The following is a 72,089-nucleotide window of genomic DNA, read 5'->3' on the forward strand; positions in this document are numbered from 1 at the left end:
CATTGGCACATCAAGTCTGGCTGTGTTTAAACGAAGGCAACCAAACTGATTGATCAACCGTCCAAATGGGATAATACTGTCTGCTGCTGCTGGGCAGGGTAGTAGGCAGCTGGGCACTGGCGCTGTCTCATGTCCAGAGCAGATGATCACTCATGGCCAGCTCCAGATCATTTCCCCCCCTCGCCTCAACAGACAGATTTTTAGGAACCAAGCTATATTTCACATTACAGCAATGAAAGAGTGAAATAGAAATTATAATCTGACATAGACATGTAGACATGTACGGGAAGCACACAAACACACACCTAAAGCTAATACCCACACACACACACACACATTTGTTTGAGGACACACTCTTGGTGTCACTGGAAAGCTGTATCCTGCCTTCCCCTGGGCACCCCTGTCCATCATGCTCTCTCAGTCCTTGGATAAACAGACATCCCGCCAGGACCGCCTGAAATTGATGATGCGTTTGCTGAGATTAAAGTGCTGCCTGGGAACAAGATGTGGGGGGGCTGTTGAAAAATGGTAATGAAATTAAGAGAAGGATGAACATGCACTGTAACAGCACATTGTAGTTTAAGGTATTATCAACGGTAAAAAAAACTCTTAAATGTTTTACTAAGGCATACTGCCAATTTTGTTGCATTGTAGGGAAATTGCTGTATTTCAAATGGTATTGTAATTCCACCCCACAGAATACAGTACGGTAGCTGTAGAGGGCCAAAAACCTTTAGACCACTAGTGGGTGCATGGTATTGGGGAAACGAAGCGGTATTCTGGTCAAACTCCGGAGGCGGGCACATCGTGCACCACTCCCTAGCATTCTTCTCGCCAATGTCCAGTCTCTTGACAACAAGGTTGATGAAATCCGAGCAAGGATAGCATTCCAGAGGGACATCGGAGACTGTAACGTTCTTTGCTTCACGGAAACATGGCTCACTGGAGAGACGCTATCGGAGTCGGGGCAGCCAGCTGGTTTCTCCACGCATCGCGCCGACAGAAACAAACATCTTTCTGGTAAGAAGAGGGGCGGGGACATATGCTTCATGGTTAACGTGACGTGGTGTGGCCACATCAACATACAGGAACTCAAGTCCTTCTGTTCACCTGATTTAGAATTCCTCACAATCAAATGTCGACCGCATTATCTACCAAGAGAATTCTCTTCGGTTATAATCACAGCCGTATATATTCCCCCCCAAGCAGACACATCGATGGCTCTGAATGAACTTTATTTGACTATCCGGAGGCTGCATTCGTTGTAGCTGGGGATTTTAACAAGGCTAATCTGAAAACAAGACTCCCTAAATTGTATCAGCATATCGATTGCGCAACCAGGGCTGGAAAAACCTTGGATCATTGCTATTCTAACTTCCGCGACGCATATAAGGCCCTGCCCCGCTCTCCTTTCGGAAAAGCTGACCACGACTCCATTTTGTTGATCCCTGCCTACAGACAGAAACTAAAACAAAAAGCTCCCGCGCTGAGGTCTGTTCAACGCTGGTCTGACCAATCTGATTCCACACTCCAAGACTGCTTCCATCACGTGGACTGGGTTATGTTTCGTATTGCGTCAGACAACAACATTGACGAATACGCTGATTCGGTGAGCGAGTTCATTAGAACGTGAGTTGAAGATGTCGTTCCCATAGCAACGATTAAAACATTCCCAAACCAGAAACCATGGATTGATGGCAGCATTCGCGTGAAACTGAAAGCACGAACCACTGCTTTTAATCAGGGCAAGGTGACCGGAAACATGACCGAATACAAACAGTGTAACTATTCCCTCTGCAAGGCAATCAAACAAGCTAAGCGTCAGTATAGAGACAAAGTAGAATCTCAATTCAACGGCTCAGACACAAGAGGTATGTGGCAGGGTCTACAGTCAATCACGGATTACAAAAAGAAACCAGCCCCGTCATGGACCAGGATGTCTTGCTCCCAGGCAGACTAAATAACTTTTTTGCCCGCTTTGAGGACAATACAGTGCCACTGACACGGCCCGCAACTAAAACATGCGGACTCTCCTTCACTACAGCCGATGTGAGGAAAACATTTAAACGTGTCAACCATCGCAAGGCTGCAGGCCCAGATGGCATCCCCAGCCGCGCCCTCAGAGTATGCGCAGACCAGCTGGCTGGTGTGTTTACGGACATATTCAATAAATCCCTATCCCAGTCTGTTGTTCCCACATGCTTCAAGAGGGCCACCATTGTTCCTGTTCCCAAGAAAGCTAAGGTAACTGAGCTAACTGAGCAGTTTGGAAGCATTTTTTAAGGCCTCTAGAATTGCAAGTGACATAAAACACCAAATATGCACTATACCTAGTAGCCATCCTGCTTGCACCAATCCCTTGAAATTACAGTAAAATACTGTGAAATATTACGGTAGCATTTACTTTTTTTTACGGTATAATAAAGTCAATTTGCTTCTACACCTGCATTGTTTGCTGTTTGGGGTTTTAGGCTGGGTTTCTGTACAGCACTTTGAGGTATCAGCTGATGTACGAAGGGCTGTAAGGGTTTTCTGGTGAAAGAGAAGCGGACCAAAAAGCAGCATGGTGGTTATTCATTTTCTTTAATTTATAAAGAAAACTACACATGAGATAACTAACAAAAACAACAAACATGAGAAAACCTAAAACAGTCCTATCTGGTGCAAAGACAGAGACAGGAACAATCACCCACAAACACACAGTGAAACCCAGGCTACCTAAGTATGATTCCCAATCAGAGACAACTAATGACACCTGCCTCTGATTGAGAACCATACTAGGCCGAAACATAGAAATTCCCAAAACCTAGAAAAACAAACATAGACTGCCCACCCAACTCAAGCCCTGACCATACTAACTAAATACAAAACACAGGAAATAAAGGACAGAACGTGACAAGGGCTATATAAATACATTTTATTTTATTTTATTTGAATTTTACAGTCGTGTGTACACAGTACTTTCTTTGGTACCGTATTTATATTACAGAATATTACAGAATATATTACAGAAGAAGTACTGTAATATGAAATACAGAATTTTACTTGCCACCAAGCTGCCTGTAAATTACATGTCAATCCCTTTACAGTGTGTGTTCAGCTTTTGTCACTAGAAAACATTAGAAATTAATGTTTTGGACTAAAGCAATTCTTAGTCAGAGAAACACATGCTGTGGCTCTACTGAGACTGTGACGTTAAGCGTCGAATCTAATTCACTCAGCAAAGTCATGTTACATCAGTAACCAAATAGACGTAGATTGGAAGTGAAGATGTGTAACTATGTGTTGATAAACTATTTCTGACAGACTCCCATTATATACATTTCATGGACAGACAAATAAATTAGGCCAATAGTCAATGGTTTCATGTATTGATATGTTGAACCATCCATGGACCTCTATAGACGGTTATTGCTATAAGAATAACAAATCATTCTTTTCGGGGGAGTCTTTCTTTAGTCACCTGTAATGTTGGACCTGGGCACTGAATGCTTCACGTAGGTTTGTTCTGCTCTCCTTGAGATCTGTGTAAGGAGAGAAGGAATGAGACGTAGCGGAAGGATTCATTTCTCCGATCATCACTTATACCGTATGAAGCGTGGGCAGGATCCAGGGCCCTGAAGGAAAGGGCAGAACACAGCTGACGTGAGGAAGAAGGTGAGGAACTCAAGCTGACATTAGAGGCCTTGGGAGAATGGAGGAGTGGAGGATGGGAGGCTCTCTTGTTCAGCGGGCTGAGCCGATTTACTGAGTGACTACTGACTTCCACAGGGCCAATGATATTTTGAAATATAAAGCAAAGTACTTTAAGCATTGGTTTTCATTTCAGTCTCCTCCAACTCCTCTAACCGAAGCTAATTGCATGTTTTTTCTTCTTCTATTAATAATGTAAAATGAACAGCCATACAGACTAATTAGACTAATTACAGAGGAGGAACTTCTTGATACAGTTAAAGCCTTTAAGTTCGGGAAAACTCCAGAGCTGGATGACATACCAGTTGAGGTGTATCAAACCTTTCTTGATATACACAGAGGACCGTAATAAGCATGTTTTAACCACTCCTATGTAAATGGTAGGTCATCAGACACACAGCAAGGTCGGATTCCATTATTACTGAAACAGGATACAAGTGGGAAATATAAAGATCCAGTCCATTGAAAAACAATTGGAGGCCCCTTACACTTCAGAGTTGTGATGCAACACTGATAGCAAAATTATATAGGGCATAGAATTAAAAAGGTGTTGTCGGACATGATTCATTCTAATCAGACAGGTTTTTTTACATGGACGATATGTTGGAGATAATATAAAGCAAGTACTGGAAACAATAGAACACTATGAAAAATCTGGGAAACCAGGCCTGGTATTCATATTCATAGAAGACTTTAGAAAAGGCTTTTGATAAAGTATGACCTGATTTTATATATAAATGCATGGAACATTTCATTTCAATAAGAGAATCTCTTATAAAATAGAAAGATCATGCTACCATGGAAAGGTAAATACCTTTCTATTTGTGGAAAAATCGCCCAGATGAACACTTTTGTCATATCCCACCTATTTGTGTTATGCAGGTGAGTGAGGACCCAAAAGCGATATAACAGAACAGAGTCTTTTAATGTCCAAACAGGGAAAACATAAATCCTCAATCATTACAGGGGATGTCCAAACAGGGAAAACACAAATCCTCTAGTTTAACAGGAGAGTCCCCCTTCTAGTTGTTGAGGAGAGTTGCAGGGCTAGCGGCAACAGACTGCAGGTCCCTTCGGGTAGGCGCGGGCCGTAGAGGATAGAGACACCTGCTCACACGCGGTATCTGATGACGAGGCAGAATACAACAGGACGGAACAGAGGCAAAAGCAAACAAGAATCCGACAAGGACAGAAGCAGAAACAGAGAGAGAAATAGAGACTTAATCAGAGGGCAAAATAGGGGACAGGTGTGAAAGAGTAAACGAGGTCGTTAGGAGAATGAGGAACAGCTGGAAGCAGGAACGGAACGATAGAGAGAGAGAGGGATAAAGAGAGAGAAAGAAACCTAATACGACCAGCAGGGGGAAACGAAGAGAAGAGAAAGCACAGGGACAAGACATGACAATACAATACATGACAGTACCCCCCCCACTCACCGAGCGCCTCCTGGCGCACTCGAGGAGGAAACCTGGCGGCAACGGAGGAAATCATCGATCAGCGAACGGTCCAGCACGTCCCGAGATGGAACCCAACTCCTCTCCTCAGGACCGTACCGGGAAACGATGAAGAGGGAATCTTAGTGCAATTATTATTATAAAAATGAGACACGGGTAGAGAACTGTAAGAGTTTGCGCAATCAGGACCAAACAGGCCAGGAGAGTAACAACTAGGGACAGACTGAGACACAGCAAGGCTAAAACCAGGAACAGGAGAGAGGCGGTGGCTGAGGACAGACTGAGACACAGCAAGTGCAGGAGAGATGCGGTGGCAGGGGACAGACTGAGACACAGCAAGGCCAGGAGCAGGACCAGGAGAGATGCGGTGGCTGGGGACAGACTGAGACACAGCAAGGGCAGGAAAGATGCGGTGGCAGGGGACAGACTGAGACACAGCAAGGGCAGGAGAGATGCGGTGGCTGGGGACAGACTGAGACACAGCAAGGCCAGGAGCAGGACCAGGGGAGATGCGGTGGCTGGGGACAGACTTAGACACAGCAAGGCCAGGAGCAGAAGCAGGAAGAGAGTTACCGGACTTAGTCTGCGCGCAGTCCGAACAAGCAGCCACGAAACGATGCGTGTCACGCTCCTGAGTGGACCACCAAAAACGCTGGCGAATAGAAGCAAGCGTACCCTGAACGCCGAGGTGGCCGGCTAACTTGGCAGAGTGAGCCCACTGAAGAACGGCCAGACGAGTAGGAGCGGGAACGAAAAGAAGGTTCCTAGGACAAGCGCGTGGAGACGGAGTGTGAGTGAGTGCTTGCTTTACCTGCCTCTCAATTCCCCAGACAGTCAACCCGACTCAGGGAATCTCCCCTCGGGGTCGGTGGAGGCTACTGAAGAACTGAAGAGACGGGATAAAGCATCAGGCTTGGTGTTCCTTGAGCCCGGACGATAAGAAATAACGAACTCGAAACGAGCGAAATACAGCGCCCAACGAGCCTGACGCGCATTAAGTCGTTTGGCAGAACGAATGTACTCAAGGTTCTTATGGTCAGTCCAAACGACAAAAGGAACGGTCGCCCCCTCCAACCACTGTCGCCATTCGCCTAGGGCTAAGCGGATGGCGAGCAGTTCGCGGTTTGCCACATCATAGTTACGTTCCGACGGCGACAGGCGATGAGAAAAATACGCGCAAGGGTGGACCTTATCGTCAGAATGGGAGCGCTGAGACAGAATGGCTCCCACGCCCACCTCTGACGCGTCAACCTCGACAATGAACTGTTTAGTGACGTCAGGTGTAACAAGGATAGGAGCGGATGTAAAACGCTTCTTGAGGAGATCAAAAGCTCCCTGGGCGGAAACGGACCACTTAAAGCACGTTTTGACAGAAGTAAGGGCTATGAGAGGAGCTGCCACTTGACCGAAATTACGAATGAAACGCCGATAGAAATTCGCGAAACCGAGAAAGCGCTGCAGTTCGACACGTGACTTAGGGACAGGCCAATCGCTGACAGCATGGACCCTAGCGGGATCCATCTGAATGCCTTCAGCGGAAATAACAGAACCGAGAAATGTGACGGAGGAGACATGAAAAGCGCACTTCTCAGCCTTCACATAAAGACAATTCTCTAAAAGGCGCTGGAGGACACGTCGAACGTGCTGAACATGAATCTGGAGTGACGGTGAAAAAATCAGGATATCGTCAAGGTAAACGAAAACAAAGATGTTCAGCATGTCACTCAGTACATCATTCACTAATGCCTGAAATACAGCTGGAGCATTAGCGAGACCGAACGGCAGAACCCGGTATTCAAAATGCCCTAACGGAGTGTTAAACGCCATTTTCCACTCGTCCCCCTCCCTGATGCGCACGAGATGGTAAGCGTTACGAAGGTCCAACTTAGTAAAGAACCTGGCTCCCTGCAGAATCTCGAAAACTGAAGACATAAGGGGAAGCGGATAACGATTCTTAACCGTTATGTCATTCAGCCCTCGATAATCCACGCAGGGGCGCAGGATCCCGTCCTCTTCCTTAACAAAAAAGAACCCCGCTTCGGCGGGAGAGGAGGAAGGGGCCACGGTACCGGCGTCGAGAGCTACAGACAAATAATCTTCGAGAGCCTTACGTTCGGTAGCCGACAGAGAGTCTAGTCTACCCCGTGGGGGAGTGGTACCCGGAAGGAGATCAATACAACAATCATACGACCGGTGAGGAGGAAGGGAGTTGGCCCTGGACCGACTGAAGATCGTGCGCAGATCATGATATTCCTCCGGCACCCCTGTCAAATCACCAGGCTCCTCCTGTGAAGAGGGGGCAGAAGAAACAGGAGGGATAGCAGACACTAAACACTTAACATGACAAGAGACGTTCCAGGAGAGGATAGAATTACTAGACCAATTAATAGAAGGATTATGACACACTAGCCAGGGATGGCCCAAAACAACAGGTGTAAAAGGTGAACAAAAAATCAAAAAAGAAATGGTTTCACTATGATTACCAGAGACAGTGAGGGTTAAAGGTAGCGTTTCACGCTGAATCCTGGGGAGAGGACTACCATCCAAGGCGAACATAGCCGTGGGCTCCCCTAACTGCCTGAGAGGAATGTCATGTTCCCGAGCCCAGGCTTCGTCCATAAAACAGCCCTCCGCCCCAGAGTCTATTAATGCACTGCAGGAAGCTGCCGAACCGGTCCAGCGTAGATGGACCGACAAGGTAGTACAGGAACTTGACGTAGAGACCAGAGTAGTAGCGCTCACCAGTAGCCCTCCGCTTACTGATGAGCTCTGGCCTTTTACTGGACATGAAATGACAAAATGACCAGCGGAACCGCAATAGAGACAGAGGCGGTTGGTGATTCTCCGTTCCCTCTCCTTAGTCGAGATGCGAATACCCCCTAGCTGCATGGGCTCAACACCTGAGCCAGTGGGGGGAGAAGATAGTGATGCGGAGAGGGGGGACACTGTTAACGCGAGCTCTCTTCCATGAGCTTGGTGACGAAGATCTACCCGTCGTTCTATGCGAATAGCGAGTTCAATCAAAGAATCCACGCTGGAAGGAACCTCCCGGGAGAGAATCTCATCCTTTACCTCAGCGTGGAGACCCTCCAGAAAACGAGCGAGCAACGCCGGCTCGTTCCAGTCACTGGAGGCAGCAAGAGTGCGAAACTCTATAGAGTAATCCGTTATGGATCGATTACCTTGACATAGGGAAGACAGGGCCCAGGAAGCTTCTTTCCCAAAAACAGAACGATCAAAAACCCGTATCATCTCCTCCTTAAAGTTCTGATACTGGTTAGTACACTCAGCCCTTGCCTCCCAGATTGCCGTGCCCCACTCACGAGCCCGTCCAGTAAGGAGAGATATGACGTAGGCGATACGAGCAGTACCCCTGGAGTACGTGTTGGGCTGGAGAAAGAACACAATATCACACTGGGTAAGGAACGAGCGACATTCAGTGGGCTCCCCAGAGTAACACGGTGGGTTATTAATTCTGGGCTCCGGAGACCCGGAAGCCCAGGAGGTAACCGGTGGATCGAGGCGGAGATTGTGAATATCCTCCGAGAGGCCGGAGACTTGGGCGGCCAGGGTCTCAACGGCATGTCGAGCAGCAGACAATTCCTGTTCGTGTCTGCCTAGCATCGCTCCCTGGAACTTGACGGCTGAGTAGAGAGAATCCGAAATCGCTGGGTCCATTCTTGGTCGGATTCTTCTGTTATGCAGGTGAGTGAGGACCCAAAAGCGATATAACAGAACAGAGTCTTTTAATGTCCAAACAGGGAAAACATAAATCCTCAATCATTACAGGGGAAGTCCAAACAGGGAAAACACAAATCCTCTAGTTTAACAGGAGAGTCCCCCTTCTAGTTGTTGAGGAGAGTTGCAGGGCTAGCGGCAACAGACTGTAGGTCCCTTCGGATAGGCGCGGGCCGTAGAGGATAGAGACACCTGCTCACACGCGGTATCTGATGACGAGGCAGAATACAACAGGACGGAACAGAGGCAAAAGCAAACAAGAATCCGACAAGGACAGAAGCAGAAACAGAGAGAGAAATAGAGACTTAATCAGAGGGCAAAATAGGGGACAGGTGTGAAAGAGTAAACGAGGTCGTTAGGAGAATGAGGAACAGCTGGAAGCAGGAACGGAATGATAGAGAGAGAGAGGGATAAAGAGAGAGAAAGAAACCTAATACGACCAGCAGGGGGAAACGAAGAGAAGAGAAAGCACAGGGACAAGACATGACAATACAATACATGACAATTTGTTTATGGTCTTGCCTACACCTAGTGAACAGTTTTTTAAATTACATGAGAAAAAAAATAATCAATTTTATTTGGAAAGGCAAGCCAGACAAAAATAAATGGGACTATTTATACAATGAATGTGAATTTGGTGGGCAGAAATGATTAAATATTAAAGCATTAGACCTCTCACTAAAGTCTTCTGTCACATATGCTCCTGCCACACACCCTAGTGGTCATCCGGTGTCTGCTTGACCTGCAGCCATTCCTCCAGTACACTCTCTCTCTCTCTCTCTCTCTCTCTCTCTCTCTCTCTCTCTCTCTCTCTCTGTCTCTCTCTGTCTCTCTCTCTGTCTCTCTCTCTCTCTCTCTCCCTTTCTGTTTGTGTGTGGTTGGAGACAGGTGTGCTGGAGTCAGAGCAGATCCCTACCAGCTGCAACTCGTTCCATTATCAAGACCTCTACAAATACTCAGTTCTGCCACTTCCACTTTGCCAGATCGTAATCTCTGCTCATTTTGCCGCCCTGACTCTGACTCCTGTTCCACATCTCACCACCCTGCTACCCTGTTCTGGACTCACCACACCACCACTCCCTTGGATTCCCCTCCGGACCTGTTTCCCCTGTCCCAACCCAGTACACTCCAGCCTCCACATCTTGTTTCCTACAACTTATCCAACCCATTTGCTTCTCCTATAGTAGATTCACGGAGGAGATGAGGAAGGTTTTCGACCACCCGGTTTGTGGAAAGGACGCTGCTAAACGACTCCTGTCCCTCCGTCAAGGCTCCCAGAGTGTTGCTGAAATGGCATGTGAGTACCGCACCCTGGCAGCAGAGAGACGGCTGGGACGAGGAGGCTATTCAGGGAGCATTCCGCAACTCACTCACTGAGACCCTAAAGGACGAGATGGTGTCCAGGGAGGAGCCTGATGATCTTGATGATTTAATTTATCTCGCTATTCGCATCGATAACCGTCTCCGGGAGTGCCGGAGGGAGAGGGTAGTTAAGGTTGCAAATTCCTTAACAGCTGCTTCAGTGCCTTGTTATTTTCCTCTGACAACCCCAGGCATGTTCTGAACCTGAACCCATGCAGCTCGGCCAGACCCGTCTATCTCCAAAGGAGAGGCAGCGGAGTGTCGCTACTAGGAGCTGTCTATACCGGATAAGAGCGTCTGCTAAATGACTTAAATGTAAATGTTAAATGTCTATACCGTGGCCAGGTTGGTCAACTGGTTTCACTTCCACTCTGCCAGATCGTAATCTCTGCTCATTTTGGCGCCCTGACTCTGGCTCCTGTTCCACATCTCACCACCCTGCTACCCTGTTCTGGACTCACCACACCACCACTCCCTTGGATTCCCCTCTGGACCTGTTTACCCTGTCCTAACCCAGTACACTTCAGCCTGAGCCTCAACATCTGGTTTCCTACAAATCATCCAAGCTTCCCCGGATCTGCACTCCGTATCTCCCTGTGTTACAATAAATACTGTGGCTTCAGTCGTACAGAAGTTATACTTAAATCCAAACTGGTTCTCTAACAAATTTGTAAGAATGTCTCACCCTATGTTCAAGAAAGGCCTTTTCCCCTTTATTCAGATTACATCCTCTCACTTTCAATTATTTGAAAAGGAAATAATCTCCAAAATATTGCTATTTTTAAAACATGCCAAAGTTGGTTGCAATTTCAATGTAATCCACCAGAAAAGACAACAAATAATACAACAAATAGTGTGGTTAAACTCAAATATACTAATTGATCAAATTTTATTTTTTATTTATTTAAATGTTTATAAAAGGTATAGTCTTCATAAATACGACTAGTGGAGTTTTGTCATACATGCAGCTAATTAAAACTTAAGGAAATGTCTGTTCTACCCAAAATTACAACCAACTAATTGCAGCCTTACTGCAAAAATGGAAGAGGAAAGTGGAAGGGGGAAAAAGTAAGGAACTTGTCTGTCGGCCCTGCATTAATGACCATCATTGGTTAAAGAAAATTGTGATGAATAAAAAAGTATACCAGTTTCATTAAAAGACCAAAAACTTGACAGCCGTTCAATATAGACTGCAAAAAAAGTTGGGAAGATATTTTTGACGTATCGATTCCATGGCACATGGTTTATGAACTGGTACGCAAAACTTAAAATTTGACAATTTAAATTATTATACAGAATTCTTGCAACCAACAGAATGTTATATACAGTTAAAGTCGGAAGTTTACATACACCTTAGCCAAATACATTTAAACTCAGTTTTTCAAAATTCCCTATCTTAGGTCAGTTAGGATCACCAGTTTATTTTAAGAATGTAAAATGCCAGGATAATAGTGTAGAGAATTATTTATTTCAGCTTTTATTTATTTAATCACATTCCCAGTGGGTCAGAAGTGCTACCAAATACTAATTGAGTGTATTGCCTTTAAATTGTTTAACTTGGGTAAAACGTTTCGGGTAAACTTCCACAAGTTTCCCACAATAAGTTGGGGGAATTTTGGCCCATTCCTCCTGACAGAGTCAGGTTTGTAGGCCTTCTTGCTCCCACACGCTTTTTCAGTTCTGCCCACAGATTTTCTATAGGATTGTGGTCTTGGCTTTGTGTAGGTCACTCCAATACCTTGACTTTGTTGTCCTTAAGCCATTTTGCCACAACTTTGGAAATATGCTTGGGGTCATTGTCCATTTGGAAGACCCATTTGGGACCAAGCTTTAACTTCCTGACTGATGTCTTGAGATGTTGCTTCAACATATGCACATAATTTTCCTACCTCGTGATGCCATCTGTTTTGTGAAATGCACCAATCCCTCTTGCTTACCCCCACAACATGATGCTGCCACCCCCGTGCTTCACAGTCGGGATGGTGTTCTTCGGCTTGCAAGCCTCCCCCTTTTTCCTCCAAACATAATGATGGTCATTATGGCCAAACAGTTCTATTTTTGCTTCATCAAACCTGAGGAAAATAGTACAATCTTTGTCCCCATATGCAGTTGCAAAACACAGTCTGGCTTTTGTTATGGCGGTTATGGAGCATTGGCTTCTTCCTTGCGGCCTTTCAGGTTATATCGATATAGGACTTGTTTTACCGTGGATATAGAGGTCCTTTGTTATTGTTCTGGGATTGATTTGCACTTTTTGCACCAAAGTACGTTCATCACTAGGAGACAGAAAGCGTCTCCTGCCTGAGGGGTATGATGGCTGCACGGTCCCATGTTTGTACAGTGGAACGTGGTACCTTCAGGCATTTGGAAATTTCTCCCAAGGATGAACCAGACTTGTGGAGGTCTACAATTTTTTTCTGAGGTCCTGGCTGATTTCTTTTGATTTTTCCATGATGTCAAGCAAAGAGGCAATGAGTTTGAAGGTAGGCCTTGATATACATCCACAGGTACACCTCCAATTGACTCAAATCATGTCAATTAGCCTTTCAGAAGCTTCTAAAGCCATGACCACATTTCTGAAATTGTCCAAGCTGTTTAAAGGAACAGTCAACTTAGTGTAAGTAAGCTTCTGACCCATTGGAATTGTGATACAGTGAATTATGAGTCAAATAATCTGTCTGTAAACAATTGTTGGAAAAATTTGTTGTGTCAAGCACAAAGTAGATGTCCTAACAGTCTTGCCAAAACTATAGTTTGTTCACAAGAAAAGTGTGGAGTGGTTGAAAAATGAATTTTAAATACTCCAACCATAAGTGTATGTAAACACATACATGTGTATATATATATATTTGCAAAAAAGTTATGGGGAATTGGAAGTGATGCTGACAGTTACATTGATGGAAGCTACAATCTATCTGTCACGACTTCCGCCGAGGTTGGCTCCCCTGCCTGTTCGGGTGGTGCTCGGCGGTCGTCGTCACCGTCCTACTAGCCACTACCGATCCCTTTTTCGTTTGTCTGTTGGTTTTGTCTTATTAGTTTCACCTGTGTGTATTTTAGTTTAATTAGTGTCCTTATTATATAGTAGGTTGTCCCGCCCTTGTTTTGTGCGGGATTGTTTTTGTTACTCTGTTGTATGGTGGTTTTCGTGTGGTTACTCTCCAGACTATTTTGGTCCTGTGTTTGGGCTGGTCAATTGTTTGCGCCCTGTGTGTTGGCGTAACCATTTTTGTGCGCCGGAGAATAAATTGACAATCTACTGAACCCTGCTCTCTGCGCCTGATTCCACCCACCACTCCTAGTAAATCGGGACACTATTTGCAATATTAAAGTTGATCTACACCCTAAATTTCTTTATTTAAAGTGACAACAAAAATTATAATATAAAAATGTATTTTTTTAATGCCTCGTCATGCTCCAAGTAGTCTTTGGATCCCTGAATCAAACAGTCAGTCACGAGAGACTTGGCTCCAACAAATATGCATCTGTAACCTAACTGTAAAGCCCTGCTGTTGACGCTACACTGATAAACCTTTCAAATATCCTGTATATTTCAAAGTTAAAGTCTACAGTACTGCAGGTTTAGAAGTCCGGAGAGTGTTACTTCAGAGTGACTAGATGCACATTACTGCTGCAGTAATTATACGTTCTAGTGAGGGGGGGTCACCACCCGAGATAGTTTTTGAACCTTGACTGAAAGGGAATGACACAATAGATTAATTCATTAATCTTTCTTGCCCCCTCTACCCTCCTTCCACTCTTCTGTCTTGCCTTCAGCTTTCCTGATACCCAGATTTCAACAGTGTTGGGGGCTCGAAGGGAGGGGACAGGTGCCTGTCGCAGTTGGGGCTGAGAGATGAGATGACATTGAGGGTGAGATCACAAAGATGGCAATTCATCACTCTTCCAAACCGATAGATACCTATCATGTTTCATGTGAGACTCAGATGCAGACAGTGTCGAAGTAACAAAAGTTTGTTACTAGTACAGGTCGAGGCAAAACGACAGGTCAGGGGCAGAGGGTCAGAGCAGGCAGGGGGTCAATAATGAGTGTGGTGTGGCAAGTTGCAGAACGGCAGGCATGCTCAGGTTCAAAGCAGGCAGAATGTTCAAAACCGGGAAAAACAAAAAGAATAGGAACTAGCCAGGGGAAAACCACTGGCAGGTTTCACAAAACAAAACAAACTGGCAACAGACAAACAGAGAACACAGGTAGAAATACCCTGTGGATAATGGGGAAGATTGGCAACACCTCGAGGGGGGTGGAGACAAGCACAAAGACAGGTGAAACAGATCAGGGTGTAACAGATACCCCCCGGATACTGTCTGTCTGAGTGGAGGGAGACGGAGGCAGATATCTGTGCAGGGTCTAAGTACTCTTTGCCTTTCTTAACTAAGTAATTCCAGACCTTTGTCAAGGTTGAAAAAGTTGGTTGTATAGACCCCTTTCTATGTTTGCAAACATTGCTGCATGAGGGCGATGTGCGCAAGTTGGTGGCAGAACATGGGAGAGTTCTTCTAGAACGACAGCAAAAAAAGCCTCTATTTACATGTTGCTTATGAGTGCATTTCACACTATTTTAGGTTATAATTGGATATTAAGGCTCGTGTGAATGTCCTGCTTAATATAATGTTTATGTCGTCATCGAAAATCAACTGCATTACACTTAATGACTGTGGCTAGCTTTTGCTACAGTAAATGTTGTTACAGCAAATGTTGTCAGCCCATGTCAATGAATGTTAGCATTCTAGCTAACAACTGCTGAATCCAAAATAGTTACTTTGCAAACACCACAACAAAATATATTTTCTTATTGTAAGCATATGAGAACACCCAAAATATATTTTGTAATCAAAACATACGGGAGCAGATGGCGATGGCCTTCTTACTGCAACCAAAAGTCACTCTCTTCTGAGCATGACTTCAACGTGCTGTGTCCTGAAAAGGGACCTACAGGTCATTGTGCCCCTTTTATGGGTTTAATTTTCAAAATAGCCTGGAGATGGTGGAGACACCCAGAGTGTAGGACAATGTGCTAATCAGGAAGTGAGGTGCTTGGTTGATCTTTTATCCCAAACCATTGTTTAAATGACAGTCAGCGACACATTGACACGTTGATAAATGAGCACATCCAAATGGCAAATGCGATGCAGGACACATATCTAAATGAACGTCATTTGTTGAGGCAGCATAAGACGTAAGCAATAATTGCTTCTGTGCACCAATGTTTAAGATGAATATTAAGCGGGGACCTTACCTAACTTCATGCACAGTCCTCCCTAGTTATATATAAGATTAAACTCTAAACTCTATGCAAATGGGGAATGTAACGTTTTGATTCAAATAAACAATCTGATTGATAGACATTAACCTTAACACAATTACATTCCAGTACTTTTTGCATTCGACTGCAACTCTAGGTCCCAAAAATATTTTGTACAAGAATAATGTATTTGGTTTTAATATTTCGCAGAGTATGGCAATTTCCAAAAACAGTGAATTGCTGTTGGTGCTATTTGGTAGAGGCACTTACAAGCATTCTTACTGTATATACTGTACAAATGGCTTTTTCATTTAAAGAAGCTTGATCTGCAGAGGAGGAACATGATCTTGTAATGGCTGGAGCACACTGAGACACAATGTCTGTCCTCGGAAGGGGATTTAGTGGCCAGGGTCACAGTCCGACTGTCGCCATGTCCGCACCACTGGTCTCTCACGACATTTGAAACTTATTTGTATCGTCCTCCGAGGTTTGGATCTACGTGCACTATGGGCCCTCTGGGACAAAATGCATTCTTCAAAACAGAACTAATGAAGGTGCATTACGGAACAGACCACCTTACTGGAAAATGGATTCATTCTTGGAGAGTCAAGTGTCAATGCTATCCTCCCATTTCCTGCAAGTGATTATTAAACACTGTTTCAGTAAATTCTTAAATAGGGCATCATGTTTCATGATCAAACATTATTAAATGATGAATCCAACTCAAACTAAGCTCAGGGAATGTGATACAAGCTCTTCATCTTCACGTGCATAACAGTACAACAATAGTCAATAATGAATGTCGGGGCCGCAGAGGTTTACTTTCAGACATCCGATATCTTTTCAGATCGCAGCTGGACAACTCCCTCTGCCTCTTAGGCAGGTACGTTTTGACATGTTAGAAGACACAGGTGAGAGGTTTGAAATGAGAAATGCCGTGGCCCTCAGACACGGGTGAACATAGCAGAGAGAATGTGTCGGGTCAGTGGAGCTGGGAATGTTTTAAACAAGTGGGTTTAGTACTATTTTTATACAAGCTCGGCTAACAGTGTCAGTAATGACTTAGTAATCACCTCAATAGTGTGACTGTGTTGATTTGACTACATTGCAAGGAATTCGAAGACAGTCCGGAGACAGAAACATCGGTTTATTCTCCTAATTCTAATCTTTTTCAGGATCGGGTCCTTTAAGCCGGAATTATTGTTCAACATTTATCCAGCGCCGCCAACAAAGTACCGTCTGACTGTGGCCTCTTTGTAAGGTTGTCTAATTGTTCAGATCTGATGGCGTCTCGGCCTCATCGCAGTATTGATGTATTGAATGCGACTCTATGTTTGGCTGCTGTGAAACCACAGACAGTATTTGCTCCCCATAGTTATCCTGACCGCCTTCGTGTCCATTAAAGCAGCAGCACCTCACTCTAATTGTGCCGTGGCCTTACCAGAAGAACATCAGAGAGAATAATGAGATCTAAAAATGAAGCATTGACAGGATGCCTGAGCTCAGCACAAATTCTGTCCAAGGCATTCTTGTGTTTCATGTTCCGTTTACTGGCTTACTGAATTTTAACATTGAAACCTAAAATGGAGTTTAAAAATGTAATGTTTGTCATTTTGAGAGTTATTGGTGTTTTGTACAGGGGGTTTAAAAATGAAAAAAAATTGGGGGTATGAACGTGTTCATGGCATGTTTTATAATGCATAATAACTGCCTCACAATGCATTACATGCAGGAAATAATTAGCGTTACTACATGTTCATCATACATGATTTATGATAACCTACCCCTTAATCCTTTAGCTGAATTGTTCAGCTGCATCAAAGATAACAGCCATAAGACCAGCCATAAGCTGACGAAACATGACCATATAGATAAGATGTAATGTGGAATGGCTTTCCGCTTCAGCCCAGTTCACATTTCTCCAAGCTATTACTGAGCAATCTTGTCTCTCAATTGCCTCAATCTTGAGCAATCAGGCGCCACAAGGGTACAAGTCTGGCTGATGATGGCTAGCTACATTTTTAATGACAAAGAAAATGAACAGAGAGCGACAGAGGATATGTGCCAAATGGCACCCTATGTCCTATATAGTGCACTATAGTACTTTTGATCATAGCCCTATTAGCCCTGGTCAAAAGTTTTTTTCTGAACCATAAACACTTTTGACTTGCGAAAGTATTCACCTCCCTTGGCATTTTTTTTCTATTTTGTTGCCTTACAACCTGGAATTAAAATATATTTTGGGGGGGGTTTGTATCATTTGATTTACACAACCTGCCTACCACTTTGAAGATGCTAAATATTTTTTTTATTGTGAAACAAACAAGAAATAAGACAAAAAACAGAACTTCAGTGTGCATAACTATTCACCACCAAAGGTCAATACTTTGTAGAGCCACCTTTTGCAGCAATTACAGCTGCAAGTCTCTTGGGGTATGTCTCTATAATTTATCTTAGGGCTAGGTCCCTTTTTTTTCTCAATTTCCGCCTGAATGACGTGACCAAAGTAAATTGACTGTTGCTCGGGCCCTGAAGCCAGGATATGCATATAATTGGTACCATTGGAAAGAAAATACTTTGAAGTTTGTAGAAATGTTAAGAGAATATAACACAATAGATATAGCAGGAGGAAATCCAAAGAAAAACCAACCAGAATTGTTTTTGAGAGTGAGACCATCCTCTTACAATGGCACGTATAAGGGCATACTGAAAATTAGCTCCCATGATGCAATTCCTATGGCTTTCACAGGCTGTCAGCAGTATATGTTCAAGGTTTCAGGCTGGTTACTTCCAAAACGAATAAGAAATATCAGTTTTAGTACAGGGACATAGTCTTGGAAATTCGTGTTTGCGCGCGTCATGAAGACAGGACGCACCTGCTAAAATTGGTTTCCTATTGAACATACTACATTCCGTAACAAATATTAGAATTTGATGACATTTTAGGGTATCTGAGTAGTAGATAGAAACTTACTTTGACTTGTTGAAACAAAGTTTAGGGGTATATTTTCAGATTCTTTCTCAGCATGTTGAACGAGTGGATTACTCAAACCGATGGCGCCATTGGGATATACTTTTTGGGATATAAAGAAGGATTTTATCTAACAAAACAACATTACATTACATTATAGCTTGTACCCTTTGGATGACAAATCAGATAAAAGGTAAGTGAATATTTAATCACTATTTGTGAATTTATGAAACCTGTGCCGGTGGAAAAATATTTTGATGTGGTTGCACCGTCCTCAAACAATCGCATGGCATGTTTTCACTGTAATAGCTACTGTAAATCGGATAGTGCAGTTAGGTTTACACAAATTTAAGCTTTCTACCGATATAAGACACTTATATGTACCTAAATGTTTAATATCCATAATTTTTATGATTATTTATTTGAATTGTGCGCCCTCCAGTTTCACCGGAAGTTGTCCCGCCAGCAGGACGCCTAGGCTTAAAAAGTCTCTATAAGCTTGGCACATCTAGCCACTTTTTGCCCATTCTTCAAGGCATAACTGCTCCAGCTCCTTCAAGTTGGATGGGTTCCACTGGTGTACAGCAATCTTTATGTCATACCATCGATTCTCAATTGGATTGAGGTCTGGGCTTTGACTAGGCCGTTCCAAGACATTTTAAATGTTTCCCCTTAAACCTCTCAAGTGTTGCTTTAGCAGTATGCTTAGGATCATTGTCCTGCTGGAAGGTGAACCTCCGTCCCAGTTTCAAATCTCTGGAAGACTGAAACAGGTTTCCCTCAAGAATTTCCCTGTATTTAGTGCCATCCATCATTCCTTCAATTCTGACCAGTTTCCCAGTCCCTGTGAAAAACATCTCCACAGAAAAACATCCCCACCACCATGATTCACTGTGGGGTGGTGTTCTTGGGGTGATGAGAGGTGTTGGGTTTGCGCCAGTCATAGTGTTTTCCTTGATGGCTTCATTTTAGTCTCATCTGACCAGAGTACCTTCTTCAATATGTTGGGTAGTCTCCCACATTCCTTTTGGCGAACCCCAAACATGTTTGCTTATTTTTTTCTGGCCACTGTTCTATTAAGCCCAGCTCTGTGAAGTGTACGGCTTAAAGTGGTCCTATGGACAGATACTCCCATCTCCGCTGTGGAGCTTTGCAGCTCCTTCAGGGTTATCTTTGGTCTCTTTGTTGCCTCTCTGATTAATGCTTTGCCTGGTCTGTGAGCGGCCCTCTCTTGGCAGTTTTGTTGTGGTGCCATATTCTTTCCATTTTTAAATAATGTATTTAATGGTGCTCCCTGGGGTGTTCAAAGTTTTGGAGATTTTTTTATAACCCAACCCTGACCTATACTTCTCCACAACTTTGTCCCTAAACTGTTTGGAGAGCTCCTTGTTCTTCATAGTGACGCTTGCTTGGTGGTGCCACTTGCTTAGTGGTGTTGCAGACTCTGGTGCCTTTCAGAGCAGGTGTATATATACACTGAGATCATGTGACAGATCATGTGACACTTAGATTGCACACAGGTGAACTTTATTTAACTAATTATATGACTTCTGAAGGTAATCGGTTGCACCAGCAACTTTTTTTGCAAGAGTGTACTGGTCTGTAAATCTTTCCAGAATGTAACCCAGAGCTTATCTATTCACACTATCTAGTACACATCTGTAGAGCATCCTGGCACAAGGAATAGGATGTTTGCCACCTAAATCATGGAGGCAATATCTTATGGCGTAAAAATATGTGCTGATGCACAAGCAGGCAACCTGGTCTCAAGGCAATTCGTAGAACTTGGTACGGGAAAATAATTCCTCCATTTAGTACGATATATTACATTATATCAGGTAACAATAAGAATGGAATAGCGGTCATAGAATATCATACATATTAGAGGACGTATACTATCAAACATCTTATACGGTGGTACAATATCATACGACTTGGATAACGTTACCTATCATTCATCTATGTGGACATATACTAGTATATGACTTTCTCTGAGACCAGGCTGCTTTTTGAGAGGGAATGACAAAGGTTATGATAATTTAAGTAAAATCCAATCAAATTATTTGTCACATGCGCCAAATATAACATTTCACCTTACAGTGAAATGCTTACTGAACCAGCCCTTAACCAACAATGCAGTTTTAATTTAAAAATACCTAAAGAAAAATAAGAAATAAAGTAACACATAATTAAGGAGCAGCAGTAAAATAACAATGTGGAGGCTATATACAGGGGGTACTGGTACAGAGTCAATGTGGAGGCTATATACAGGGGGTACTGGTACAGAGTCAATGTCGAGGCTATATACAGGGTGTACTGGTACAGAGTCAATGTGGAGGCTATATACAGGGGGTACTGGTACAGAGTCAATGTGGAGGCTATATACAGGGGGTACTGGTACAGAGTCAATGTGGAGGCTATATACAGGGGGTACTGGTACAGAGTCAATGTGGAGGCTATATACAGGGTGTACTGGTACAGAGTCAATGTGGAGGCTATATACAGGGGGTACTGGTACAGAGTCAATGTGGAGGCTATATACAGGGGGTACTGGTACAGAGTCAATGTGGAGGCTATATACAGGGGGTACTGGTACAGAGTCAATGTGGAGGCTATATACAGGGGGAGGCTACTGGTACAGAGTCAATGTGGAGGCTATATACAGGGTGTACTGGTACAGAGTCAATGTGGAGGCTATATACAGGGGGTACTGGTACAGAGTCAATGTGGAGGCTATATACAGGGGGTACTGGTACAGAGTCAATGTGGAGGCTATATACAGGGGGTACTGGTACAGAGTCAATGTGGAGGCTATATACAGGGGGTACTGGTATAGAGTCAATGTGGAGGCTATATACAGGGGGTACTGGTACAGAGTCAATGTGGAGGCTATATACAGGGAGTACCGGTACAGAGTCAATGTGGAGGCTATGTACAGGGGGTACTGGTACAGAGTCAATGTGGAGGCTATATACAGGGGGTACTGGTACAGAGTCAATGTGGAGGCTATATACAGGGAGTACCAGTACAGAGTCAATGTGGAGGCTATATACAGGGGGTACTGGTACAGAGTCAATGTGGAGGCTATATACAGGGGGTACCGGTATAGAGTCAATGTGGAGGCTATATACAGGGGGTACTGGTACAGAGTCAATGTGGAGGCTATATACAGGGAGTACCGGTACAGAGTCAATGTGGAGGCTATATACAGAGGGTACTGGTACAGAGTCAATGTGGAGGCTATATACAAGGGGTACTGGTACAGAGTCAATGTGCGGGGGCACTGGTTAGTCGAGGTAATTGAGGTAATATATACATATGGATAGACTTATTAAAGTGACTCTCCCTAACTTATGCATAGATAATAACAGAGAGTATAAGCAGCATAACAGGTGGGGGGGGGGGACAATGCAAGTAGTCTGGGTAGCCATTTGATTAGATATTCAGGAGACTTATGGCTTGGGGTTAAAAGCTATTTAGAAGTCTCTTGGACTTAGACTTGGCACTCCGGTATCACTTGCCATGCGGTAGCAGAGAGAACAGTCTATGCCTATGGTGGCTGGAGTCTTTAACATTTTTTAGGGCCTTCCTCTAACACCGCCTGGTATTTAGGTCCTGGATGGCAGGAGGCTTGGCCCCAGTGATGTACTGGGCCGTACGCACTACCCTCTGTAGTGCCTTGTGGTCGGTCGGAGGCCGAGCAGCCATACCAGGCAGTGATGCAACCAGTTAGGATGTTCTCAGTGGTGCAGCTGTAGAACCTTTTTAGGATCTGAGGACACATGCCAAATCTTTTCAGTCTCCTGAGGGGAATAGTTTTTTTTTAGTTTGTTGGTGATGTGGACACCAAGGGACTTGAAGCTCTCAACCTGCTCCACTACAGCCCCGTCAATGAGAATGGGGGTTAAGGTTAGGAAGGGTTAGAAAGGGTTAGCATAAATTCTACAGTTGTCCACGACACAACTTCAACACGCAACCGTTGGATTGCTAGATGGTTGCGGCATACGCACACCCATCCTCGCCAAACAACCTCCCTACTTTGGTTTCTGTCCAAAGGTACCGGACCATTAGTACATATCATACATGTTGGAGGTGCACACAAATACGTATAATATCCTTCGTAAGGATCTGAGGCCAGCCTGAAGCAGGAGCAAGCAGGAATAGACAGTATGTAAGGACAGCAAAAGTCACGAATAGGCAGGAGAGGGCATGTTCAGTTTTTTCTCCTTTGTGAGCTTCTTGTGACCTGACCAACCTTTGGAAAGAATCACACAGCTGTGAGATTGTCCTTGCCCAATTGTAGGCCATCAGGTGAAACACAATCTCTTCAAGACTTTAAAAAATAATAATAATTGGTTGTTGTGGACAGACTGCCTCAAAGCAACTAAAAGCAATGCCATTGTAACCTTTATATAAAATGCTACTTATTTTCTCCTTATATTCGCACCTGATCTGATTCAACAAGTGAGATATGGTCACGGCTGATGAAAGGAGCGGACCAAGGTGCAGCGTGGTGAGCGTACATGTTCTTTAATTAAGAAAAGACGCCGAACAAAGCAATACACACTACAAAACAAAACCGTGAAGCTTAAGGCTAAGTGCCATAAAGAAAGTCAACTTCCCACAAACACAGGTGGGAAAAAGGGTACCTAAGTATGGTTCCCAATCAGAGACAACGATAGACAGTTGTCCCTGATTGAGAACCATACCCGGCCAAAACATAGAGATAGAAAATCATAGAAACACCAAATATAGAAATGCCACCCCAACTCACGCCCTGACCAAACCAAAATAGAGACAAAAAGGATCTCCAAGGTCAGGGCGTGACAGATATGTCAAGGGCAGAGCAGGATACAGTATACATGTAACATACTGAATGCATTTACTGAATGCTCATTCACCAGCCTCAGAAGGATCATAATTGTATCACCTTGTTGTAGGAATTCAAACTTGTGGTGGATTAGATATTTTAAAAGGTTTCTGAAGTTTGTAATTTCCACTTTGAAATTTCAGACTTGATTTTCCCGAACAAAAAAATTAACATCCCCTACAAAAATATAACTATAACCACATAATATTTCACATTTCTTTGTTGCAGGTTGCTTTTCAGAATAGTTTGTTTTAATATCTACTGTATGTTTTGGCATGCACATTGATTGATTAATTGATCTTATACTACACAAAGATAAATAAAAACATTCTTAACTAATCCAATCTGTAATTGGTTGGACTTATTTCGCTCGTTATTGAGATGGTTGTCAGTTTAGACGGTTTAGGTAGTCCCATTTGTAAATCTTCCCTACCTTGGCAGTCATTCTAACTGTGATTAAAAGTTCAAATTGTTTGGATTTCCTAACTCTAGTGATGGGAAACCGAGGTTTTCTGAAGGCTTCGGTGCTTTCACCAAATTGTGGCGAAAAATGGTTTGTTTCTCAGAGCTTCATTATCTGTTCACAATGCACATTAGTGACATCTGCAGGTCAGCAATAAATAGCAGCGTGTGATTATCAGATATTTTTTTTCTCCACTGTTTTCATTAAAACTTTGTGGTGCACCAGTAAGTCGTTGGCAGTGGTAGCCTATAAATTGGAATTCCAATTTTCCTAAGCTACTAGTCAGGTGAAACTTTTTGTTGGTAATTGAAAGCAGAATTGAAAAATGCACCGGAACCTCGGCAAAATCAGTGGGATCTCGCATTTTCCGACACAGTTTAAAAAGAACGTGCTCAAATGAAGCTTCGGACTTCAGTGATGACGTACTTCTGATAAAGTGATACACGCATCGGCACACTGCTTCGAAACTAGCTGCTTAGCGATTTCGACACATGCCTCTGAGCTCTGTATCAAACATAACATCACTACCTAACTCTGGCTGGATTCCAATAGGAATTATATAACACTTTGCAAGCCAGCATAATATGATTTGCCGATGTGGCCTGCAAACCAGGAGTTTCAGGCCACTGTGTTATGGTAGAACAAGGCTGTCGAAGTATGGTATGTTCAGAAAAAGTTATATTTTGTCATATAATAAATAATGTACTTTTTATTATAAAATATTAACTTGGTGAAGGCTATGGAACTGAAAGCTATTGAATGCAACAGCCATGTCTCTGTCACTAGAAAACACAGTCATGGGTGGTACTGGTACCTAAAAAAAAAGTTGCTCAAAAAAGCACCCTGGGAAATATATATGCAAATAAGGCTCTACATCGTACAGTGTTAATCCAACATCCCTAAACGTGTTACTTTAACACAATAGATGTTAACACTGAGAAAGTGTAATAGCATCAGCTCTAATAAAGTATTCATTTGTCTGAATTTGCAAAACCCAAAGTGTTAGTGACGCAACAATCTAGGGGTGTTTGTTTTTTAACCCTATTTTGGTGGGTTCATATCTAGTTACTAAGAAAGTGTTAAATGTGCTGTGTAGGAGTGCTTATTCAGACTGAATAGTATATTCAGACTGATAGTATAAACCCATGTATACTACTCATTCTACGCTGCATGCAGAATAAAATTAGACCTGGATTTCTCTGACATCATGACGCCAGGGATTAAATCTGCCTTTGAATATCTTAAAACTTGTCTCATTTTAAAGAAGACCATCTTCTGTTTGTGTATGCATTGTATATTTTCTGTACATTTACTCATCTACTCTACAGGCTTTTGGGATAGTGAGTTTCTAGATGTTTCTAGAGGTTTTATAGATGCTACCATTTTTGCTATCGCAAAAAAATATGATATTTTTCAGATCTGTGCACTTTTAATTGGAATTTGGGTAACAATAAGACCACGTATCTACTGTTGTGTAACAGACCAGGTAATGTCATTAAAAGGTTATTATGCACACTCTAGTAAGTCTAATAAGAATGGCACAGGATATGTACAGATCTCCAATAGAGCACAACAACATTCCATTATCAGATGTATGTTTAGTTATCAAATTTCCTAACAACTTCATTGGCATGGCAATAAATGTTGTATTTCACATAGAATCTATCTTTACCATGATTTAATTGGATCCAGTTATCTTTGTATTAAACCTGAAACTAGTCCTTGAAAAGTGCCTTTCAATTACATGAAAACACACAAACAACAAAACGTTGATTTTGGATGGCGTATTTCTCGTGTCCAACCTGTGTTGGTGAAAACTCAGGGCTTATTTACGTAAAGCTGTTCTAAACCTTCCATCTGGCCTAATAGTGTTATGGCTGCATGTGTACCCACAGAAAACAGATGTTGACTGGCCTTGCCAGTGCCTTGCCAGCCAACCCAACTGAGCACTGCATTATGTTATCTATGGAACAATGCTCTTATATCATCCAGGATGCACTTAAGCGTGTGTGTGTGTGTGTGTGTGTGTGTGTGTGTGTGTGTGTGTGTGTGTGTGTGTGTGTGTGTGTGTGTGTGTGTGTGTGTGTGTGTGTGTGTGTGTGTGTGTGTGTGTTTAAAAATAAAATAAAAATGTAGGACAAAACACACATCACGACAAGAGAGACAACACTACATAAAGAGAGATCTAAGACAACAACACAGCAGGGCAGCAATACATGACAATACAGCATGGTAGCAACACAACATGGTAGCAGCACAACATGGTAGCAGCACAAAACACGGTGCCAACATTATTGGACGCATTTTAAAAAATATAATTAGACATTTAATGAGAGAAGAAACCAAAAGTATAAAAGTACAGAGAGAGCAGCAAGATCTGAAATATTATCGCAAATAAGTGATTAATAAATAAAATGACATGATTTATTAATTGGTTTAGAGCATCTGACCGTCCAATTTCAAATGGATACTGTTATAACATGAATAACACCACTTTCAGTCCGAATGACCTTGCTGGATTAATGGTGCAGAGATGATATGAGATAGATTAGGATTAGGTTTAGTATATGATGACTAACACGTTACAATGCAATAATCTGTGCTAGGCAATCACAATCAAATGCCAAGCAGCGTCTAATTAAATATAGGGCTGATGAGTTCATTATGGCATCTGAACTGAACAATCTATATGCGTCCAAATTGTTGGTCTCATGTGTTGATGCTATAGTGTGAAAGACAGCGGGATATGCAAGTCCTGGCAAACGCTTGGGCGTCCGGGGAGCTGTCTGTGGTGCTGAATCTCTCTCTCGCTCTCTTTCTCTTCTATTTGACACTTACTTTCTCTCTCTCACACACACACACACACACACGCGCGCGCGCTTTCAAATGAAGCAGGTGAGATGCTCACTGCGTGCTCAAAATTCTGATTGATTTCAAATTGGAGTCGCGACGATGCTTGTGCGTCGGAACGCACCAGAAGTAACCACCAATCCTTGATGAAGAACGTAAAGCTATTGTCCTTATAAATAGCGACTTGTGTTGCCTTGGAAACAACGTCTTGAAGATTATATTTGTGAGAGGGTCTCTACGATTTAATCACATGGCTTTTACAAAAATATTTGGAGGGTAGAGCTGGAAAGCGACAGGAACATTCTGAGTCCTGGGGCACACACAGGATCTATATTCTGGAGACCACGGGTAGATGCTGTACCGCAACTTGGATATTATGCCTGCTGTGTTGGCGAACATGAGCTCGAGAAGCGCCTCGTGGTTCTATATAGTCAGTTACTTTGTTTTAAGTATTTTTGGATCCATACATGCAGCAAGTAAGTCAATTGCAAGTCTGTTTACAGCAGCCTAACCTATTCGATATCGTTGTTTAACGTTGGCAAATATGTCTGTCACACTCTGACACTCATCCAACTCAAGTTTCGTTGTGATATTTGAGAGGTGTGTATATATAACATTTTCCCATACTAACTCTGGTAGGCTATTGTTTTAACACATTAGGACACTTATGCTAGGCTAAGAGAATGCATTTGGTGGGCTATGGAATATTCAATTTTCTTATATACAATTGCATGGAGTCTATGTCGACTTCAAGTTGACAAGTGTTAAATGCTCATTAGGCTACTCAATGTAACTGTTTTGGAGGAGTCAGAGGAAGTAGGCTACTGTCTCAGGTGGTTTGCTGGGACATTCCCTCTTTCCCTCCTGGTGGTAGTGTTTCACACTGTTGTTCACTGTAAGGTATAAAATAACCAAGATCCTCTTTCAGATAATTGCAATGGACCATTGCTATCCGTTTTGCCCGAGTCCTCCTTCGAAAGCTCTTCAACATCCTCCAGCAGTCAGCTGCCTCACTCTGCTAAGCTGAACAGAAGAGAGGGTAAGTGTTGCCCTGTTCACTGGAAGCAAAATATTGTCAGTTCTAGTGTGGGATTTGGCTGTATTGGCCGGCATCATTAGAATATGAAGATTCAGAGTGTTTAATAGTCACATGTACAGGGTTGCAGGTGTGACTGCGGGGTAAAGTGAAAATCGTAGGCTCCGGGCTCCGACATATAGGACCAAGGGAAATAAAATCATGAAAATGGTGATTTAAAAAAAACAGCAGAAGAAATAGCACTATATACATCATAACTCTAGCAGTGATTAAAAAATACGTGTCCATTGGGGTGGAGGCTGTTGAGAGGGAGAGGGGGACTGTTGAGGGGGGGGGGTTGAGAGGGGGCGTGACCATAGGGGGAGCAGCATGACCATTGAGTGGGTGTGAGGACCAAGTGAAATAAAAACAATAACAATTATGCTCAAACAAAAGACATAAATAATATACATATTAACAGCTACAACAGTGATGAATGCCGTTGTTAATTGTCACAGAGACACAGACGCGCGCACACACACACACACACACACACACACACACACACACACACACACACACACACACACACACACACATTGTACCCTTTCCTGCACCAGGAGAGGGTGGCTGGGCCCCGGAGCGGTCAGACAGACAGCCGTGGCTCCAGCTGGACCTCAGGGAGAAGATGGAGATCACGGCCATCGCTACACAGGGCCGCTCAGGGAGCTCTGACTGGGTGACCAGCTTTATGCTGCTGTTCAGTGACTCTGGCCTGGCTTGGAAGCAGTACGGACAGAGCGAAGACACTGGGGTGAGGCTCTGCCTGTCTGGCAGGTTGATATTTATTGTCATGAGTCATGCCCTGGAGGCAAGGAAGCGGCTTTTCCCGCTAGATGGGCCAGCTGCAAAGTCAAAATTGTCTATGTCGTATAAATTCATGAAAACTCAAATGTTACCATGTCACTGGATTTAGGTTAAAAGTTGGGTGAAAATAATATGAAATTCTGTTCCTCAGAATAGAGGGCATTTGTAGTTGACATGTCCCTTCAAAAAGCATAATGAGAAAAACAAGATTTGTGTAAGAAGTAGGGATTCATTTCAGGTTTTAACGGGAATCCTTCAGTGGCAGATATTACAAGACATTTTAAAGCTTTAAATTAGAGATTTTGGTTAAGTACATCACAGAAAAGTAGAATGCGGAAAATAAATGTTTTTCTGTAATTGAAGGAAGAAAATAGGAGGAAAATCAGAAAGAATGAAAATCACACTTCTGAAAATACTAAATGTAAACTTTTGTTCACCTCATCTACCCCCAGCTATTTTCTGCTCTCTGTACTCTCCCCCCAGAAGCTTCGGGTGGCCGCTTGAGAGTTACACAGAGCATAAAACACAGTCAACACAGTCTTCTGCCCTCTAGGGTCCAAGCTCTGCTGCCTTCCTTTTTGCTTGACTTGAATAACTTTATTTTGGGGGGTTTGTTTTATTTGAACAACTTCTGAATTGATTTGTGTGGCCACTGGGCCCACCAGAGACAGAGGTCGCTATTGCTTCTTCTCGTGCTGAAAAGCGAAACAAATGGGCTCAGATGGGCTTAGGCCTCCACAGAAGCAATACAAGTCATAAAAGAGCTTCATCCTCCCCTTAAATCTCATGTTCCTCCTCATTCTTCTCGAACGTTTTGGGGAAGAAATAGAAAAACTGCATCTTGACGCAAAAGCAAAGCCCTCAGTTGCCCCCGTCTGGTTACTATTCGTGGCTTTTTTCCACACGATCTTTAAATGAATGATGACTTTTCATGATCTGTTACCAATTGTTAATTGATTTGAATGTGTTTTGACCAATCTATAAAATATCTATTCTCCCGCTCCTCTTCCCAGCAGACGTACACAGGGAACACTAACTCAGAGGGTGTGGTCCAACACAAGCTGGTCCATTCCATCGCAGCGAGGTTCCTACGCTTCGTCCCACTGGACTGGAGCACTACAGGATGGATCGGCCTCAGAGTGGAGGTCTATGGCTGTGTATACAGTGAGTGGGTCATCCCATCAGGCTGTCTCTTTGTTTGTGTCAGTTGTTTGATCACCCGCAACCGCCCGACTACATGTGAAGATCGGAGGCCCGCAAATATAGAAAATGTGCTGTACTCTGACTGTATGGCACATTTTCTATATCAGAGATGGCAAAAACATTTTTGACAGGCCTTTTTATGTTTCTGCTTATAATTTCAGATTTTTTTGTATGTTATTCGTTACTCAACTTGTCTATAATTAGGTACATGCAGCTTCTCTTCTGTCATCATTTGTTGCTCTCGAAGACCAAATAAACCCTTGCTCACCAGAATAATGTCATAAATTGACAGAATTAATGCTTCAATCTAGTTGACATCACTAAAGTTTGTTTTCGCTTTCCTCTTTAATCTCTGCTTCTCTCGCGCAGCAAAGACGTTTAGGGACCGAGGAGAAAATGCAATAATGAAAAAAAAACTTGCCAGGGTCTGGGAGCACTAACAGAAAAGATTAAGAACACTATTTTGGTGTGTTGAGTCCAGTTAGGTGCAGAATTAGATACCTTCTCTTTCGGTGCCATTTCCTCCTTCTAAAGCAGGGCTGCCCAACCCTCTTCCTGTAGATCTACTGTCCCATAGGTTTTCAGTCTAACCCTAATTTAGCATATCTGATTCAGCTAGTTAAGGTCTTGTTGAGCAGCTAATTCGTAGAATCAGGTGTGTTAATTAGGGTTGGACTGAAAACCCACAGGATGGGAGCTCTCCACGAAGAGGGTTGGGCAGCCCTGCTCTAAAGCTTCTTAACACCATTATAATGCTTTAAATCCTGTCTAGTGCAGAATTAAATCCATATTTCTGAAGTCTCTTAATGTTTCACGTTCTGTTATATATTTACCATTTTATACCGTTTTGGCAGACATTGTCAGGCGTAGTGTTCAAATCACCAGCAGTAGCTGTAGATTGTCCTGAAAGAATTGAGGATTCTGCACCTGCCTCTTTTGTTGACAACCACGTTCTTCGTATTATTCTTTGGTATTATGGCGGTCCACAAATAAATGTTAAATATGCCTGGCGCCACCTACAGTATTGGCTGTGTATCAGTCTTTGTGAAAGGCATTTTTTGTGAGAAAAAAAATGCCCTACCAACTAACCCTACACCCATTGAAACCTAAAACTATTCCACTACTTGGTCCTATCTGATCCGACACCAGGCCAGCAGCCTGGGAGGACGGGACACTATTGTTCAAAACACCTTGTAACTCTTCTGCAGTAAAATCTCATACACTCAAGTACTTCTCTGCAACTGCCACCACAACATCTATCCTCTGTGATTTACGTTCCAGTCCTGCGGTTGACAACATTGAATGTGGGAATGAGTGCTGTCCTCAATGAATGTCAATTCTCCTGACGGTTATATCCATTCATCATGATCTAGTACATCTCATGGCCACAACAAGCTGTTTTAATACTAATATAGAAATATACTTTTCTTTCTTCAAACATGCATACAGAAAGACACCATTTTGAATGGCCCACAATCTTCTAAAAACAGAGTCGTGTGGCAAGATAGAAAATGTAAGATGATTCAAACTAAGGATTCCAATGAGGGATGGTAGGTAGCCTAGTGGTTAGAGAGTTGGGCCAGTAACTGAAAGGTTGCTACATCAAATCCCCGAGCTGACAAGGTAAAAATCTCTCATTTTGCTCCTGAACAAGTCAGTTGACCCACTGTTCCTAGGCTGTCATTGTAAATAAGAATTTGTTCATAACTGACTTGCCTAAATGAAATGAGTTCAATCACTACATTTCCTCTCCGTTATCCTCATGAAAGATACTGTACTTACATTTTGAGCAACATGTTCATTTGGATTTATTCTAACATTATTTTTGGTCAAGTGAAATGAACAAATCATTGAAATGACTTTGACAATGTATTGAGAGGGGATACAGATGTGGGAGAAACAGATTGAAGGGAGCGTGGAATTTAACCCCGGTCTTCGGTGGGGTGAGGAGTGATGTGTCTAAGTCAGCTGCGTTAGGCCTACCGCTATACCACGTGCTCTGCACGACTTGCATTCATTTTTATTAAGTATATAGTGCATTCGGGAAGTATTCAGACCCCTTTCCACATTATGTTACGTTACAGCCTCATTCTAAAAATGTTTTTTTTTCTCCTCATCAATCTACACACAATACCCCATAATGGGGCGGCAGGGTAGCCTGGTGGTTAGAGCGTTGGACTTGTAACCGGAAAGTTGCAAGTTCAAATCCCCAAGCTGACAAGGTACAATACTTCCCGAATCCCCAAGCTGACAAGGTACAAATCTGTCATTCTGCCCCTAAACAGGCAGTTGACTCACTGTTCCTAGGCCCTCATCGAAAATAAGAATTTGTTCTTAGCTTGCCTAGTTAAATAAAAAATGACAAAACAAAATAGATTTTTTTTTTTTAAGCAAATGTATAAAAATGAAAAAATGAAATATCACATTTACAGAAGTATTCAGACCCTTTATGTAGTACTTTATTGAAGCACCTTTGGAAGCAATTACAGCCTTGCGTCTTCTTGGGTATGATGCTACAAGCTTGGCACACCTGTATTTGAAGAGTTTCTCCCATTCCTCTCTACAGATCCTCTCAAGCTCTCTCAGGTTGGATGGGGAGTGTCACTGCACAGCTATTTTCAGGTCTCTCCAGAGATGTTAGATCGGGTTCAAGTCCAGGCTCTGGCTGGGCCACTCAAAGACATTCTGAGACTTGTCCCGAAGCCACTCCTGTGTTGTCTTGGCTGTGTGCTTAGGGTCGTTGTCCTGTTGGAAGGTAAATCTTCACCCCAGTATGAGGTCCTGAGCGCTCTGGAGCAGGTTTTCATCAAGGATCTATCTGTACTTTGCTCCGTTCATCTCTCCCTAGATCCTGACTAGTCTCTCAGTCCCTGCCGCTGAAAAACATCCCCACAGCATGTGGCTGCCACCACCATGCTTCACCTTAGGGATGGAGCCAGGTTTCCCCCAGACGTGACGGAGCATGGTATTTAGGCCAAAGAGTTCAATCTTGATTTCATCAGATCAGAGAATTTAGTTTCTTATGGTCTGAGAGTCATGTGCCTTTTACTGAGGAATGGCTTCCGTCTGGCCACTCTACCAAAAAGGCCTGATTGGTGGAGTGCTGCAGAAATGGTTGTCCTTCTGGAAGGTTCTCCCATCTCCACAGAGGAACTCTGGAGCTCTTTCAGAGTGACCATCGGGTTGTTGGTCACCTCCCTGACCAAAGTCCTCCTCCCCCGATTGTTTTGCCGGGCGGACAGCTCTAGGAAGAGTCTTGGTGGTTCCAAACTTCTTCCATTTAATACTGATGAAGGCCAATGTGATCTTGGGGACCTACAACTCTGGATACATTTTTTGGTACCTTTCCCCAGATCTCTCCCTCGACACAATCCTATCTTGGAGCGCTACTGACAATTCCTTCAACCTCATGGCTTGGCTTTTGCTCTGACATGCACTGTCAACTGTGGGACCTTGTATAAACTTTCCAAATCATGTTCATTCAATTATATTTACAACAGGTGGACTCCAATCAAGTTGTAGAGAAGTCTCAAGGATGATCAATGGAAACAGGATGCACCTGAGCTCAATTTTGAGTCTCATAGGAAAGGGTCTGAATACTTATGTAAATAGGGTATTTCTGTTTTTCATTTGTAATCCACTTGCAAACATTTCTAAAAAGCCGTTTTCACTTTGTCATTATGGGGTATCGTGTTTCGAGTGATAATAATATATATTTTTTAAATCAATTTTACAATAAGGCTGTAAAGTAACAAAATGTGTAAAAATGGAAGAGATCTGAATACTTTCGGAATGCTCTGTATGTTGGTTGTTTTGTGGAGTCAATTTCTATTGACCCCAGAATCATTTGTTGCTGTGTGGTTGAGCGGGTGAAATTCCAACGAAATGTACTATGTTATTGCCCCTCCCCTAGTTTCTAATCTGTCCCAATAAAGCATTGAAAAAATGAAGGTGGAATTCAACAACAGAAAATGATCCACAGGCCCTTATCGTCAATCAACACACCATTAATTGTATGAGAAACATTCACAACATTCAAGTTGAAGAACCACTTTGGGGGGTGTTTCAGACTATTTTGTTTCTGTTTTACAACACATTCGGTGTATTAAAACACTCGCATTGGGTTTACATTCAAACACCCCTAAACACCAGATCTCAGATTAGGTATACTACTTTTCATGGTTATTTTTTACAGTGCATCTGCCCTTCCTCCACACAATATTTGTTGTGTTTGTGTGTGTGCGTGCATCTGATTACACACTAATGCTCTATAAAGCATTAGCACTCATTTTAACGTTATGCTGATATTCAGTAGATGGGTAATCTGACCGTGCTTTCTTCATGTTTATCTTCATCCACTATTGGTTGACAGAGTCAGATGTGGCAAACTTCAACGGCAGGAGTGCTCTGTTGTACCGGTTTAACCAGAAGTCCCAGAGAACGCTGAAGGATGTGATCTCCCTCAGGTTTAAGAGCTATGGGGCAGACGGGGTGCTGGTGCACGGGGAGGGACACAGAGGAGACTACCTGACATTGGAGCTGCACCACGGGACCCTGGCTCTGCACCTCAACCTGGGTAAGCACAGTCCAATGGTCCCAAAGCACTATTCCCTTATATTCTATCATTAGGACAAAATCAAATGTACAGTATGACATGCTGATTCTGAAGACTCCTCATTGAACCTCTGTGTGTTGTACTCTTCTTCTTCCCTCCTGCTCCTCCTCCTCTTCCTCCTCCTCCTCTTCCCTCTCTCTAGACGACGCTAAGCTCTACCCCAGCAGTGCGAATGTGTCAGTGTTCCTGGGCTGTCTCCTGGATGACCAGCTCTGGCACTACGTCCTAGTTAAACGCTCCAACAAGCAGGTCAACCTCACCATGGACGGGCACACACGTCACCTCAGCACCACAGGTGTGGAAGACTCACTGGAGGTGGACTATGAGGTGCGTCATCACTCCTTAAATGTACTGTATTTCATTAGAGCCATTGCAAACTATGCGCCGTAAATCATTCATTCATCCGTACATTACTGAATGAAATATATTTGGATGTTTTATAGGGGTGTGATCAAATCAGTAATATTTTGTTTTGAACCCACTCTCTTTGTGTCTCAAAGCTCAGCTTTGGAGGGATTCCTATACCCGGTAAACCAGGAAGCTTCCTTAGGAAGAACTTCCATGGCTGCATAGAGAACCTCTACTATAATGGAGTCAACATTATCAACCTGGCCAAGCGACGCAAGCTCCAGATCCACAGTGTGGTAGGTAAAGCATACTGTATGCACACGCTGCACTCCAACAAGAATGACCATTCATTAAAATAATTAAATAAATTACACCTAAATGAACCAGTATGGATGAATGTGGGGTGTTTTGCATTAAAAAACCAGGCGGTTCGAGCCCTGAATGCTGATACTCTGAAAGCCGTGGTATATCAGACCATATAGCATTGGTATGACAGAAACATATTTTTTGCTAGTTTAATTACGTTGGTAACCAGTTTATAATAGCAATAAGGCACCTCGGGGTTTGTGGTATATAGCCAATATATCATGGCTAAGGGCTGTATCAAGACACTGCGCTTTGTGTCGTGCATAAAAACAGCCCTTAGCCGTAGAATATTGGTTATATACCACATCTCCTCGGGCTGTATTGCTTAATTATAAATTAGTTTTGTGTCATGAAGGTTCCCACCTCTCAAAATACATTTAGAAAACTACAATGCTGGAAGACAATGCATATATACAATTGAATGGTGGTTAGGAGGAGGCAAAGTAGATGAAGTTTTCTCAGTCCATTACAGAACGCCTCTGCTCGGTCTATTTTAATATAATAATGTAAAGCTATCTCTAGAACCCTTTGGTGACCAATTACAGGCGGGCGCTGAGCCATGGACACCCACTCCCTCCCAGCCGACGGTGAGCACTGTCTGTGGAGGTAATGTGTATGTCCCAAATGGCACCCTATTCCCCATATAGTGGTCGACAAAAGTGGTGCACTGTAAAGGGAATAGGGTGTCATTTGAGGCGCATCCCAACGTGAATATGTGGTCGATAGACATGTTGAGGAGGCGGCAGTAATGAGAAATAAAAGGAAGCCACTGTTGTCATTCTTTTTAGCCCACCTGGGCAACTGTGCAGAAGGCGTACCTGGCACATTGCATAGAAGCCACTTTTGATTTTGGACAATACTTGCCCATTATTGGCCCTCTTTATCATTCAGCTTATCATTCTTATCATTTATCATTTATTTATTCTTATCATTTATCATTCTTGCTGCTGGTGATTCTTTGATCCACCTCTACGCAGACGACACCATTCTGTATACTTCTGGCCCTTCTTTGGACACTGTTAACTAACCTCCAGACGATCTTCAATTCCATACAACTCTCCTTCAATGGCCTCCAACTGCTCTTATATGCAAGTTAAACTAAATGCATGCTATTCAATCGATTACTGCCCGCACCTGCTCGCCTGTCTAGCATCACTACTCTGGACGGCTCTGACTTAGAATATGTGGACAACTACAAACACCTAGGTGTCTGGTTAGACTGTATACTCTCCTTCCAGACTCACATTAAGCTTCTCCAATCCAAAATTGTATCCTTCACTCATGCTGCTAAACATACCCTAGTAAAACTGATCATCCTACCAATCCTCGATTTTTCCGATGTCATTTACAAAATTGCCTCCAACACTCTGCTCAAAAAATTGGATGCAGTCTATCACAGTGCCATCCGTTTTGTAACCAAAGCCCTGTCGTGTCTTTGGCTATGCCAGATTAAGTGATATGACATCCTATTCTATAAAATAATTTATCCGTAATTAATATTACCTGATTGAGCTAATTATGTAAATGTAATTAACTAGAGAGTCGGGGCACCACAAAATAATATTTATAGAGCTGTTATCTTCCGAATAAACTCTTAAAGACCTAGTAATATTTTACATCAATAGCAGTCAATATTAATCGTCACCTTAATTCAGTCTCATCTGAAAGTTGTAAATTCTTGGTTATCTGCACGAACCCTGGCTAACAAGTTGAATCAGCAATACAAAATTGGGTTTAATTATTTATTTACTAAATACCTAACTAATCACACAGAATTACATATACACATAATTAATCATAACTTGATTACAAATTACGTCATAAAGGAAAACGTCCCTAGCGAGCGGAACAGATATGACAGCTGGTTACACAAAAGAAAAGGGACTGGTTTTGAGTGAAAGAGAGGGAAGACTGAGGGACACAGGGAGAAGCTGTGCTATCGTAAATACAGTATTTTATGCATTCTAAATTACCACCCATTTGGAAAAGGAAAATGCAATAAATATTTACTCTGAGCTGCGCTTCGGTAGGTTGGTGATAGATGGAAGGCCGTGTTGCCCACCCGAGTCCTTTGAAGAATGTATCTGCTGGTAAATTGAATACGTTGTAGTGATGTCGTTGTGTGGTAGACGGGATACTTTGTCTGTTCCTTCCTAACCTGCGTTTGCAGTTGCTGTTGCTAACTTAACGGCTAGGAGGTATCACTTCTGTAGTGAATAAGAGTTCAAAGTTCATACCATTCACAACCAAAGCTCACGCTGATGTTGGCTTCGTTCTGTAGTTATTATCTGAACCATTCTGACATCGGACCGTCATCCTCACATCCTCGGAACAGGAGGTTATATGGTCGTCAAGGCTTTAAATAGGAAGGGAGAAAAGGGGTGTGTTTCACAGTTTACAACCTACATGTATGTCTCCTCACGTGGGCGGGCCACTTAGTCAGGCCTAATTCACTCATGAAAACCCAATTCTCACATTTTAGAAGCTAAAATCACATTTCATCCCATCACGAATAATTTCATATTCAAACATCTAAATTGAACAACAATTCCATGTGAATCCGATAACTACATTTACATTTACATTTAAGTCATTTAGCAGATGCTCTTATCCAGAGCGACTTACAAATTGGTGCATTCACCTTATGACATCCAGTGGAAGAATCACTTTACAATAGTGCATTTAAATATTTTAAGGGGGGGGGGGGTGAGAGGGATTACTTATCCTATCCTAGGTATTCCTTAAAGAGGTGGAGTTTCAGGTGTCTCCGGAAGGTGGTGATTGACTCCGCTGTCCTGGCGTCGTGAGGGAGTTTGTTCCACCATTGGGGAGCCAGAGCAGCGAACAGTTTTGACTGGGCTGAGCGGGAACTGTACTTCCTCAGTGGTAGGGAGGCAAGCAGGCCAGAGGTGGATGAACGCAGTGCCCTTATTTGGGTGTAGGGCCTGATCATAACTCTGATGTGTAGACTTTACACTGTAGAGTTTGTCATCTTATCATTGATGAGAATGTCTCAGATGACAAACGAACTAACATCATATTCATTAAGTACCACTGCATATGTTCAATTGGTCGGATTACCAGAATATAAGTGAATGTAAGTGCTGTGCTTGTTGAATGTCCTTCCCTATAAGCGTACTGCAAGTCCATTGTCAATTTGTTTAGTGTAAAATAGCATTGTATCTGGTTAAACACATATTTAAGGGTTGGTAACAGGCTGATTGGTTGGCTATTTGAGCCAGTAAAGGGGGCTTTACTATTCTTAGGTAGCGGAATGACTTTTGCTTCCCTCCAGGCCTGAGGGCAAACAATATCTAGTAGGTTTAAATGGAAGATATGGCAAATAGGAGTGGCAATATCGCCCGCTATTATCCTCAGTCATTTGTCATCCAAGTTGTCAGACCCCGGTGGCTTGCCATTGCTGATAGACAACAATACTTTTTTCACCTGTTCCACACTCACTTTAGGAAATTCAAAAGTACAATTTTTGGTCAGATATACTTGGATGTGTAGAGTCAGCGTTTGTTGCTGGCATGTCATGCCTAAGTTTGCTAATCTTGCCAGTGAAAAAAACATGAAAGTAGTTGGCAATATCAGTCGGTTTTGTGATGAATGAGCCATCTGATTCAATGAACGATGGAGATGAGTTTGCATTTTTCCCCAAAATGTTATTGATGGTGCTCCAAAGCTTTTTTACTGACATTCTTTATGTCATTTATCTTTGTTTCATAGTGTAGTTTCTTATTCTTTTTATTCAGTTTAGTCACACGATTTCTCAATTTTCAGTACGTTTGCCAATCGGTTGTGCAGCCAGACTTATTTGCCATTCCTTTTGCCTCATCCCTCTCAACTATACACATTTTCCATTCCTCATCAATCCACAGGGATTTAACCATTTTTACAGTCGTTTTCTTCATGGGTGCATGCTTATTAGTAACTGGGAGAAGAAATGTCATTAAAAAAATGTGTCAAGTGCAGATAGACAGCCAGCGCCTGAGTTCTGTTCTCCTCTGTGGCAGGCACCTTCTGTATATGTCACAGGAAAGGACAGCAGAACAGGCACACAAAAGGAATGACTTTCCATACTGTATACAATGTCCATCTCTTTGAACAGTTGCTATTTAGCAACTAAACTAACTAAATAAAAGACATTAGTAGGCTACCACTGAATGGGTATAGTATTGATCCCTACTTGTCCTTTCCCCTATTCCCCAGGGCAACGTGACCTTCTCGTGCTCTGAGCCCCAGCCCCAGATGGTGTCCACCACCTTCCTATCCTCCAGCGGTAGCTACCTGTCTCTACCCCTGGGGCCTCTTGGGGTGTGGGGGCTGGACGTACACTTCCACTTCAGGACCTGGAACCAGGAAGGACTTCTGTTCTCCACCGGCCTGGCACAGGGATCAAAGCACCTGGTTTTGCAAATCAGCAGAGGCCAACTGCACCTAATGGTCCATGGAGCTGCTGAGCAGAAAACAAACATTTCCATAGGTTAGCAGCTAGCTGGCTAGAAAAAGGCACCTCATGGCATGTCAGAGTGACTTTACAGTGGCTAATGTTTGCTACGTTTGCTAATAACAATGAACTGGCAGCATTATGGGACTGCAGTAAATGTAGCCTAAGCCATGCTGTGTTTTTCTGTGTTCTGTTTCACTAGAAGTTGGTGTAACTGATGGCCTGTGGCATTCTGTTAGTCTGAGCTACAGAGATTTGATGGTTTCCCTGGTCTTGGACAATGAGCCAACATCTACCATGGACGTACAAAGTCATGCAGACTTAGGTAATAGTGTATTTTTCGGAGGTAAGATGGCAGTCTTTAAACTATTGCTTATTATTGGTGGAAAATTGGTAACGACTGTGTCTTAAATTATGCTTGAATTTCATATGTGTGTGTTTTAATTAGATAAGGGCTTCATCAACATGTGTTTGATGACTATTTCTGGAATGATTTAGCAATACAAATATTGTCATGATTTCCAACAGGTTGTCCCCAATACAGTGGTGACTGTAAGAACCCTACTGTGGCCTTCCAGGGGTGCATGCGTCAGATCCTCCTAAACAACCAACTTGTGGATCTACCCCGTGTGCAGCAAGGGCTTTTGGGTAATTACAGCAAGCTTCAGTTCGCCATCTGTGGGATCCGCAACAGGTAAGCACACAAAATCTCAACAATTCATGTTTTTATATCTTGTATATATCTTTAGTTACTGTAGGTGACACTTTTCTATTCCATATAAGGGAAAGTATCTCTGTTTCTGTCTCTTCAATCTATCAGTATCACATGTGTATGACCTGAGATCAGATGGAAGGACTCCCATTACAACAGACAGTATGACATGTGTATGACCTGAGATCAGATGGGAGGACTCCCATTACAACAGACAGTATGACATGTGTATGACCTGAGATCAGATGGAAGGACTCCCATTACAACAGACAGTATGACATGATGACCTGAGATCAGATGGAAGGACTCCCATTACAACAGACAGTATGACATGTGTATGACCTGAGATCAGATGGAAGGACTCCCATTACAACAGACAGTATGACATGTGTATGACCTGAGATCAGATGGAAGGACTCCCATTACAACAGACAGTATGACATGTGTATGACCTGAGATCAGATGGAAGGACTCCCATTACAACAGACAGTATGACATGTGTATGACCTGAGATCAGATGGCAGGACTCTCATTACAACAGACACTATAACATGTGTATGACCTGAGATCAGATGGAAGGACTCCCATTACAACAGACAGTATGACATGTGTATGATCTGAGATCAGATGGAAGGACTCCCATTACAACAGACACTATAACATGTGCATGACCTGAGATCAGATGGCAGGACTCTCATTACAACAGACACTATAACATGTGTATGACCTGAGATCAGATGGAAGGATTCCCATTACAACAGACAGTATGACATGTGTATGACCTGAGATCAGATGGCAGGACTCTCATTACAACAGACACTATAACATGTGTATGACCTGAGATCAGATGGAAGGACTCCCATTACAACAGACAGTATGACATGTGTATGATCTGAGATCAGATGGAAGGACTCCCATTACAACAGACACTATAACATGTGTATGACCTGAGATCAGATGGAAGGACTCCCATTACAACAGACAGTATGACATGGGTATGACCTGAGATCAGATGGAAGGATTCCCATTACAACAAAGAGCTTTTTCCTGGGCTGGATCCTAAATGGCACCATAGTGCTCTACTTTTGACCAAAAGTTGTGTACTATATAGGGAATAGGGAGCCATTTGGGACGCATACCCCTGGACTGTATGCCTGTACTGTCACACTGCCAAAGCCAGAAACATCCTCTGAATAATTAATTTGTGTGTCTGTGTGTGTCTGTGTGTGTGTGTGTGTGTGTGTGTCTCTGTGTGTGTGTGTGTCTCCCATCCCATCCCTCCCTGGGCATCTTTCCCTGCCAGTATTGATTTGCCCGTGTGCCAGCTCTGACCATTAGGCTGAGTGAGAAATATGTTGTGGCTGTGCCAGAGCAGGCAGCAGTGATTAGGTTGACGCTCTCCAGGAGTCACACTCTGTTTCCTCCCTAAGCCTGCTCTATGGAGGAATGGAGAGACGGAGGGGTGGAGGGAACAGGCAGAGGAGACAGCACAGACAGTGGCTATATCGAGGGTTATAGACAGTGGATATGCAAAGACACAACACTATGATAGAGGAACTGCCTTATATATCTATTTTATCTTCTATTAATGTCTTTTCATGCTACTGTATGCCGCTCTGCAGTCATGAGTTATGTTCGGAGTGTGAACATGTCTCTCTCTCCGTAGATGTCTGCCTAATTTTTGTGAGCATGACGGACGATGCACCCAATCATGGGATACTTTCTACTGTGACTGCTCAGGGACAGGCTACACTGGAGAAACCTGTCACAACTGTAAGTCAACCTGTCACAACTGCGGCCCAATTGTAATGCCCGTGATACATTTGGGCTGACTTTGGATATCCCTATGGGGTTAGTTAGAGACCATCGGTAAATTACCCAAGGTACATGGGACAATGTGTTCAAATTCCAATAGCTCCAAATTTCAAATGCTTAAAAACCTCAAACCAACTATACATTTTAGAAATACCTATACAAATATTGAAAGCATTTAAAGAGAAAACTAAAAGGTGTGTAATATGAAAATATTGTCTCATTTACATTTTGTAATTTATCGATGGTCCCTAACTAGCCACAGGGATAGGCTATCCAAAGTCAAACCAATTTTGCCATGGTCGCTCGCACACCAGCTGGCTGAAGCTAATTGGCTAAATTATTTGGGTAACTCTTCCCACCGGCGAAGACACACAAGAGACCCACATCAAACTACACCCCAAAACCAACTCAGTCGCCCTTTAAACTGGTTCCTTCATGATAATGAAAATATTCACCTGTGAAAAGATACAGTACAAATACACTCAGTGGACAGTTTATTAGTTACAAAACCCTGCTCGAGAAAATGGTTCGCTCCTACAGACTGTGAGTCGCGTTGCCATGGCTTGCTACATAAACGCAAGCAGACAGGCATCGGGGCATTCGGTTACTGTTGGATTGAACTTTTAGAATGGGCAAAAATGAGTGGGCATGGTGTGAGCCAGGCGCACCGGTTCCAGTATCTCAGAAATTGCCGGCCTCCTGGGCTTGTCACGCACAACAATGTCTAGGGTTTACCGAGAATGGTGTGATGAATAAAAAACGTCCAGTCAGCGGCAGTCCTGTGGGCAAAAACAGCTCATTGATGAGAGGTCGAAGGAGAATGGCAAGAATCATGCAAGCTAACAGGTGGGCCACAAACAGGCGAATAATGGCACAGTACAACAGTGGTGTGCAGAACGGCATCTCGGAACGCACAACTCGTCGGTCCTTGTCACGGATGGGCTATTGCAGCAAACGACCACACCAGGTTCCACTCCAATCAGCTAAAAACAGAAAGAAGAGCCTCCAGTGGTCACGCCATCACCAACACTGGACAATTGAGGAGTGGAAAAACTTTGCCTGGTCCGACGAGTCCCAGTTCCTATTGCGTCATGCTGATGGCAGAGTCAGGATTTGGTGTAAACAGCATGAGTCCATGGCTCATCCTACCTGGTGTCCACCCGGTACAGGCTGGTGGGGTATTGGTGTGGGAAATGTTTTCCTGGCACACATTAGGTACCTTGATACCAAGTGAGCAACATTTCCATGCCCAAAGAATTCAGGCTGTTCTGGGGGCAAAGGGGGTCTGACCCGGTACTAGACGGGTGTACCTACTAAAATGGCCACCGAGTGTATATTATGTTTAATATACTGTATAGAGTGACTAAAGTTACATTAGTGTTTCCACTATTTCCCATCACTGAACTCTCATTGATATTCCCATCAGGGTGTCATAAATTGTGAAGTGGAGGGCACTTTACTGACTGCTGAATTATAATGTACCTCAACCCCCGGTTAAAAGCTGCCGTGGATTTCTTATTCAAACCTTTACCGTTCACACATTTTGCGTGTGACAAGAAAATGTAATTGAGTGCTCTTGGCATACGTTCATACATTTACAGAAACACACGTATGGGCTATTGATATAAGTATTCATCTTGCTTCCCACAGCTATTTATGAAGCGTCGTGTGAGGCACACCGACAAATGGGGAGTACGTCTGGCTACTTCTACATTGATCCAGATGGGAGTGGTCCTCTAAAGGCAACACTGGTCTACTGCAACATGACTGGTGAGCTCATGGCTTGGCATAGCCTGGTTAAACCAGACTGAATTCTAGTGAATCAATGGTGAGCACAGCGTTTGGTAACCAGGCTAGGCCGGGGAAGCTACTGATGCAGTTTTGGGATATTCTCAATTAGATAATATGGGGCTAATGCGATTAAGGTCTCTCTTGGAAAAGAGATGTTATCTCAATGAGAAAAACCTGTATAAATAAAGGTGAAATAAATCAAATGTAAAAGTGTGTCCACCACTTTACACATCTTTGTTCATCTCTGGTGTACTTTCCATACAGTTGACTAACCCAAATTAAATTAACAATTAGAAATGTGAAGGACACCTATCTTGGAAAACAGAATTACATTCTAGAAGTCTTTCTCATGCTAATATGATAATCTGGATTATCCACTGTGCTGTTAACCCGAATATCCTGTATATAAAGTAAAATGCCTGCTTTGTCTTCCCTATAGAGGACAAGGTATGGACAGTGGTGGACCACAACAACAGGGGGTTTGTGAATGTGACTGGAGCCACAACAAAGAAGCCGTATGTGATGCGGTTCAACTACACAGCCTCCCTGGAGCAGCTCCGCACTCTGATTGGACGGTCTGAGCACTGTCAACAGGAAGTGGTCTACAGCTGCAGGAAGTCACGTCTCTTCAATACTTGGGGTGAGTCTTATTGGAAGCCTGATAAGTGCAAACAGTATACAGAGAGCTCAAGTTTAATTCAAATTACACAATGGATTTCTGCAAAAAGAAAGTTGTGCGAAAATATTCAGAGTGAGTTCTAAGTATTGCCGAACCCTCTGCTCCCTTTGATTCCAACTCCCACTGTGAAAAAAAGCCTCACTGAGTTCTTCTGCTGTCTCGCCTGGGGATTTTTTGTTTCTCATATGAAATATTGATGCAGGCGTTCTTGTTTTAGATACAGGCAAGACAATATGTCAAGACGAGGTATTTCACCAACTTGCGGTGGAATTGCCTACAAAATCAATTAGTCTCCCTAGGCAGACGTTTGCCTCCCACGGCGTGCGTCGTAGGGCCGGGTGTACAGGACTAAAAATCAATCATGTGTTTTCTATGATGGCAGAAGATGAACCTTTGGGTGTAGCAGGTGAACATGTTCTATGTGCCAAGCAGATCACGTTGGCCAGTCAAAAAGAGGAGAGTTGAACATGTAATACATCGTTTTCTTTTCATAGAGTTTGCATGATGGAAATAAATGTGCCTTGGTTGTAGACGGGAGGCCCCTGTCGTGGTGGCTGGACCGGAGTGGAGAGAAACAGACCTACTGGGGAGGCTCTGTACCTGGGGTCCAACAGTGCTCCTGCAGCCTGGAGGAGAACTGCATCGACATGAACTACTTCTGCAACTGTGATGCAGACACACACTTATGGTACAGTGGATGCCAATGTGTTTTATGACCTGCATTAACAACATTCACCTGTTTTTACCAATTAGTCTTTCCTTCTATTAATGGATCATTTCTCAGAGCTTTGAGTACATCTTTAAATTGAGTAAACTGAGGTTGTGTCTAAATTTATCTTGCCTTTTTCCAACAGGGTAAACGACACAGGATTGCTGTCCTACAAAGATCACCTACCACTGACTGAGATTGTAATAGGAGACACCAACAGGACAGGCTCAGCAGCTGTATACAGAGTCAGCTCCCTTCACTGCAACGGTGACAGTAAGTTTAGTTCAGTTCATATAATTATTCCAAAAGCGAATGTGCCAATAACAATTATATTTTTTGTTCATACAGACTATGCCAACGAAAAAGTTATGTATTTTTGTAACAGTAGGGGGAGGTCAGGTAAATTGTCCGAGTTATTACATTTTCAGTTACTTTATTTTTTAACTGTACTTTCCTGTATTTGCAGGGTTCCTGTGGAATTCAGCCTCTTTCTATCCTGGGTCGTCATCCCTCCACTTCCCTAAGTTCCAGGCTGAGCTCAGTGCGGACATCTCCCTGTATTTCAAGACCACAGCTTCCTCTGGTGTTCTCCTGGAGAACCTGGGGACCGCTGACTTCATCACCCTGAAGTTGACCAGTGAGTCTGTCTCTCCCTGAATCTCAAATCAACCAAACCCTATAACTCCTCCCTAGTCACTTGTGTAAATGATCACCTCAAGTTGAAACCTTTTCTGTTCTAGATGAAAGATGACTTGGACTTGATTAGATAGTTCTGATAACATTATGGACAACTGTGGTTTAGTCGGGAGAATACATTGGCCCAGGAGCCAAAGACTCCAAGCCAAAGACAAATCCATCTTAAACAAAAGTGGGCCACATTTTGAACTTTAATTTCAGTCTGTCCTCCTCAGCTCCCTCAGCTATAACATTCATCTTTGACGTGGGGAATGGCCCAGTGGACTTGGCGGTGACGTCCCCTGTCCCCTTGAATGATAAGCAGTGGCACTACGTTAGGGCTGAACGCAACCTGAAGGAGGCTTCCCTGCAAGTGGACCAGCTGCCCCTACACACTCTGGAGGCCCCCTCTGAAGGGCACTACCGCCTGCAGCTCAAAAGCCTACTGTTCATAGGTAGGCACTAGACTCAGGTCAAACCATAACAACACTTTCTTTGCATATTAGATACTGTTTCATTCCACATTGGAAGTAGTATTCTTCTATTTCAAGAGCAGTTTAAACGTACCGTTTATACTTCCTGTGTTTCCTGCCGCCTACTTCCTGCCAGGAGGATCCACCTTCAAAGAGAGCAGTTTCCTGGGCTGCATCCGTGCATTGACCCTGAACGGCGTGACCCTTGACCTGGAGGAGCAGGCCAAGTTGACCCCAGGAGTGACCCCAGGCTGCCCTGGTCACTGCAGCGGCTCTGCTAGTGTCTGTCATAACAGAGGGCGGTGTATGGAGAAAAACAGTGGATATGTCTGTGACTGTACACACTCTGCCTACAATGGACCACACTGCAAGAAAGGTGAGTAAACCCCAACAAACAGCAATAAGCTAAACAAAAAAAGATTGCGAGAAGCTGAGTTAATGACTCTCTTTGTGGTTAGGAAAATGTATGAAAGTATGAAATTAGATTTAGAAAAGTATTATTTCAAAAGATTTTGGAAGTGTATTTGATCAAAGGGGTGATCAAAGCATGTATTAAAAAGATCAGAGATGCTTTCTTTTCAATCCCTTGGGCTCTTTCAGTTCCATTAATCCGAAACTAATAGGACGGGCCAGGACATATTTTCTGTTGGACTGAATTCCATTCAAAAGCTGTGTTCATGCTGGCCTGACACACAACAGGACTCCTGCTGAGACCACGCCACCCATTATGGATGAATCCTGTATTCATCCACTGGCATCAAAGCGGGTTTTATCACTTCAGATATCACCTATTCACAGCGTTTTGAATGGACAGGGTCGTGCTTTAGGGGTAGGTGCACTTGGTACCTCAGAGAATGTGTGACTTCTGTTTGATCCATTGACGATCTAGCCGTGTTTCTTTGAGTTTTACTCTTTCAAAGCATCCCTTTTGTTCTGACCCATTCAACATTCAGATAAGCCGGTTCTTGCAAATGCTGTTGGAATCAGTGTCTGAGATCAACAGCACAACACGGCACTACTGAATGAGGAGCCTTCTAACACTAACAACAACATCCGTGTTTGTATCCCTGTGACAGAAGTGTCAATGTCCTTCGAGAGTGGCTCCTCGGTGACCCTTACCTTCCAGATGCCTTTCCCAGTCATGCACAACAGAGACCGAGGTAGCCAGTCGTCTAGCCGTCAGCCAATCCATAACCAGTCGTCTAGCCGTCAGCCAATCCATAGCCAGTCCTCAGGCATCTATGCCAACGACGGCGAGTCCAGAGAAAACGTTGCCCTCAGCTTTCTGACGACTCGCACCCCTGCCATGTTACTCTGTGTCAGCACCTACCATCAACAGTACCTGGCTATCATCCTCGCTAACAACGGTAGCCATCTTTTTGCCATCTCCGTCCATTGTTATCTCTGTGTTTATCTCATAACAGCACCGTAAGAGGAGACGCTTTTTATGATTTTCTTAAACTTTTGTAGGGAGTCTGCAGATCTGGTTCCGCCTGAACAGAGAGGAGAGAGCCGAGATCATTACTCCCAAAGCCTCCAGCCTAGCCGATGGGCAGCTCCACCGTGTCCAAGTACACCGGGAAGGCAAAGACCTTTATATCCAGGTTAGTGATCTCTATCTGAATCTATTTCAACATAGCAAAGCATTATGTTTATAGCTGAGACAGTCAGCCCACCTTGATGGCATGTTCAAGTGTATTTGGAAATGTTTGCTTTTTTCTTCAACCAGATTGACAAAGACATCGACCAGAAATACAACCTTTCTTCTGACCTGAAGATGAACACACTACGATCTCTGACTTTGGGTAAAGTCACAGCTACATCAGCAGGACATGCTGGTTTGGCTGAGGAGGTGCTTAGGGCAGGATCCAAGGGTTTCATTGGCTGCCTGTCGTCTGTCCAGTTCAATCATTTGACACCGCTGAAGACAGCCATTCTGAATCATGGAAGCTCATTAGTCCATGTTCTTGGCAATCTAGTTGAATCGAACTGTGGAGCCTTAGCTGATAGTACAACTTCACAATCAACATCTGGTGAGTTTAATAGCATTGATGTCAATCATGTTTGGCTTCACAATATGGATTTTATTTATGTAATTCTATTAGCATACAGTGCATTCGGAAAGTATTGAGTTTTCCAACATTTTGTTACATTACAGCCTTGATTCAACCATTTATTCACCCTCATAAGTCGACACACAATACCCCATAATGACAAAGTAAAAACGTTGTTTGTTTTTTTCCTCAGTACTTTGTTGAAACACCTTTGGCAGCGATTACAGCCTCAAGTCTTTTTGGGTATGACGCTATAAGCTTGGCACACCTGTATTTGGTAGTTTCTCCCATTCTTCTCTACAGATCCTCTCAAGCTCTGTTAGGTAGGATGATGAGCTTCACCGCACAGCTATTTTCAGGTCTCTCAAGAGATGTTTGATCGGGTTCAAGTCTGGGCTCTGGCTGGGCCACTCAAGGACATTTAGAGACTTGTACCGAAGCCACTCCTGCGTTGTCTTTGCTGTGTGCTTAGGGTCGTTGTCTTGTTGGAAGGTGAACCTTCACCCCAGTCTGAGGTCCTGAGCACTCTGGAGCAGGTTTTCATCAAGGATCTCTCTGTACTTTCCCCGTTCATCTTTCCTTCGATCCTGACTAGTTTCCCAGTCCCTGCCCCTGTACAACATCCCCACAGCATGATGCTGCCACCACCATGCTTCACCGTGGGGATACTGCCAGGTTTCCTCCAGACATGACGCTTGGCCTTCAGACCAAAGAGTTCAATCTTGGTTTCATCAGACCAGAGAATCTTGTTTCTCATGGTCTGAGAGTCCTTTAGGTGACTTTTGGCAAACTCCAAGTCGGCTGTCATACCACCCTGCATACCACTGCTGGCTTGCTTCTGAAGCTCAGCAGGGTTGGTCCTGGACAGTCCCTGGATGGGAGACATGATGCTGCTGGAAGTGGTGTTGGAGGGCCAGTAGGAGGCACTCTTTCCTCTGGTCTAAAAAAAATATCCCAATACCCCAGGACACTGCCCTGTGTAGGGTGCTGTCTTCCGGATGGGATGTTAAACGGGTGTCCTGACTCTCTGAGGTCATTAAAGATCCCATGGCACTTACCGTAAGAGTAGGGGTGTTAACCCCGGTGTCCTGGCTAAATTCCCAATCTGGCCCTCGAACCATCACAGTCACCTAACAATCCCCAGTTTACAGTTGGCTCATTCTTCCCCCTCCTCTCCCCTGTAACTATTCCCCAGGTCGTTGCTGTAAATGAGACTGTGTTCTCAGTCAACTTACCTGGTAAAATGATGGATAAATAAAAATAATAAAACATAATAGACAGGTGTGTGCCTTTCCAAATCATGTCCAATCAACTGAATTTACTACAGGTGGACTCCAATCCATTTGTTGAAACATCTCAAGGATGATCAATGGAAGCTGGATGCACCTGAGCTCAATTTTAGGTCTGATAGCAAAGGGTCTGAATACTTATGTAAATAAGATATTTCTGTTTTTTATTTGTAATACATTTGCAAAAAAAATTCTAAACCTGTTTTTGCTTTGTCATTATGGGGTATTGTGATGTCATTATGGGGTATTGTGATGTCATTATGGGGTATTGTGCTTAGATTGATGGGGGAAAACATTAATTTAATCCATGTTAGAATGAAGCTGTAACGTAACATTTTACATTACATTTAAGTCATTTAGTAGACGCTCTTATCCAGAGCGACTTACAAATTGGTGCATTCACCTTATGACATCCAGTGGAACAACCACTTTACAATAGTGCATCTAAATATTTTAAGGGGGGAGGGGGGTGAGAAGGATTACTTTATCCTATCCTAGGTATTCCTTAAAGAGGTGGGGTTTCAGGTGTCTCCGGAAGGTGGTGATTGACTCCGCTGTCCTGGCGTCGTGAGGGAGTTTGTTCCACCATTGGGAGCCAGAGCAGCGAACAGTTTTGACTGAGCTGAGCGGGAACTGTACTTCCTCAGTGGTAGGGAGGCGAGCAGGCCAGAGGTGGATGAACGCAGTGCCCTTATTTGGGTGTAGGGCCTGATCAGAGCCTGGAGGTACTGAGGTGCCCCCTCACAGCTTAAGCACCATGGTCTTGTAGCGGATGCGATTCAACTGGAAGCCAGTGGAGAGAGCGGAGGAGCGGGGTGAAGAGAACTTGGGAAGGTTGAACACTAGACGGGCTGCGGCGTTCTGGATGAGTTGTAGGGGTTTAATGGCACAGGCAGGGAGCCCAGCCAACAGCGAGTTGCAGTAATCCAGACGGGAGATGACAAGTGCCTGGATTAGGACCTGCGCCGCTTCCTGTGTGAGGCAGGGTCGTACTCTGCGGATGTTGTAGAGCATGAACCTACAGGAACGGGCCACCGCCTTGATGTTAGTTGAGAACGACAGTTTGTAACAAAATGTGGAAAAAGGGAAGGGGTCTGAATACTTTCCGAATGCTCTGTAAATCCAAATTATGCAAAGGATTGTAACGACTGTAAGTACCACAGAGTGGGTCTTTAATGACTCATTAACTTGACCTATCTCTTTTAGGTTTTGACATGAGTAGGCATAATTACTCAATTAAATGACTCATTGATTGAAATGCCTTTATAAATTCCACGTAGCCTTTCATCGACCACCGAATATAATTGAAGGTCATGTCTGACATCTCCTTTGTTTGCTTGCTTCCTTTCTTCTGGAATAAATCATTCAGAGGGTGTCGATAGGGGCATAGATCGACTGAAGAAGACAAGAAGTGATTCAGCAGTAATTGGAGGTTAGCCAGAAGATCATCCCCAGTTATCTGTTTCTTCATAATTGCAATGATGTAGCAAATTATTTAATTTCTGTCAGTGTACAGCCATTCTCCCTGAAACAAATACTCTTGACTTTAGAGATATTCAAATTTACCAAGTAACCCCAGGAATTATTCACTTTAAAGTAAAAGCAATGTTCTCTCTCTCTGGCTCTCTCTTCCCAGGTCTCATCACAGCTGCGTTCCTCATCACCCTCTGTGCCGTGGCCGTGACGTCGTGCATCCTGTACCGCCGCTGCAGCCACACCCACCCCCAGGAGAAGTCCTCCATCTCACAGAAAAAGGATCCCAGACACAGCCCGGAACACAGCTACCCTGCAGGCCTGGAGAACAGCTACCCTGTAGACTTGGTCTTGGATCTAAACCTGGACCTGCTCAGCTCTGTGAGTCACAGCAGAAAGGAGTACTACATCTGATGCCACCATAGCCTTCTTTGCCCAATCTCCTGCCTCCTGTTCCGCACACTGTTCTGCCTGGCCTCAAATACAGAACAGGCCCCCCTGGGTAGGTTAGTCACCTGCCTGTCCCTGAGCTTTCTAGGAGCAGTGATCATTGGTTATCCATTCCCTGTGTGGCTCCAAGAACGACCCAACGGAGGATGGTCATTCCGCAGTTTTATATCTCAAAGGCTGTTTATTGGGGCATGGGAGCTGTACCACTTTTTATGTGCAATGACAATTGGAGAACATTTATTATATATCTACTTTATATTATATTGCCCTAACGTCGGGAGACAAAAAGCCTCAAAGAATCAGATCCACCCCAGTGACTTTATAAGCTCACTTTATATAGCCTACCATTCTGAATGCACAATTAAAGGGATTTATCCGTTTGGGGTTGGTTGGGCACCGGTACTCTAACTCACTTACTTGTATTCACTTGTGGATTGTGAATGTGATAACGACTGATTAATGATGTTCGCCCATCTGCCAAGGCAAGTTCTGGGCAAGCAATGCACCTGCTCTTGCTCCCTGGCTAAACCACTGATCAAATCCCACTGGGAAGCATTGTGACTGTGTGCCAAGGACCTTGTGGCTGGCCCCTTTAGTTCTCTGAACACGTCGGTTTTCTGTTCCCAGTACGTTGTTTTGTTGGGCCCTCACTGCCAATAACCCTTTCATTTTGATTTTTTTTTTTTTTTTGCATCGACCATCACTGACGTCCTGCGACATGTTATGATTTCATGAATCACCAAAGAGTGGTACAGTCAACGGATACTAGATGTCTGAAAGTCAAAATGTAGTACAGTACAACGTTATGTGATTGTGCTAGTAACTTTTGATGAATTATCTCATAGACCTTAAGAAGATAACCAGAGGGCGTTTAGGGTGTAAAGGTCACTTCATTCTCAGGAGAGCGCTTGTCCTGGTTGTTGTCGTTGTGAGCTTTGTTGAACGGAGAAGTACAGTGTTGTACACATTTGCTGCGGTCTCCTCCAGAAACCATGTTCCTTGCTCTTACGTTGGTGAAACGTCAAGTCTTCATATTTTGCACAATTAGCAAACCAACAGAACAAGCCAATTGTACAACAAATCTGCGTGGCACGCTTGCTATACAAACGGAACATGTATTCGGGGGACGATTTTCTGTCATGAAAGACCCACGATAAAGGATTGTTATTGGCTGTTTATATTATTTCAAGTGCATTAGGTCATTTATCTACAGGATGTTATTGTAAAAGATGTACCTCACTGATACAATGAATTTAAATATTCTATTTATTTTGAATTTGTTTTCTAGAATTATTCAGGTATATTGTAAACAAATGTATATTTAATAAATACATTTTTACAGCTTTACGTGAATAACAGTATATGTCGTGATTTGATATGTCTTATTCTTATCTCGCTATCCCAAATCTCTTTTGCCTCTTCCAGCTGAGCTTGGGTCAGTACAAAGTTACACACTGTTATCTGTCATAATGTCTTAAAAACATATATGATCAAAGTCTGGCATTGTGATTTATCCGCAATATAAATTTACCCCACACTATCACAAACCAGGAAAAGAAAACTCCTAAAAAAAAGTGCGGGAAGAGCATATTTATGAGTAATGCTCTTATGCGGCCATTTGTTTCTTTTTTTTTTGCCTTCAAGGCAAGCTTTAGTTTTAGGAGACTAGGGAAAAGCGGGGTGGTTGGATGATTGAGATGACTTGTGATATCATAGATCACTCGGGAAGAAGCGGTTCTAGAGGCCCAGAGTGATGAAGTAGACCATTACCCTCTCCCCTGCCCTCAGCTAGTTAATAATACAATTACAAGCTGGGGGCTGATCCGAAAAGCCAAAACCGTGCTGTTATACTCTGGTCCACACCACTGCTGTTGTTCTCCTCTCCTTCCCCCTATCAACATAAAACGGCATGCAGTGGAAGAAGAAGGCTCGTTCAATATTCAAAAAGTGGTACTAAGCATTTGCACATCAGCAAAGTTGTGCACCTCCTACTAGTTCAACTCATTATCAAGCTAAAGGAAAACATTCAAAGACATCTAGTCTGGATGTGGAGAAACAACAAAGCCAGCAACATTGGCCTCCGGTTGGTTACAGAGGGAGCAAATAATAGAACAGTTGACTGAGTCCTTTTGGGAAACATGCCGGTAATGAGACGATGTTTCTTCCTCTAGCTGCTGTGACAGCTACAGAGATATACATGGTGAGGAGGAGGATGATGCCACATTACCCGAGAGCTTTGTCTTCCCTAGTTCGTCACCTGCGTGTAATTATCAAATCAAATTGTATTTTTTTCACGTGCGCCGAGTACAACGGCTGAATGCGGTGAAATGCTTTCTTTATAAGCCCTTAACCAACAATGCAGTCTTCAGAAAAATGTGTTAAATAAAAAAGAATTGATAGATAAAAAAAGAAAAGTAAAACAAATCATGGAAGAGCAGCAGTACAATAACAGTAGTGAGGCTACAGTGGCAAGAAAAAGTATGTGAACCCTTTAGAATGACCTGGATTTCTGCATAAATTGGGCATCAACAATAGACAAACAATGTTCGTTATCTAATAACACACAAAGTATTGTATTTTCCTTGTCTATAGTGAACACATCATTTAAACATTCACAGTGTAGGTTGGAAAAAGTATGTGAACCCCTAGGCTAACGACTTCTCCAAAAGCTCATTGGAGTCAGGAGTCAGCTACCTGGAGTCCAATCAATGAGGCAAGATTGGAGATATTGGTTAGAGCTACCTTGCCCTATAAAAAAACTCACAAAATTTGAGTTTGCTATTCACAAGAATTATTGCCTGATGTGAACCATGCCTCGAACAAAAGAGATCTCAGAAGACCTAAGATTAAGAATGGTTGACTTGCATAAAGTTGGAAAGGGTTACAAAAGTATCTCTAAAAGCCTTGATGATCATCAGTCCACAGTAAGACAAATTTTCTATACATGGAGAAAGTTTCAGCACAGTTGCTACTCTCCCTAGGAGTGGCCATCCTGCAAAGATTACTGCAAGAGCACAGCGCAGCCACTGCTGTCCAAAAAATAACATTGCTGCACGTCTGAAGTTTGCAAAAGTGCACCTGGATGTTCCACAGCCTACAGGCAAAATATTATGTGGACAGATGAAACTACAGTTGAGTTGTTTGGAAGGAACACACAACACTATGTGTGTAGAAGAAAATGCACAGCACACCAACATCAAAACCTCATCCCAGCTGTAAAGTATGGTGGAGGGAGCATCATGGTTTGGGGCTGCTTTGCTGCCTCAGGGCCTGGACAGCTTGCTATCTTCAAAGGAAAAATTAATTTCCAAGTTTATCAAGACATTTTGCAGGAAATGTTAAGCTATCTGTACTTCAATTTAAGGTGATGCAACAGGACAACGACCCAAAACACAGAAGTAAATTAACAACAGAATGGCTTCAACGGAAGAAAATACCTCTTCTGGAGTGAACCAGTCAGAATCCAGACCTCAACCCGATTTGAGATGCTGTGGCTTGACCTTAAGAGAGCAGTACACACCAGACATCCCAAGCATCCCAAGAACTGCTGAACTGAAACAGTTTTGTAAAGAGGAATGGTCCAAAATTCCTCCTGACCGTTGTGCAGGTCTGATCTGCAACTACAGAAAACGTTTGGTTGAGGTTATTGCTGCCAAAGGAGGGTCAACCAGTTATTAAATCCAAGGGTTCACATACTTTCCCCACCCTGCACTGTGAATGTTTACACAGTGTGTTCAATAAAGACATGAAAAAGTATAATTGTTTGTGTATTATTAGTTTAAGCAGACTGTGTTTGTCTATTGGTCCGACCTAGATGAAGATCAGATCAAATTTTATGACCAATTCATGCAGAAATCCAGGTATTTCCAAATGGTTCACACACTTTTTCTTGCCACAGTATATACAGTGGGTACCGGTACAGAGTCAATGTGCAGGGGCACCGGTTAGTCGAGGTAATGGAGGTAATATGTACATGTAGGTAGAGTTAAAGCGACTATGCATAGACAATAAACAGAGAGTAGCAGCAGCGTAAAAGAGGGGTGGGGCAATGCAAATAATCTGGGTAGCCATTTTATTAGCTGTTCAGGAGTCTTATGGCTTGTGGTAGAAGCTGTTTAGAAGCCTTTTGGACCTAGACTTGATGCTCCGGTACTGCCTGCCGTGCGGTAGCAGAGATAACAGTTTATGACTAGGGTGGCTGGAGTCTTTGCCCATTTTTAGGGACTTTCTCTGACACCACCTGGTATAGAGTTCCCTGGTGGCCGGAAGCTTGGCCCCAGTGATGTACTCTGCCGAACGCACTACCCTCTGTCGTGCCTTTCAGTCTCCTGAGAGGGAATAGGCTTTGTCGTGCCCTCTTCATGACTGTGTTTGGACCATGATAGTTTGTTGGTGATGTTAGACACCAAAGAACTTGAAGCTCTCAACCTGCGGGATGCTAGGTACTAGATAAGGTACTATCTAAAGAAATTATCATGACTGCAAAAAACCACTTCACCTGGATTGATTTGTTTATTACATTTATTACAGACAGGAACTTAGTGTTTTTCACAGTAAAAGTTATGAATGAATAGTTCATTAGTAGGCCATTTTCAGTCCATTGCTAGACTGAGTGAAAAAGGAGAGCGGCATGGTGCTTAGTCTTTGACTGTAATAATGCAGTAACCAGCATCCATTATGCAGAGAGAGAGAGAGAGATAGTGAAACAGATAAGGAGAGAGAGAGAGACAGATTGAGAGCGCCGCTCCCGACAGTGTCTCCCTGACCTTTCCAAGCATCCCGCCGTCTCTGTCCTGCTTTCCTCCGCTCCCTCATTACACCAGGTTAACCTTTCCCATAAGCTTCCAATCTATCCATCTACCTCTCCTCTGACTGATGAGGGTAAGTGCAAATGTGACTACTTCAATTCTACTTCCATTTGCAAACTAACGGAATACATTGGCCTCTTTGAGTTATATTAGGGAATGAGGAAATGTCTAACGTGGACCGTAATGGGGTCAACAACAAAAAAGCTGACAGAACATAGGAGAGAAAATGGGCATTGGTGAATGTGCCAACCTTGTAGACAGGATATGAAACCTAAAAATAACTGAAAAACAAATAAGGCATGTCTAAAGCATTTAAGTCAAGGTGCGGGCAGCGGACAGTCGTGTCAGAGGAATAAACAACTTGGCCAACAAAATGACCAGCTGTCACTCACAGCCTATTGTGAAACATGGACCCTCAGATCTTTGTCCAGGGACACTCGCGAAAAATATCCACAAGACTCAGCTACTGTAGCAGTGCCACTAGCACTCCTTTAACACCAGAGCCACATGACAGCAATTTCCTTGCGAGTGGCTAATTTATTTGAGACTTGTCAAATAAAAATGACAGTAACAGTGATCAGTGGGACCTTTCAGTCTCCTGAGTGAGGGTTTGAGAGTCCTTCCTCGGACTGAAGGGCTAACTGTAAACTGAAATAGCTCACGGAGAACAGAGATTGATAAGGAAGTACTGAGCTTCAATGGGTGCAGCTGTTTGAACCAAAGACTACTTGCTACAGGGAAACACAAGAAAACCTTTATTTGTATGGTAGGCTAGGAAGTTGAGTCTCTGTGTGGGAGGATTATAATATTCTGTTCTGTCTCTCACCATTTCCATACAGTAAATTGCTTGTCATGGCATATTTGCACTGCCAGCCACAACATTAGGAGGCAAGTGCATCTCAACCTAATGTGTGGCTGTGCATGGGTGTGAAGATCCAGGAGAGATCATGAATATACCTCTTAATTATAGCTGTATAGTGTTTTTGACAACATCTAAGTAAATCTAGCAAAAAACAATGACCTCAGAATAAGACTCTTTTGAAGGTGGTAATCAAGAGAAATTGACTGTGAAGAGGCACATCTCGTACAGTACAGTCTTGAAATTGCTCTGTCATGATCGTCGTAAGGAGCGGACCAAAATGCGGCGTGGTATGTGTTCATGATGATTTTTTAATTAAAGAACGCACTGAACACTGAATACAAACTATACAAAACAATAAACGAATAACGACCGTGAAGCTAGAATGAGAACTGTGCTGACACAAGCAACTAACATAGACAATCACCCACAAACAAACAGTGCAACCCAGGCTACCTAAGTATGATTCTCAATCAGAGACAACTAATGACACCTGCCTCTGATTGAGAACCATACTAGGCCAAAACTTAAAAATCCCCAAATCATAGAAAAACAAACATAGACTGCCCACCCCAACTCACGCCCTGACCATACTAAATAATGACAAAACAAAGGAAATAAAAGGTCAGAACGTGACATGCTCAGGTACAAAGTGGGATAGATGTTTTTCTAACACTTACAGGTGAAGTCGGAAGTTTACATACACATAGGTTGGAGTCATTAAAACTAGTTTTTCAACCACTTCACATATTTCTTGTTAAAAAACTATAGTTTTGGCAAGTCGGTTAGGACGTCTACTTTGTGCATGACACAAGTCATTTTTCCAACAATTGTTTATAGACAGATTATTTCACTTATAATTCACTGTATCAAAATTCCAGTGGGTCAGAAGTATACATACACTAAGTTGACTGTGCCTTTAAACAGCTTGGAAAAGTCCAGAAAATCATGTCATGGCGTTAGAAGCTTCTGATAGGCTAAGTGACATCATTTGCCAAGACCTCAGAATTAAAATTGTAGACCTCCACAAGTCTGGTTCATCCTTGGGAGTAATTTCCAAATGCCTGAAGGTAAACACTATGGGACCACGCAGACATCATACTACTCAGGAAGGAGACAGATTGTTGCAAAAAGTGCCAATCAATCCCAGGACAATATCAAAGGACCTTGTGAAGATGCTGGAAGAAACGGGTACAAAAGTATCGATATCCACAGTAAAACAAGTCCAATATCGACTTAACCTGAAAGGCCGCTCAGCAAGGAAGAAGCCACTGATCCAAAACCGCCGATCGTACTTTTTGGAGAAAGGTCCTCTGATCTGATGAAACAAAAATATAACTGTTTGGCCATAATGACTATTGTTATGTTTGGAGGAAAAAGAGGGAGGCTTGCAAGCCGAAGAACACCATCCCAACCGTGAAGCACAGGGCTGGCAGCATCATGTTGTGGGGATGCTTTGCTGCAGGAGGGGTGGTGCACTTCACAAAATAGATGCCATCATGAGGAAAGGAAAGTATGTGCATATATTGAAGCAACATCTCAAGACATCAGCCAGGAAGTTAAAGCTTGGTCGCAAATGGGTCTTCCAAATGGACAATGACCCCAAGCATATTTCTAAAGTTGTGGCAAAATGGCTTAAGGAAAGCAAAGTCAAGGTATTGGAGTGGCCATCACAAATTCCTGACCTCCATCCTATAGAAAACTTGTGGGCAGACCTGAAAAAGTGTGTGTGAGCAAGGAGGCCTACAAACCTGACTCAGTTACACCAGCTCTGTCAGGAGGAATGGGCCAAAATTCACCCAACTTATTGTGGGAAGCTTGTGGAAGGCTACCCAAAATGTTTGACCAAAGTTAAACAATTTAAAGGCAATGCTACCAAATACTAATAGAGTGTATGCAAACTTCTGACCCACTGGGAATGTGATGAAAGAAATAAAAGCTGAAATAAATAATTCTCTCTACTATTATTCTGACATTTCACATTCTTAAAATAAAGTGGTTGATCCTAACTGACCTAAAAAAATGTACTCGGATTAAATGTCAGGAATTGTGAAAAACTGAGTTTAAATGTATTTGGCTAAGGTGTATGTAAAACTTCCGACTTCAACTGTATCTACCACATCACAGCCTCTTCTCTGTGCCGTCATCAGTAATCAGAGCATCTTGTCATTTTCAGCACGATAACAGACGCTCTTCAAAGTCGGCAATACTTACTGTGTAATCAATTCTGGTGAAGACCGTAGGAAGCCACTCTCCCATGGAGGGAGTGATCCTCCTCAGTATTTCCTCAGCTGTGACGTTTACCCTCAGGACCTCAATGCTCTGGCAGCCTAGCGGTGGGCAGGCTCTCATCAAGCACAGGTCATGTGAAATGGCAGGCTGAGTGTTGTGGTTGAATGTCAGAAAGGCAAGAAACAACCAGGGGAATTCCACACAACACAAACATCCACGCACGCACGCATGTATGCACACACACACACAACACAACGCAACACAACCCACGACACTGTCCCATCCGGCCTGAACTGCATAGTCAGCCAATCAATAAGTTGATGTGATCATGCCACCTATTTGCTGCCTGTCAAATATGGACCAGGATTTTAGTTCTAGTCCGTAGGCTACTTATTATGTAGGTAATGGACTTAGTTTAAAATGACAATTTAAATGACTTAACGTGTGATGAAACCTGCCAAGTGGGCATTTTCATATTTGTTAAGTCTGTGGGCCTATTTCACAGGTAAACGTTTGTCTTTGTAATTTGTGTAATTGCCTGTACAACTGAGCACCATCTGGCCCTGCTTTGAAACCGTTTAGCATCCGCAGACATGACAACAAACATTAGTTTCAGTATCACTGGAAAAAGGGTGGCGATTAAAAAGTCATTATGTTTACAGATCACCTACCTTGACTGCTATAACGACACTCAACTAGCAGTCACAGAGGGAGACAATGTGTAATAACATGTAGTTGTTATGTCTAGTTTAGAGGGAGAGATTCAGCTTTGTTCTAAGAGTCTGTAACTCTTTTCTGTCTTGACACTGCCTAGCTGTCCAGACCAGGACTGGTTCCATTTAAAAAAAACATTTGAGTCATTTAACAGATGCTCTTATCCAGAGCAACTAGGGTTAAGAGCCTTGCTCAAGGGCAAGTTGACCAATTTTTCACCTAGTTGGCTCTGGGATTCAAACCAGCCACGTTTTGGCTACTGCCCCAACTCTCTCAACTGCTAGGCTACCTGCCGCCTAGGCGAACTTCCGCCAGTCCACCCTATAGGTTTCAGTCTTCCTGTGTACGTCTCTCTCCCCCCCTCCATAACCCTAGCCCTCACCCTGTCCCAGGACCCTATCCATGTGACACTATCACTCTACACTACAGTAGGTCCCAGGCTTCCTGTGTGTGCCTCCACTCCTCCCTATCCCAGCCAGTTCCATTGTGTGAGACAATCACCCAGTAGCTGTGGCCCATTTGTAAAAGGGAGGGGCCTGCATGCTTAACTCGTGGCGACGTAAGAGATCTTGTCTACCAGGAGAATTAGCAGATCAGCTCACAGAGCAACACATGTGGCCCACACCCATTCAAGGGAGAGAGAGAGAAAAAACACATTGCGCATGGGTCTCCAACTTAACACTCCTGTCAACTTAACAGCATAACAGTTGCACAAATTCATCACGGAAAGGGAGTTGAAGGAAAACGTATCGCTTGACTTGGACTTGGTGAGTTCTGCATTTCTTGCCTGTTATTGTTTCTATTAAGGAGTTTTGTATTGTCGTTCTATGATCGACCTTGTAGACAAGTTGCCCTGTGAGAAGGACAGAGAGAGAAAGTGAAGAGAGCTTCACGCCAACGTCCTTAATAGTTGTATTAATTCTGTCATGTCGGTGATTTCTAAGAATGAGGAATAATCCTGATAATGCGTGTAGCCATTGGCGTAATGTGGGTGGTTTTGAATGGCGACATGCCCCACTTTGACTGTATGAGAAAAATCCACTCTTAACTGTTATGAAATTCTATATATGTAAAAGGGGCAAGGGGCTATGTTTCATTTATGAAATGAATCTCTCCAAATAACCCAATGGAGGCACCAACAACAGCAGGTACAATAAGCCCCTCGTCATCGGTAGAGGCCTTCAGCCACAAGGTCAGCCACATCATAGAACTCGTCACACAGCCCTCCGTAGCCGGTGAGTGTACCACATTCTTCCACACGATACAACCATAGACCTACTAGGTACTACTCTAGGGGTATTTAGGGAGGTGGTGGACAAGACAAGAGAGGACAAACTTTGCTTGGACCAGCTGTGAAGACGAAGCAAAGGATTTTTATCCTGTTGGACAAAACCTAAAACCTCTATGTAGGGGGAAATATTCAGACTATAAGATATTCATAGGCCAAAAGGATCGCCCACAATCCTACTACTATCCTCCTAAGTCATGTTTTATTCATGTTCTATGCAAACTCATTAGGAAATACAAGTATATTAATTCAATCCCACACTGTTCTAAAGCAGGCTCTCAGACAATGGCCTCATTCCAAATGGCACCCTATTCCCGTTATGGAGTAAAGGGATTTAGGTACCATTTGGGATGCACCAAGAATCTACGCCAACATTCCTAGTGTCAGAGCCCAGAGCAGGTGACTGAGGAGGTTGGAGGTTGCCCTAGAGATGGTCCGGTAGAAGAGAGCTTTAGACAACAGAATGAACCTCTTCGTTGTTAGTTCCTCCTCAGGAAGAAAAGATTACTTTGAAAGAGTGAAGAAAGAGAGAGAGAGAGAGAGAGAGAGAGAGAGAGAGAGAGAGAGAGTCCCCAGAGAGGGTTAGAAGGGTGCGTCACACTATGGACCTGCAGATTATGGGGAGTGTCTGTTAATCAGCCAGCCAAGTCTGGGTAGGAAAGCCTCCAGCACCACAAGTTCTGCTCTAGTGATAAGGACAGACTGACTGGTTGCAGCTCAAATTCACCCTCTATCTCTCTCGCACATGCACACACACGCACACACACACGTGCACACGCGCACGCACGCTCACGCGCACGCACACACACACACGGAGCTCTCTCACATACTCTGAATATACTCAAATTAGCATCTGAATACCGTGTAGATGAATACAGACCTTAATTTGATCACCCTTTTGCAGGAGCACTTTCTTGCAATGCAGGAAATGTAAAACTTGTACTGTTAATTATACTTAACTTGAAATGTTAAGTATATAGGCCAATTCTTGTGGGAATTGGCCTATATGGACAGTTTCTTATAGAATGTTTAAAAAGTCTTCTGAAGTTTGCAATTTCCACTGAAATTTCAGACTTCATTTTCCCTTACGAAAAATGCATCATCCCCTACAAAATGGCCATGAATTAATTATGTTATTTAAATGATAGGAGGCCGTCTGCGCTCTTTAAAGGTTACTACTCTATAGTGTTGGTTCCAGGTATGTGGGAGTCCAAATAAGAATACTGGAGGAAATGGAGATCCAAAACTGAACGCAATAAAGATGAACATCATGGTGCCCCAAAAAATCGAAACAAAAGTTTCAGCCTCGGGCCATCCTCAGTATAAATGGTAGGCACACATACCTGTTTCTATTTCAAGGATAATTGCATGTCACATGATCAAGCAAGAATATACATCAGAAAATCTATAATTGGTACCTAGTACAATAGAATGCATGATCTGCATTATACAGTATATAAAAGCGGACAGAGAAATATCATAAATGATTGGTACTATGATTTTTTTGGCCACCATGATGTTCAAATTAACAACAGCTTTCCGCATGGCATGTAGCCTAGCAGTTAAGAGCATTGGGCCAGTAATTGAAAGGTTGCTGGTTTGAATCCCTGTGCCGAATAGGTGAACAATCTGACAATGTCCCCTTGAGCAAGGCACTTAGCCATAATTGCTCCTGGAAATCTAAATGACATAAAATCTTTATTTTGCATTCAAGCCTCAGTTTTGGATTTGATTTATTTGTTCAGGCAGTGTGCGGGTCTCCATCTCCTCCATTAATTATAATCCACTTTTCATGCAGGATGATTTTCCTGCTGTAGCAAACTGATTCAAATTAAGATCCTACATGTGTATTGGCGCAAAACTTGCATGATATACTTTTTTTCCCTCCATCTATTCAAGTTACTGACCCAATGCTCTTAACAGCTAAGCTATCTGCCACCCTACCAATTAAATTCAAATGTGGTCTAAAATTGTTCCAAAGATTTCACAAAAGATGAACAGTCTCCCAATTAAATCAGTGTTTCCCAACTCCGGTCCTCCAGTACCCCTAACAGCACAGATTTTTGTTGTAGCCCCTGATTCAACTTGTCATGGGCTTGATGATTAGTTGACAAGTAGAATCAGGTGTGCTTGTCCAGGGGCCATAACAAAAATATGTACCGGTAAGGGGTACTTAAGGAACAGAGATAATTGTGCTCCCATTGCTTTTATAAATGTAGGGGAACATATTGTGAGACAGTTTTGAAAATAAACAAATGTGTCTGTCTGTTTCTCTCTTGTTAAATCTTTGGAACAATATTAGACCACATTTGAACTGAACTTGAACTGTTCACTGACAAAGCTTCGTCATTGTTCAACGTGGTGTTATGACGAGATAATCCTACAACAAGGAGAGAGTCACTTTCTCTCACTGGCATACATCATGTGGGCTATCGACATAAAAACATTCCTGTGAGAATCTTCTCCGCTCACATTCCCCTCGAGTTTGTTCGACAGCAAACAGATATCACAGTGCCATCCCACACAGCTTGTCTCACCAGTCAAAGTGACCGAATTAAGCCCTTAGCTTCCCCCCCCCCCCCTTCAGTGACGGGACCTATGTATGCCTGCATCAAAGTGACTCCGTACTGTAGTTGTACGACAGGCTCAGCGTGATGCTGTCTGAGAGGAAGGCAATGCCACCTGAATAACAAAAGGACACAGCATGTGTTGTACTGTCAGAACAGCCTTGGGAGACAGTGAAGAAGCAAAGAGATCATTCTAGAATGCACTCACTGGTTAGAGTAGAATTGTAAGGCAGTAAATTTGTATTTTTTGTGAGGGAGAGTTCATTGAGGTGAGACAATCAGATGTTGATCAGCAGATGTGTGACTATCTGCTATTTCTTTATGCTTATGTTTCCTGTTGACCTGGATGCTACAAATGTGTCTAAAACGAAGTAGTGTGGTTCCCAGGAGAGCAGTACTGAACGTCAGCTATTAAAACATAGTTTACATTGATCTTATGGACTGAAGACAAACATAACTTTTTTGCTACCAATTGTGTTCAAACTAAAGTAAAAAAGAAAGAAGCACAACAGGATTAAAATAATATGGACACTAGTAGCAGTTCCTCAACTTAAAATACATGATCAATTCCAAATCCACTACCACCCTGGTATGTGGATCTTAACTTGCCTTCCTGTCAAAAATCTCACTATTTTATGTTACCATTCTGCGTTAATTCTCCCTTTACACTCATAGGAATTGGCCTATGTGGATTGGTCTAATTTGAAATGTTTCTTACAGAAGAAAGCATAGGCATGGTAACAATTGAAAGGGAACCGTTTGGAAACTATGGGGAAATTATTAGACCAAAAATGAGGACACAACAGTTCACCTGACAAGAGTGAATCCAAACATTACACTGTTGATTTTATGTGCATTTTACATTTCACTGTACTTTTCACTGCATTTGTTGATAACGAAATGTGAAATGTTTTATTGATTTGATTTTTTCACCTTTATTTAACCAGGTAGGCAAGTTGAGAACAAGTTCTCATTTACAATTGCGACCTGGCCAAGATAAAGCAAAGCAGTTTGACAGATACAACGACACAGAGTTACATATGGAGTAAAACAAACATACAGTCAATAATACAGTTTAAACAAGTCTATATACAATGTGAGCAAATGAGGTGAGAAGGGAGGTAAAGGCAAAAAAGGCCATGTTGGCAATGTAAATACAATATAGCAAGTAAAACACTGGAATGGTAGTTTTGCAATGGAAGAATGTGCAAAGTAGAAATAAGAATAATGGGGTGCAAAGGAGCAAAATAAATACATAAATTAAATACAGTTGGGAAAGAGGTAGTTGTTTGGGCTAAATTATAGGTGGGCTATGTACAGGTGCAGTAATCTTTGAGCTGCTCTGACAGTTGGTGCTTAAAGCTAGTGAGGGAGATAAGTGTTTCCAGTTTCAGAGATTTTTGTAGTTCGTTCCAGTCATTGGCAGCAGAGAACTGGAAGGAGAGGCGGTCAAAGAAAGAATTGGTTTTGGGGGTGACTAGAGAGATATACCTGCTGGGGCGTTTGCTACAGGTGGGAGATGCTATGGTGACCAGCGAGCTGAGATAAGGGGGGACTTAGCAGGGTCTTGTAGATGACATGGAGCCAGTGGGTTTGGCGACGAGTATGAAGCGAGGGCCAGCCAAAGAGAGCGTACATGTCGCAATGGTGGGTAGTATATGGGGCTTTGGTGACAAAACGGATTGCACTGTGATAGACTGCATCCAATTTGTTGAGTAGGGTATTGGAGGCTATCGCCAAAGTCGAGGATTGGTAGGATGGTCAGTTTTACAAGGGTATGTTTGGCAGCATGAGTGAAGGATGCTTTGTTGCGAAATAGGAAGCCAATTCTAGATTTAACTTTGGATTGGAGATGTTTGATATGGGTCTGGAAGGAGAGTTTACAGTCTAACCAGACAGCTAAGTATTTGTAGTTGTCCACGTATTCTAAGTCAGAGCCGTCCAGAGTAGTGATGTTGGACAGGCGGTTAGGTGCAGGTAGCGATTGGTTGAAGAGCATGCATTTAGTTTTACTTGTATTTAAGAGCAATTGGAGGCCACGGAAGGAGAGTTGTTTGGCATTGAAGCTTGCCTGGAGGGTTGTTAACACAGTGTCCAAAGAAGGGCCAGAAGTATACAGAATGGTGTCGTCTGCGTAGAGGTGGATCAGAGACTCACCAGCAGCAAGAGCGACCTCATTGATGTATACAGAGAAGAGAGTCGGTCCAAGAATTGAACCCTGTGGCACCCCCATAGAGACTGCCAGAGGATCGGACAGCAGACCCTCCGATTTGACACACTGAACTCTATCAGAGAAGTAGTTGGTGAACCAGGCGAGGCAATTATTTGAGAAACCAAGGCTGTCGAGTCTGCCGATGAGGATGTGGTGATTGACAGAGTCGAAAGCCTTGGCCAGATCAATGAATACGGCTGCACAGTAATGTTTCTTATCGATGGCGGTTAAGATATCGTTTAGGACCTTGAGCGTGGCTAAGGTGCACCCATGACCAGCTCTGAAACCAGATTGCATAGCAGAGAAGGTATGGTGAGATTCGAAATGGTCGGTAATCTGTTTGTTGACTTGGCTTTCGAAGACCTTAGAAAGGCATGGTAGGATAGATATGGGTCTGTAGCAGTTTGGGTCAAGAGTGTCCCACCTTTGAAGAGGGGATGACCGCAGCTGCTTTCCAATCTTTGGGAATCTCAGACGACACGAAAGAGAGGTTGAACAGGCTAGTAATAGGGGTGGCAACAATTTCGGCAGATCATTTTAGAAAGAAAGGGTCCAGATTGTCTAGCCCGGCTGATTTGTAGGGGTCCAGATTTTGCAGCTCTTTCAGAACATCAGCTAAATGGATTTGGGAGAAGGAGAAATGGAGAAGGCTTGGGCGAGTTGCTGTTGGGGGTGCAGTGCTGTTGACCGGGGTAGGAGTAGCCAGGTGGAAAGCATGGCCAGCCGTAGAAAAATGCTTATTGAAATTCTCTATTATGGTGGATTTATCAGTGGGGACAATGTTTCCTATCTTCAGTGCAGTGGGCAGCTGGGAGGAGGTGTTCTTATTCTCCATGGACTTTACAGTGTCCCAGAACTTTTTTGAGTTAGTGTTGCAGGAAGCAAATTTCTGCTTGAAAAAGCTAACCTTGGCTTTTCTAACTGCCTGTGTATAATGGTTTCTAGCTTCCCTGAACAGCTGCATATCACGGGGGCTGTTCGATGCTAATGCAGAACGATGTTTTTGTGCTGGTCAAGGGCAGTCAGGTCTGGGGAGAACCAAGGGCTATATCTGTTCCTGGTTCTAAATTTCTTGAATGGGGCATGTTTATTTAAGATGGTTAGGAAGGCATTTAAAAAAAATATCCAGGCATCCTCTACTGACGGGATGAGATCAATATCCTTCCAGGATACCCCGGCCAGGTCGATTAGAAAGGCCTGCTCGCTGAAGTGTTTCAGGGAGCGTTTTACAGTGATGAGTGGAGGTCGTTTGACCGCTGACCCATTACGGATGCAGGCAATGAGGCAGTGATCGCTGAGATCTTGGTTGAAAACAGCAGAGGTGTATTTAGAGGGGAAGTTGGTTAGGATGATATCTATGAGGGTGCCCGTGTTTAAGGCTTTGGGGAGGTACCTGGTAGGTTAATTGATAATTTGTGTGAGATTGAGGGCATCAAGTTTAGATTGTAGGATGGATGGGGTGTTAAGCATGTTCCAGTTTAGGTCGCCTAGCAGCACGAGCTCTGAAGATAGATGGGGGGCAATCAGTTCACATATGGTGTCCAGAGCACAGCTGGGGGCAGAGGGTGGTCTATAGCAGGCGGCAACGGTGAGAGACTTGTTTTTAGAGAGGTGGATTTTTAAAAGTAGAAGTTCAAATTGTTTGGGTACAGACCTGGATAGTAGGACAGAACTCTGCAGGCTATCTTTGAAGTAGATTGCAACACCGCCACCTTTCGCAGTTCTATCTTGTCTGAAAATGTTGTAGTTTGGAATTAACATTTCAGAATTTTTGGTGGTCTTCCTAAGCCAGGATTCAGACACAGCTAGAACATCCGGGTTGGCAGAGTGTGCTAAAGCAGTGAATAGAACAAACTTAGGGAGGAGGCTTCTAATGGCTATTACGGTTACAGAAGTCATCAAAAGAGAGCGCCTGAGGAATAGGAGTGGAGCTAGGCACTGCAGGGCCTGGATTCACCTCTACATCGCCAGAGGAACATAGGAGGAGTAGAATAAGGGTGCGGCTAAAAGCAATAAGAATTGGTCGTCTAGAACATCTGAAACAGAGAGTAAAAGGAGGTTTCTGGGGGCGATAAAATAGCATCAAGGTATAATGTACAGACAAAGGTATGGTAGGATGTGAATACAGTGGAGGTAAACCTAGGTAGAGTGATGAAGAGAGAGATAGTGTCTCGAGAAACAACATTGAAACCAGGAGATGTCAATGCATGTGTGGGTGGTGGAACTAATAGGTTGGATAAGGTATAGTGAGCAGGACTAAAGGCTCTACAGTGAAATAAGCCAATAAACAGTAACCAGAACAGCAATGGAAAAGACATATTGACATTAAGGAGAGGCATGCTTAGTCGAGTGATCAAAAGGGTCCAGTGAGTGGAGAGGTTGGTTGGGGGTCACGGCGATTTAGACAGCTAGCCAGGCCATCGGTAGCAAGCCAGCATAGGATGGAGGTCTGTTGTTAGCCACCTCTTGCGTTCCGTCAGTAGATTAGTGGGGTTCCGTGTGGTAGAGTGGATTAATCCAAATCACACAACAACAACAAAAATAAAAACAATAGATATAGTTATAGAGGCCCAAGAAGAAACATAATAATAATAATAAAAATAAATAAATTGTCCGATTGTCTATTCAGATAGCAGCCGGTAAGACAGCTAACAGTTAGCAGGCCGCAGATGGGCGTTCAGGTAACGTCGCGACTGAGGAGCCAGCCGGATCTCCTTCGGGTAGATAACGTCGGCAGTCCAGTTGTGAAGGCCCGGTGGGGCTCCGCGTAGGCAGTAAAACGGATCCGGATAGGTGACTGCAGCCCAGGAGTGATTGACGGAGCTGGCTAGCTCCGGAATAATTGATGTTTGCTCCGGAATCGACGAAAGCCGATAGTCACACGGATAGCAGCTAGCTAGCTGTGAGATCCGGGTATGAATGTCCAGAGAGCAGTTGAAATCCAGGGACATGGAGAGAAAGATTGGTCCGGTATGTTCCGTTCCGAGCTGCGCCGTACAAAACTGGAGATAGATTTTCGAGCTAAAGGATAGCTGATGACCACAAACCGTGGTTAGCTGAATACTGACGATTTGCCAATAAAGAAGCTAACTAGCTTCTGAACTAGCTTCTGATTAGCTTCTGGGCTAGCTTCTGGGCTAGCTCCTGGCTAGCTTCTGGCTAGTTTCTTGGAGTTTCTGGCTAGCTTCTTGGAGGATTACAGATTTGAGGTAAATAATACTTTTTTATAAATATAAATTGGTGAGGCGGGTTGCAGGAGAGTGTTTTGAAGATGAGTTGAAGGAAAATAAAAATAAAATGTATGTGAAAAAAAGTTGTAAATATATATATATATACAGGACACGACAAGACGAGGACAAAAGACGTCTGAACTGCTATGCCATCTTGGTTTCATCAATACATTCAGTAACAGGATAAGAATAGTCCTTGAAAAATGTGGAGTAGGTGCAACATAAGACAACAACAAAAAAATGACAAGAGTTTGAGTGGGAGAACTAACTGGTGTCTCCAAGTGGCCTAGAGCATGTAGATGTTTGTTTTGTTTGGAACTCAGCCCTGCATCCCCACCATCACACAATTACTGTTGTTGTTTACGCAATCCAAGAAAGACCCATTTATACATCGCAATCTGGGTCAGGCGGGAATAATTTGAAAGCTCTAGTTCTATTGTCAAGTTATAAAATATGATCGTACAAGGTTACTCTTTCACAGGGCAAGTCAGAGAAATCTGCATTTTTGGTAATGAATGCATTCAGGTGCGTGTCCAACTGCAATTTTTCATCACAATAGACAAACATAGGCTCATTCTGTTCAGGAGAACCCAGGCTATGACACCATTTCATCTTGTTACTGTACATCAAACATACGGATGATAAACGTTGACACTGTATCTGCAGCACTGACGTCATGTTTCGAATGTTATTGTACAGACACTGTGTTCTAATTAATGCGCTTTATCAGTGCTCAAATCTGCCATTTTCAACATGTACAAGTGTAAAGGGCTACTCAAACATCTCGCTCAGTATGATCATTCAGTCTCATTAGTATCTTTCCTGCCTGTATTCTTGCTCCAGCTCGATGACCTGAGGAGTCAAGTCTGGGTCCACTGACTCAAATGAGACCTGTTTCCTTTCTCTCCCTCTCCATCTCCCCTTACCCCCCCCCCCTCTCCACTCACTCTAGCCCCGTTTATACCTGGTTCTAACATGCGTCCTTTGTCCTGATCTTATCCACATTCTGACTATGCCCACACTGCATCCGTTGCATCTACAGATGGTAGTGAGATGTGTCTCTTACCCATGTACACTGTGTCTGCATTGTGACCACATATCCTGGCCCCTCCCTGTATGCAAAATTATTTGACAGTTATCCTTTCAATATTTATTTATTGATTTATTTACTTTAAGACATATATTGACGCAATACGTCAATGGCGTTACCTGCCAACGATTCTAGAGGGAGGGATGATGATGAATGATTTTGTTTCACTATCCAGATCGTTCTACACAGGTAAGATATTCAGACATAACGCGTGTCTGACTACCTCCGGAGGGGGTCAGGACATCCGATCGCCTTCAGATCCCAATGCATCTTTAAGTCATCTACACCTGTCTAAAAATGTGGGCACAATCAGAATGTGGACAATATCAGGACAATGGATGCAAGCTAGAACCAGGTATAAACGGGGCTTCTCTCTCTCCCCCACCTCTCTTTCTCTCTTCACACCTCTCACAAGTTAATGAGAGGAAAGAAAGCATCTGTCAAGCATGTCAAACGGCCTGGGCCCAGTAGACCAGGCAGGGAACTCAAGGTCACGTCATTGGCTCAGAGCAGCACCGTAGTCAGGTCCTGGGAGAGTGCCTGCGCCACGGCCTTCGCCTCAAACTGCTGCTTTGACAGCTGGGAAATCAGAGTAGAAATACATTTAAAAAGCAAGAGGAGAAGGAGGGAGATAGCCGCAGCTCCTTCTATCTTAATCAGGACATGGATTGCTGTAAGTGTTGTAGCCTTGTTAAAGGAACAGCCACACATCTATAGGTAGCTCCTTCACAAAAGTATTATGTTGATCCAAATTCAATAGCCAGATCGAAATTATATGGTACATCCTCCATTCACTGGAAAAGACCACTGTGATGCTTTTAAATGCTTTAACGTTTGAACAACATTCTCTCATGGGAAGAGCAGATACTACTGATGTTGCTGCCTTTGGGGCAATCACTATAGGGATAGTCACCCTTGGGGGAGTCACTATAGGGACAGTCACCCTTGGGGGAGTCACTATAGGGACAGTCACCATAGCAGAAGGGCAGATACTATTGATGTTCCTGCCCTTGGGACAGTCACTATAGGGACAGTCACACTTGAAGCAGTCACTATAGGGATAGTCACCCTTGGGGCACACTATAGGGACAGTCACCAGGGCAGAAGGGCAGATACTATTGATGTTCCTGCCCTTGGGACAGTCACTATAGGGACAGTCACGCTTGAAGCAGTCACTATAGGGATAGTCACCCTTGGGGCACACTATAGGGACAGTCACCATAGCAGAAGGGCAGATACTATGGATGTTGCTGTCCTTGGGGCAGTCACTATAGGGACAGTCACCGGAGCAGAAGGGCAGATACTATTGACGTTTCTGCCCTTGGGACAGTCACTATAGGGACAGTCACCGGAGCAGAAGGGCAGATAGTATTGAGTAACAATAGCATAAGTGATACATATATACAGATACATAGGCCATACAGCATACTACAGCAT

The 72,089-nt window shown here is 43.3% G+C and overlaps 1 protein-coding gene across 1 annotated transcript; it reads left to right on the forward strand.

Moving 5' to 3' along the window:
• The first annotated feature begins 26,751 nt into the window (after positions 1 to 26,751).
• Positions 26,752 to 52,946, forward strand: LOC124007948 (contactin-associated protein-like 5). Its single transcript, XM_046318841.1, has 23 exons — positions 26,752 to 27,141; positions 27,594 to 27,704; positions 28,301 to 28,494; positions 29,564 to 29,711; positions 34,123 to 34,326; positions 34,508 to 34,692; positions 34,866 to 35,009; positions 39,295 to 39,568; positions 39,735 to 39,878; positions 40,061 to 40,226; positions 41,911 to 42,017; positions 43,710 to 43,829; positions 44,290 to 44,490; positions 45,061 to 45,217; positions 45,384 to 45,511; positions 45,705 to 45,875; positions 46,150 to 46,368; positions 46,523 to 46,762; positions 47,463 to 47,753; positions 47,857 to 47,990; positions 48,116 to 48,419; positions 51,099 to 51,161; positions 51,366 to 52,946. Exons 1-23 carry the CDS (start codon positions 27,018 to 27,020, stop codon positions 51,614 to 51,616), a joined length of 4,080 nt encoding a protein of 1,359 aa, XP_046174797.1. The 5' UTR covers positions 26,752 to 27,017; the 3' UTR covers positions 51,617 to 52,946.
• The last annotated feature ends 19,143 nt before the right edge of the window (positions 52,947 to 72,089 follow it).

Source organism: Oncorhynchus gorbuscha, linkage group LG21 (genome assembly GCF_021184085.1).
Source record: "Oncorhynchus gorbuscha isolate QuinsamMale2020 ecotype Even-year linkage group LG21, OgorEven_v1.0, whole genome shotgun sequence".
Taxonomy (NCBI): domain Eukaryota; kingdom Metazoa; phylum Chordata; class Actinopteri; order Salmoniformes; family Salmonidae; genus Oncorhynchus; species Oncorhynchus gorbuscha.

Bases quoted from the DNA above. Each gene is read 5' to 3' on its own strand.
- LOC124007948 (XM_046318841.1), top strand. From the start codon at position 27,018: ATGCTGTACCGCAACTTGGATATTATGCCTGCTGTGTTGGCGAACATG. The intron at 34,693-34,865 runs GTGCGTCATCAC...TGTGTCTCAAAG, and splicing joins CACTGGAGGTGGACTATGAG to CTCAGCTTTGGAGGGATTCC. The intron at 46,763-47,462 runs GTGAGTAAACCC...TCCCTGTGACAG, and splicing joins TGGACCACACTGCAAGAAAG to AAGTGTCAATGTCCTTCGAG.